At 43.9% G+C, this 72,089-nt stretch overlaps 1 pseudogene; it reads right to left on the bottom strand.

Annotated features, from left to right (window-relative positions):
* Window positions 1–51,321: 51,321 nt before the first annotated feature.
* On the bottom strand, window positions 51,322–51,863 carry LOC120881712 (annotated as a pseudogene).
* Window positions 51,864–72,089: the final 20,226 nt, after the last annotated feature.

The raw sequence follows: 72,089 nt of genomic DNA, 5'->3' as shown, positions 1-72,089 counted from the left end.
GGATTACAGAGATACAGAGAACAAATCTCCCTTCTCTGGGCTCTTAGATGTCTTTGGAATAAATACTGTGTGGTGATTTGAAAGCATGTTGAATATTTTAACTCTCCCTTTAGAAGTGGCTTCCCTAGTGGCTCATACAGTAAAGAATCCGCCTTTACTCCGCAGTGCAGGAGACCCCAGTTCGACCCTTGGGTCGGAAAGATCCCTTGGAGAAGGGAATGGCTACCCACTCCAGCATTCTTGCCTGGAGAATTCGATGGACAGAGGAACCTGGTGGGGCTACCGTCTGTGGGGTCGCAAAAAGTGGGACACAACTGGATGACTAACGCTTTCCCTTCACTTTAGAAGTAGAGCTCCGCAGGCTGGGGAATGGCTGCTGTGGCTTCCTCAGGCCCACATGCTCATAATTCTCCAGTAGCATCCGTGCCCCTTTGTTGAAGAAATTGAGTTGAGAGACTTCCCGGGAGGTCCAGTGGTTAAGACCCCACACTCCCAATGCAGGGGTTGGAGGTTGGATCCATCTCTGGGGAGCTAAGATCCCACATACTGTGTGGCACGTGTGGCCACATGTGCCCCAAAATAAAAAAAATAAAATAAAAAAGAAACTGAGTGAAAATAGCAACAACATTTGAAGTACTCTAGATCCCAAATCCAGTTTTAATGCCCTTCTAGAAGGATTCCCTCCCCCTCCCCCCATCATTGGTGATGGCAAATCAGGTTAATGGCAATGGCATATCTTGCTGTTTGCTACTCCACATTCTGGGTGGACTCCGAGTGGCTTCCGTGACCCAGGTGTCAGGAAAATAAAAGGAAGGGCGGGGGCAAATTGGCCTCATACCTAAGCTTTGAATGCAAAAACGACTAATACTGTCTCCACGTGCTTTCCCATCCCCCTTCAGCCTGCTGACTTGGGCCTGACTTCACTGGGTTCACCGGAGCCCCCAGGTTTAATTAGCATAACTGGCTGTGAGAGCACATGGCAAAGATTAGGGTTTCCATGACCTCACTGATTCTGGAGAACGCTCTTATTTCTGAAAATGAATATATTTTTTTCCTTCCAGGATTAAGAACAAATCTAATAACACAGGACGCCTCCTCTGAACCTTCTCTTACCGTCTCCCCAGCCCTCAAGTACAGATCTTCTTATTTCCTTATCTGCAGCCAAGTTTAAGAATATGTTTAAATGAAGTCAGGGTTGAGAGGTACAGACGTGGGCCGCTTATCAACACTCTACCCAATAGGTGTGGTCCTTTGTCTCCTGCATCCCCCGTTTTGGAAATGACTGTACGAGGCCTAGCCTATAATGTACAGGACATATAGCCCCTTTCTTTCCCCAAGAACCGCATTTGGACAGGTAGGTCCTTTCCTCCCCCATTTAATTCCCCTCTCGATGAGCTGTTGTCATAGGAATCAGAAACTGTTGCTTCTTAGCAGACTCTGTGTATTCCCTGTCCATAACCCTTGAACTCTGCCATGGTGCAGTGTTCCCATTGGCTTACATTTGGCAGCAGCTACATCTCTTTGCCACATGGCTTTTTCTGGAACAATGGGGGTCACCATGCTCTTACATGTAGCAGGCTTGAAGTACCAGGCTTGAAGTACCCCTGAGAGCAGCCTTCAAACAGCGAATCTTGGTTGTTGTTAGAAGTACCTCAGCAACCTTTCTCCTCATGTGGGATAAATTTGAAACTTGTGTTTTGTACCATTTCCCAGGCTTCTTCATGAGATTCATTGCCAATTACCTATTGTGGATAGAAGACTTAATCATATACTCCTTATTGGATGCCTTCTCTTTTCTGAATCATTTAGCCATTCTCCTCTTTCTTTTCACTAAACCTCCCAAATTGACTATGTGTACTGAATTCTTGGGGGGAACCCAAACTAAGACACCCTCTAAATATTATATAAGACCATTAAAGAAGCTTCCATTAACCCTTTAGCTGTAAGGGTAAGGAAGCATGGGCTCATGATCCCAGTAGCCTTAGAGGCTTCAGCAGAGGGGAGAATCTTTGGCTAAGAAGTTCCATGTGAGCAAATGCATTGGTCTGTTATCCTCAAAACAAGCCAAGCAGCTCCAGTTGAGTATTTTCAAATACTTGCTCTTTGGTCAGTTTTATTTACCCACTTTCATCTCTCCCAGTGGTAAAGTCAAGATTACTTCTGCAACCTTTATAGGTTGAGGATCTGGGTTTCAATCCCATCTCTCCCATTTGTGGTGTAATTGGGCATGTTTTAAAATTCTTTTGAACTTTAGTTTACTTATTTCTAAATTCAGGGCAAAATACCTATTAGATAATTCATTCAACAAATATTTTTGTGTTAGCTCCCTGAGGATATGGTCATGAATATTTATAGTTTCTTCTCTCATGATACTCATTACATAGATGTGGGTTCTGGAGTCAGGCAGCTTGCCTTCAAATTCAACTTCCAACTAGCTCCTTGATCTCACATTTTCTTTGTAAAATGGGGCCAATTTTCTCACAAAGGTGTGAAAAGTAATATCTATGATCAAGGTAAAAGACATAGTACATTATTCCCAGTATGCATAAAATGTTTTATTAGTGAGTCATAAGAAGTTTACAGTAATTAATATTTACTGAGTATATACTACATGTTGTCATTGTTCAGTCACTAAGTCATGTCTGACTCTTTGTGACCCCATGAACTGCAGCATGCTAGGCTTCCCTGTCCTTCACTAACTCTTGGAGTTTGCTAAGATTCATGACCATTGAGTCAGTGATGCTTGCTAATCATCTCATCCTCTGCCACCCCATTCTCCTTCTGCCTTTAGTCTTTCCCAGCATCAGGGTCTTTTCCAATGAGTCAGCTCTTTATAGCAGGTGGTCAAAGTGTTGGAGCTTCAGCTTCAGCATCAGTCTTTCCAGTGAATATTCAAGGTTGATTTCCTTTAGGATTGCCTGGTTTGAACTCCTTGTAGGAGTCCAAGGGACTCTCAAGAGTCTTCTCCAGCACCACAGTTTGAAAGCATCAATTCTTCTGCACCCAGCCTTCTTTATGGTCCAACTCTCATATCCGTACATGACTACTGGACCTTTGTCAGCAAAGTGATGTCTCTGCTTTTTAATATCTTGTCTAAGTTTGTCATGGCTTTTCTTCCAAGGAGCAAGCATCTTTTAATTTCATGGCTGCAGTCACCATCCACAGTGATTTTGGAGCCCAAGAAAATAAGATCTTATCTGTCACTGTTTCCACTTTTTCTTCATCTATTTGCCATGAAGTGACGGGACTAGCTTCCATTCTTAGTTTTTTTTTGAATGTTGAGTTTTAAGCCAGCTTTTTCGCTCTCCTCTTTCACCCTCATCAAGAGGCTCTTTAGTTCCTCTTTGCTTTCTGCCAGTAGAGTGGTATCATCTGCATATCTGAGGTTGTTGATATTTCTCCTGGCAATCTTGATTCCAGCTTGTGAGTCACTGATTAAACATCTTAAATACATAAACTGATTTAGGTCACCCAGGAATCTTGGACACTATTCTTTGCCATTTTTTTTTTACCATTCCCATTTTACAAATAAGGAAGTGCAGGAAGGCCAGGTAGCTTGTCAAAAGTCACACTGGGGATATACAGAGCCAGGGTTTGAACCCAGCTGGTCTGGATGCAGAACCCACACTTAATCCTTCCACCTTCACTTCTCACGATGTGATTCTTGGAGGAGCATGTTAGAAGTGCAGAGTCTTGGACACCCCAGACCTACTGAATCAGACTCTGCAGTTTAACCAGATGCCCAGGCAATTCACATGCACATTACAACTGGAGTCCTCTGTTCTGTCCCATGCCAACTGGAGTTGATGAGTTGGGGGCTTAAGTCCAGAAAGGCCTGAATTGAAGAAAATTAAGTGAAATACAGTGTGCTTTAATCTTAAAGTCTTTGGTATGCTGCTAAGTCACTTCAGTCGTGTCCGACTCTGTGCGACCCCGTAGACAGCAGCCCACCAGGCTCCTCCGTCCCTGGGATTCTCCAGGCAAGAACACTGGAGTGGGTTGCCATTTCCTTTTCCAATGCAGGAAAGTGAAAAGTGAAAGTGAAGTCGCTCAGTCGTGTCCAACTCTTAGCGACCCCATGGACTGCAGCCCACCATGCCCCTCCATCCATGGGATTTTCCAGGCAAGAGTACTGGAGTGGGGTGCCACTGCCTTCTCCAAAGTCTTTGGTATATAGGTGCTCAATAAACACACACACACACACATACACGTGCATATACAAATACATCCACAAACATACTGTCATTGTGAATATGAACATGTAGCAGTGACTGGTGAAGTCTCCCTTACCACAGCTGCCCCCACAACTGCTTCTGGCCCTAACTCATTCAGCCACTAGGCATTACTGCAATGGCCCTATTCTCTCACCTTGCCAGTTCAGGAAGGAATTTGCATAGGCATAATTGGTTTGTTTCCTTCCCTTCTTTGTTGTCATGGTTACTCAGTTCATTTGCAAGCTCCTTTCCTATTAACCTGAGAACCACTCAGAGAGTCTCCTTCCAGAGGGAGGGGAAATCATACATGAAGGGTGGAACAGAGTCCTAATTATCGGGGATCTGGGTGATGGTTTCAGATGAAGATATGTCCAAAGTAGAAACAATTTCTAAGATCCAGCCTGAAACCAGTTCATCTGGAGACCTCTTCTTCTGATTTGGGGTGGAAACTCTGTGTCTTAACCTGTGTGCAGAGTATGTGTTCTGAGGCAGAAAAGAAGTCATTGTTGTACTGTGACTCAGCATAGAAACTCTAGGCAAAGACACATTTCCCAAGGCAGTTCCATTCTTCCAGTTAGTTGCTCAGGGAAAAAAAAAAAAAGTTGAGCTCATTAAGCCTTTGCCCTGGATGACATGAATCACAAAGGAAATTCAAGGTACCCTAGTCATCCCTCACTTATTTACCCTAGACCCCAGATGACTTTGTGTATTCCTGATTCAGCCATCTGCTCTACACACACCGGGGTTCCCAGGTGTTGCAGTGGTAAAGAATCCGCCTGCCAATGCAGAAGACGTGGGTTCAATCCCTGGGTCAGGACAGTCCCCTGGAGAAGGAAATGGCAACCCACTGTAGTACTGTAGTATTCTTGCCTGAAGAATCTGATGGACAGAGGAGCATGGAGGGCTACAGTCCGTGGGATCGCAAAGAGTTGGACATGACTGAGCTTATACCCAGACCACTCAAAAATTGAATGGCTTAAAATTTGTTTTTCAGTCACTAAGTTGAGTTCTACTCTTTGAGACCTCATGGACTTCATGCCAGACTCCTCTGTCCTCCAGTATCTCCTGAAGTCATGTCCATTGAGTAGGTGATGCTATCTAACCAACTCTTCCTCTGTTACTCCCTTCTCCTTTTGCCTTCAAACTTTCCCAGCTTCAGGGTTTCCAGTCAGTTGACTCTTTGCCTCAGGTGGCCAAAGTATTGGATCTTCAGCTTCAGCATCAATCTTTCCAATGAGTATTCAGGGTTGATTTTCTTTAGGATTGATCTCCTTGCTGTCCAAGGGACTCTGAAGAGTCTTCTTTAGCACCATAGTTCAAAACCATCAGTTCTTTGATGCTCAGCCTTCTTTATATTCCAGCTCTCACATCTGTACATGACTAGTGGAAAAAAACATAGCTTTGAATATACAGACCTTTGTCAGAAAAGTGATGTCTCTGCTTTTGAATACACTGTCTAGGTTTGTCATAGCTTTCCTTCCAAGGAACAAGTGTCTTTTAATTTCGTGGCTGCAGTCACCATCCACAGTGATTTTGGAGCCCAAGAAGATAAAACCTGTCACTGCTTCCACTTTTCCCCCTTCCATTTGTCATGAAGTGATTGGACTAGATGCCATGATCTTAGTTTTTTGAATGTTGAGTTTTAAGCCAGCTTTTTCACTCTTTTCTTTCACCCTCATCAAGAAGCTCTTTAGTTCCTCTTCAGTTTCTGGTGTTCGGGTGGTATCATGTGCTTATCTGAGGTTGTTGATATTTCTCCCAGCAGTCTTGATTCCAGCATGTGATTCATCTAGCCCAGCATTTTGCATGACATACTCTGCATAGAAGTTAAATAAGCAGGGTGACAATATGCAGCCTTGTCTTGTTCGTTTTCCAATTTTGAACCAGTCAGTTGTTCCATGCCCAGTTCTAAATGTTGCTTCTTGACCTGCATACAGGTTTTGCAGGAGGCACGTAAGGAGGTCTGGTATTCGTGTCTCTTTAAGAATTTTCCACAGTTTGTTATGATCCACACAGTGAAAGGCTTTAGCATAGTCAATGAAGCAGAAGTAGGTGTTTTTCTGGAATTCCCTTGCTTTCTCCATGATCCAGTGGATGTTGGCAATTTGATTTCTGGTTCCTCTGCCTCTTTGAAACCCAGTTTGTACATCTGGAAGTTCTCAATTCACGTACTACTGAAGCCTAGCTTAAAGGATTTTGAGCTTAACCTTGGTAGCATATGAAATGAGCACAATTGTATGGTAGTTTGAACATTTTTGGCATTGCCCTTCTTTGGGGTTAGAATGAAAACTGATCTATTCCAGTCCTGTGGCCACTGGTAAGTTTTCCAAATTTGCTGACATACTGAGTGCAGCACTTTAACATCATCTTTTAGGATTTTACGTAGCTCAGCTGGAATCCTGTCACCTCCACTAGCTTTGTTTGTAGTAATGCTTCCTAAGGCCCACTTGATTTCACACTCCAGGATGTCTGGCTCTAGGTGAGTGATCACACCATCATGGTTATCTGAGTTATTAAGACCTTTTTTGTGTAGTTCTTCTGTGTATTCTTGCCAGCTCTTGTTAATCTCTTCTGCTTTTGTTAGGTCCTTACTGTTTCTGTCCTTTATCATGCACATCCTTGCATGAAATGTTCCCTTGATATCTCCAATTGTCTTGAAGAGATGTCTAGTCTTTCCTATTCTCCTGTTTTCCTCAAATATCAGTCTCTCTTTTTTTAATTGCACACAATTTAATGGGTTATTGAGCCAAGCCACATGGTTCTTCTGTTGCAGGAGAAGGGGGAGCGAGAGAATAGTTGTATTCTAGGTCTCATCCAGGCTGCCAACTGAGAGTTCTTGGCTTCACACAGAAAAGAATTCAAGAGGGAGCCAAAGTAGGGTGAAAGTAGATTTATTCAGGGAGATACACACTCCATAGAGCGCAATCAGTCTTGGACAGCACGAGAAGCCCCCGGGGTATGGGATGGTTAGTGTTTATGAGCTGGTAATTTCATAAGTTAACACAAGGGAGGACTATTCTAACTATTTTGGGAATGGGGCATGGGGAAGGTGGGGTCTCTTGGAATAAGGCCACTGCCCACTTTTTGGCCTTTTATGGCCACCCTTGAACTGTCATGGCACCTGTGGGGTGTGTCATTAACATGCTGATGCATTATAATGAGCATATGATGAGGCTCAAGGTCTACAGGAAGTCTAATCTTCCACCATCTTGGGCCTAGGAGGTTCTAATCAATTTTTTTCAATTATGCTCACTTTTTTGATTGAGGTATAATTAATTTACAATATTAGCTTCAAGTGTACAGCAAAGTGATTCAGTACATATATACATGTATATGTGTATATATACTTTTTCAGATTCTTTTCCATTATAGGTTATTACAAGATATTGAATATAGTTCTCTGTGCTATATTTGTGGAATCTTAAAAAAAATGATACAAGTGAACTTATTGACAAAGCAGGAATGGACTCACAGACATAGAAAACACACTTCTGGTTACCAAATGGAATAGCAGGCTGTATGAGGAGGTAAATTAGGAGTTTGAGATGTAACCAGTTTTTGTCGTATCTCATTTTTCTCAGTGGCTATGTCATTCTGTTAACAGTTGTGCCCTTCTCCCTTTCTTCTCGTCTCACTTCTGCTGATGATGTTAACTGGGGCAGCAGTCGTCTGGGTGCTTGATGACTAGAATAGCCCATATGACTTTCTCAGGTGGCTGGCAGTTGACACAGGCTTTCAGCAGAAAGCTCCAGTGGGTGGTTGACCACAGTTTCTTGGTTTCACTCTGTGTATCATCTCCATCTGGCTGGGACTGCTCACAACACAGTAGCTGAATCCCAGAGGGTGTAGCCCAAGGAAAGCAGTCCCCTTGGTCAAGTGACAGCAATTCACAGGGAGAAGAAACAGGCTCTCCACCTCTTGATGAGCATGCCGGAAGGCAGGACTAATTGGAGTCCCTTGGATACTAGCCCACACACCTGGCTTCCTGAGCTTTTTGACCACCTTTCCCCAACTCCTTAAACTTTTCTACTGTGCCATCTGGAAGTCTTGGTCAGTAAAACTGCTTCTGTCCTAAATCTCGACTGTGAATATTTCCTTTATCTTCTTGCTCTCCATGAAACCTGACTTTGTCTTGAGAACACAGCTTTTCATGCCATCTTCTCAATGGTGGCTGTTTTCTCTCCCATGTTCCTCATATCTCTGGACTGGACAGTGGGGTGGGTACCCTTCCTCGCTAGTTGTTTCTTAATTCCCAGACCATTTTCTCTTCTTCCTCACTAATGTCACTTCTGTCTCCATCTGTGAATATACCACCCACCTCTCCTTGTTATGGTCATCTGCCAACCCTCATTCACTTCCTTCTTTCCACTATGATTTTACATCCTCCTCGCTGTCACTCTTGCTGATGCTACTCCAGTCCTGATTCTTGGGGACTTTCATATCATGTCAGTGACCTTCCTAATAGTCTGCCTGTCTGTACTTTGACTTTCCTCCTGCAGTGATTTTGTTTCTGCCCTCTTTAGCCACACTCTCCCATAGTCATATTCTGGAAGTATGTCCAGTTCCTTCATCTCCTTCATACTCTCTGTTCTTCCAAGGCATCAATCCAAGCAGTTGTTTGGAGTCTATAAAAAATAGAACTGGGACATTACAAAATTACACACAGTACCCTTAATGTGGGATGGCTTTAGCTAGTTTATTTAAGAGCTGATTCATGGAGATGAGCCATACTCACCAGTAGCATGTTCAACACTGAAACGAAGAAACTTGATAAACCTGCAAAAAAAAAAAAAAAAAAACATGGTGTGGGGGCACTCATGGGGCATTTAGAGGCATAAGGGCTGGGTTTGAGATCCAGATTTGTGCCTTAGGTATGGTGGTTCATTGGGTGATTCACTTCATTCCTGTGGGCATCAGTTTCCTTATATAAAATGATGAGTCTACCTCCTAGGATTGTTTTGAAGATTAATTAAAATATATATGGGATACCATACATTGTAAATGTGTGGAGAATGACTGGAGGGGCTAGTTATTAAGGCGAGCAATGCTGAAAGTTTGTGGTAGCTGCAAATAGACATGGAAAGTTAGAAGTGAGATATATGAGGGGATTCAACAGGATGGGGTGATTGGTCATGAGGCTTCAGTGGGAGGGAGATGTAAAGGATACCAGGAATACCTAACTGGTTTCAGTCCTGTATCCCTGGATGAATGATGTGCTGCTCACTGAGATAGGAATAGTGCAGCCACAAGGACGAGTTTGTTTGGACTCTTAGGAGTTTGATTTGGAAGTGCTTGGTTTGGGGTACCCTTGAGTGCCCATGAGAAGGTGTCAAATAGGCCACTGGTAGAGGTCTGGAGGTAAAAGAAATGTGTGGGCATCATCATACACATGTACAAGGCATGGGTGGGGATGAGACTTTTTTGGGAAAGTGGGAACAAGAGACAGTCAAGAGCCCAGGAATGAGGAACTCCAAAATCTAACAGCTTATTAAGAGGACCAACCTCCCCAGGAGACACAGAGCCCAGAAAAGAAGGAAGAAGACCAGCAGGGTCTTCATCACTGAAGCCAAGAGAAGTGAAAGTTGTGAAAAGTAGTGAGTGGTCCATAGTGTGAAGTCAAGTCAGAGGACAACAGAAAAATGTCTCTTGGGTTTAATGACATTATCTAGTAAATTCTTCAGAAGTATGGGACTGCTTATGCCCATGTATTTTTTTCTTAGTTTTGGAAATAAACTGAATTACCCTAGCAGAAAAAGCTGAACCAGGTTGCAATCACAGAAACCTGGCCTGGGTGGGACCAGTTTCTTGTCTGGAGCTCCAGTGTCCCGGCACCTGTGACCACAGGCGGAGCTCATGGCCCCTCCTCTTCCTCAGGGTCCAAAGGACTTACAGGAAGTGCAGGACTCTATGCACAGTTGGCACTTAAGAAATGTCTGATGATTGATGACATGCACAACCCAGACATTTCTTCCTGACATATGTTCATCTTCCCCACAGGGATTGGCCATTCTTTCCCATTTACTGCCTCAAGGTCCTGAGTCATAATCAAACAAAACTTCTGTCCTACTCATTGAAGTGTGCTTTTTAAAAAACCACAATGGCTCTTATGTTCTCACATGCCCGAGAGATTATTTTCTTATTGTGTGCTCTTGGTCATTTCCTTCTTATGTGCAAAAATGTTTGGGAATGGTTCTTTGTGTAGACAAGATGAAAAGTTTGTTTGTTTGCTTTAATGGAAGAAGATGTTTTCACTGTGGGAGGGACAGGAGGCAGGGCACCAGAAGTTTGCACTCTCTGCCTGGCTATGAAAAATCATCGTGAACTAGCTTCCTGCCAATTGCCTTTTGTTTTTGAAAAATGGGCTCAGGGTAGTTGCTGCAACTGAAGGCAGAAGTTATGAAAAGAAAATGAAGCTCTGTTCATGCATATATATGTGTGAATAATGTGGTACTTTAAGAATGAAGCAGATCCAACAACATTTTCATTCCTACCCTCAACAGAACTGTATGCACATGTGGATGAGTTATGTACTAGAATGTTCATAGCAGCACTACTGCCAGAAGCCCCAAACCGAATGCTTGTTCTGTCAGTTAGCTTCTGCTGTGTAACAGACAATTCCAAAATGTAGAAGTCAACATAATCACCTGTGATTCTGCAGGTCAGCAGTTTGGACTGAACCCTCCTGGATGGTCTTTCTGATCTGGTCTAACTGATATCAGCTGAGTCTGGCCCAGATCAGAGAACTGTCCAGAAGAACATAAACTAAATACTGGTTATTGTTATACGTCACTACATTCCAGGTGGTTTGCTGGACAGCAGTGCATCAGTGATACAAAGCTATCTCAGTTCATGTCTAAAAGGGCATAGGAAAGTTTTCCCAAGTTCTTGGAATAAAAGATGTAATGATCCCCCCCACCCCCAACCACCACCAATTTTCCATTCTCCTTTACTTAAAGATAGACTCATGTTCTTGGACACAGGGCAAAGATGGTAACTGCTGAAAATTTCCTTAGTGAATTTAGTGATAGGCTGCTCTAAAATCAAATAGTTTTCTTAAATACAGTGCCCTGCCAATGTGAACAACCACCTGGAGCTTTATAAACATCTTTAAATCAGAGTTTCTCATCCTCAGAACTACTGGCACTTTGGACCAGATAATTCTTTGTTGTTTTTTGCATAAGATGATGTTGAGCAGCATCCTTGTCTCTACTCACAAGATGCCAGTTGTGCCCCCTCCTCCAGCTGTGACAACAAAATGTCTCCAAACACTATCAAGTGGCCTCTGGTTAAAAACCATTGTTCTAGAAAAACTGTTTAGGGAACAGCAACTGGGGAATTGCTCTGCAAACTGAGGAGGGTGGTGATGAGTGGGCACCAGTGAAGCAAGTGAAAAGAGAGGGAGAAGAGGAATGCATGTTTATCCCACCCCCACTGTGCCTTTCTGATGTGGTTCACTTCTCACAATGCCTCATACAGATGAGCTGGAGGCTTGAGGACAGAAGGAACATGTGTCTCTGAAGGCGGATCTTGTGATCCAGTCCAAGGCTGTCCAACTATAGTACCCATGTGCTTTCCACCAAGAACCCAGGTACCGCCTCCCACTGTGGCCAGGAAAGGGCAGAGATGCTGAGTAGCAACCACCCAGTGATGGCTGCTGGTCCCAAAGAGGGGGCGCCGGCTCTTATGAGCTCAAAACCGGTACCCAAGGTCTTCTGGGAGGACAGGACGCAAACAGGGTTACAAAGTAGGACGGCACTGACCATCCCAACTGTGGGTCACGGGGTGTTCTCTAGGCCTAGATGTAAGATGTGGAGGACTGTTACCAGCATAGGAGGGGAAGTGTATGGGCATTTGAAGCCCACCAATAATACCCATACCTCATTAACCTCTGTACTGCTCCTTACAAGATTTTTTAATGTTTAAAAACTGAATTTATTTAATAGATAAGGCATGTACATAGTACAAAATTTTAAAGATGCCAAAAATAAGCAATAACGAGTAAGTTTCCCTCATATCTTCATCCCTCAAATCCTTATCTCCTATCCCAGAAGGCAGTCACTGTTAGCATTTTTGATATATCCCTCCAGAGATAGTCTTGTACATGGTCAAGCAAACATATGTATTTTTTCCCATCATGCCAGCACAGTATATACATTATTGAGGACCATAACACACACACTGTCTCTCTCACTCTATTGATCTTTTGATCTACCTATCTAGGAGCACCTTTCATATCAGTACATGAAAATATGCCCCATTCTTTTTTTTTTTTTTTTAACTTTTTGGCTGCACCAGGTGGCACGTGGGAATCTTAGTTCCCTGACCACGGATCGAACTGGTGTCCTTTGCAGTTGAAGTGTGGAATCTTGACTGCTGGACTGCCAGGGAAGACCCTGCCTTGCTCTTTATAATGGTTGCCTAGTATTCAATATTCAGAGAAGGCTATGGCACCCCTATCCAGTACTCTTGCCTGGAAAATCCCATGGACGGAGGAGCCTGGTAGGCTGCAGTCCATGGGGTCGCTAAGAGTCGAACATGACTGAGCGACTTCACGTTCACTTTTCACTTTCCTGCATTGGAGAAGGAAATGGCAACCCACTCCAGTGTTCTTGCCTGGAGAATCCCAGGGACAGGGGAGCCTGGTGGGCTGCCGTCTATGGGGTCGCACAGAGTTGGATACGACTGAAGCGACTTAGCAGCAGCAGCAGCAGTATTCAGTATTAGGAATGTGTCATAATTTGGTAAACCAGACTTCTAGTGATGGACATTTACATTGTTTCCACTCTGTTGCTGTTACAAATAGAGCTGCAATGAATAGCTAGTTCTGTATACCCATCACCTCCCAACCACCACCACATACGTAAGTCTGTCTGATCACTTGATTTTGTTTCATAACCTTTCATTTTCCCCTTCTGCCTGTGGTGTCAGTGTACTGAGATCAGTATAACTTTGGAAGCCAGGAAAGGAAATAGAGCATTGAAACAAAATATCAAATATACAATTAACCATGATAAATCAAGCTTCAGAACTAAAAATAGAAAAGAGGTTGATCACACGTGGTAAGTTACATTTTGCATCAGCTGGCTTCTCAGGCCCCAGATAGCTCATCTAGAAAGTGCTCAAGTAGGATGGGACCATAGATACTTTTTAGTACATTCCTCCCCTCCCCCATGTTTTTCCATATGAAGATATTGGCATCCTGAGATGCTTGTAAATAGTCAGGCTTGGTTGGACTGAAATGTAGGTTTTCCAAACTCCAGTTCTGTGCTCTTTCAAACACACTATGACAATATTTTTGAAACTGAGAAAAAGCATTATTTCAAACCCAAACTGACTGTATCCAGATCTGCCTTCTAAAGTGGTGGCATAATCCACAGCAATAAAGAATGGAATGTCTCCTCCCTTCCGTCAGAGAGTCTGCAAAGTGAGGCACAAGTCAAGGGTGGATAGTTCACTGTCTTTGCCAGTGGAGTTTGGCCCATTTCACAATAAAACAGAGAACAGTGATGTGTGGACATGGCTGTCCATCCAGTGGAGGTGTCGAGAGTTCAGTGACTTTGCACAACACTGTGAGAGGAATGGGGCTTTTGGAGGGATCCTGAGATGATCCCTAAACTGAGTAAGCAAAGAAATTTAGAAGACAAGCAGCTGGGCTAAGGAACTCAGAGGGTTGGCCAAAATATTTTATAAAGACAAAACTCATAGTCAATTTTATGTTGTTTCACTTTGTTGTGGTGTAGACTCAAAGCTTAAGCTAGCATCACACATAACTGTGTCTGGTGGATGGCTCCAGGATTGTTTCTTCTCAGGTCAGGGTGCTGGCTTGACATGGTGTGATTCTTCTGATGCTTTTCTCCCTGATGAGAAGGCTGCCCTAGCTCTATTCCAATCAGTGTTTAAAATACCTTAAAATTCAAGGTAGGAAGACCAGGATAGGAGAAACATATTCTTGTAAGGGGGAGAAAAATCTTCCTCAGAAACTACCCCCTCCACCCCCAAGAGGCTTTCCCTCTCTTTGACTGGAACTGACTCTGATTGCCATCCTTAGCTGCAAGGTGGGCTGAGAAGTACCCCAGTCTCTCATTTTATGATTTTCATTCAGTCTTGAAAGCCCTGCCACTGAGTCGAAAGCTATTCATTTTTTTTAAGTCATTAATTTCTGTGGGAAAAATGACAACTTAGTCTGTCTCAATCAAAGATACCGAGAAAATTTTCACAGATACGAAAACATATCGAGTGAAAGTGAAATCAAGTTCTCATAAGAAATGAAGAACAATGTGAAAGTAAATAAGTGCTGTTTGTACACAAAATATAATGTAGAAAGACTAGACTTTTGATAGGAATGGTGGTGGAGAGAGTGTGTGAGTCATTCTTTGGAAGGTGAATTCTTTTGTCTCCACCACTTGTTTCTCCAGCTTTCCAGCTTTAGAGAGGGAGTTCTTGGTTATTTGGTTCTTAAGTGCACTTCGGTATGAAGTAACAGCCTAGAAATAATCTTTAGACAAAATAAAAAAATAAACATGAGAGTGGTTTGAAGCTTGAGAAATTGCACACGCATAAGGACTAAAAGAGATGGAGCTGACACCTCTTCATCCCTTGTGCTTGGTTTCCATATGCAAAACAGAACATTGTGGGCTCATTCAAACATGATGCTCAATCCAAATTCATTCCATATGATATGCTCTGACAAGTAAATATATGTCAAGTAAAATTGGTGAGCGGGACTCAGCCTGAGACTGCAATGATGTCATATCACGTCTTACAGCATATTTGTTTAGTGTATTTTGGGGTGGAAAAGGTCAATCTGTTGGGGGAAAAAGGGAATCATTGTTCACAAAGTGGTGCAACTTTTCAAGAGCCATGATAGCAGAAAGTCTGACTGAAGACTGAGCAGTCGTTATGTGAGGTAAAGCAGTACCTGCAAAGGGGGGATGGAATGATCACAATTGTTTTCTCATTTATCATAGTCACCCTTTAGGCCTCGGCCCATTGCCAACCCAAACCAAATTAGAGTGAATGTCTTCTCACAGAGAAGGATGGCGGGGGTCGGGGGGGCGCGGAGCAGTGGATGCTGTGGGATAGGCCACTAAGCATGTCTGCCAGTGATGCGTCTGGTCACTTCCACATTGCTTGAAAAATGTGCACTTTGTGAGCTCTTAACTGAGGTTGGTAATATGACTTGAATATAATCTTAATCCTGGAGTTAATAGTCCTGGTGGTTCTTAGAAATACTTCACTAGCAAGGAACTGAAGGCCAGTTGCTGGTACAGAGTCCTCAATATCATAGAGACAGGCAATAGCCACCCTCCACGCTGCAGAAATGGAGCATTGGGCACTTGCACTGGAATTGGAAGATCTGTTTGCAGCATTGTCCCTTTGGCTCTGTAAAGTGACATGCCCCGTTCTGCTTACCAGGCTTGCTGGTGGCTCTGGCGACCATCTCTTAGTACTGTTCGTTTGTCATGCGTGTGAAGCATACTCCAAAGCTCTTTCCAGATGATCATATTTGGAACTTTCTTTTCCTTGTTGACTTTGAGTTATTGATTCAATGACCCTTTGCTGAACATCCATTGTGGGTTAGGCACTTTTCTCAGTCCTGTGGAAAATTCAGAGACAAATCAGCCATGACCCTTTTTCTCAGAGAGCTTGCTGTCTAACAAGGTGGTAAGACATGAATAATAATTGTAAAAGGTGTAAAGTACTATCTGTACTGTAACAGTGGGACAGATGTTTCTAAGTGCTCTAAGAAATTAGGACTATTTATCATTATCTTTGAATTTTGTCACATCTCTTGACCTAGTGATTGAAATATATTTAACCTAGGGATTCTTGGACCCCCAGGAAATCCACACGTGAGCTTCAGGTAAATTTCTACGAAGTGTATGCATAAGTGTGGGTCTATGTTTGAGTACATTATTCTGGGAAAAGGATCCTTAATTTTGTCTAATTCTCAAATAAAAGTGTTGTTTAATTCTTAATAATACTCGCACTTCTAGAAACCCATCTTAAGAAAATAGACAGGTAGACAAAGATTTATTATTAAGGATGTTTATCACAGCATTATGTATAATAGTATGAAACTGGAAATTACCCAAATATGGAACAACTGAGAATTAATTACAGTACATATTTACAATAGAATTTATGTTCCTGTTGAAATGAGACATCAAAAAATTAACATGAAAATATGCTCATGATAAAATGTTATATTAAAAAAACTATATCCATAGTATGCTCTCAATTATGCTTTAAAAAAATCATGGAAAAGGCTAAAGGGATAACAGGAAAATATTGACAGTGATTATCTCCTCTTTAATCTTTTCCATATTTCTCAACTCTTCTACAAGAAGCATGGATCACTTCACAATTGAGAAAAAATAAAAATTGTACAAAACCTAGTACAGATGAAGTCTCATGGCAGTTCTGCAGTGAGATGTCTTTTATTTGGGATATCAGAGGAGCCTCTTAGAGGAGGTAGCCTTTGAGCATAATAACTTTGAGTCTGGTCGCAGTCTTGACCTTCTGTGGGGCTAGGAGAGGGCAATCAAAGGGAGTGGTTAAAGATGTCAAGAGTTGAAGGAGAGAGCTCCATGTCAAAGTTGAGGTGTGGCGGTGACCTAACCCCTCTCCCCAGAAGTCCTGGAGAAGGCAGGGCTGGCCCACTTTCAGGCAAACAGCAGTTCTGGAGTGCAGGCTGACCCCAGAGGCCTCTCAGAACCCCTGAGATACAGCCTATAACATCCACGGACCCTTCCCATTCTGAGCTAGAGAGTTCAACATGGGGTTACACTAGAGAAATGATGGAAGGATAGGAGTTATCAGGAGGGATTAGCCAAAAGTTGTAAGTGGGATTGTCAGACTCAGGACACACACACACACGCACACACGCGCGCGCGCGCACACACACACACACACACACACACACACACACACACACACACACCCCTTTGTGACTTAAACTGTTTTGAAGCCAAATGTCTTGGTGTATAAAAGCTAGTAACAGATTGAATAATGCCATATGCTGTAAGATTATTCTGCATAATGCTTATTAGTACAATTTACTATTCTACATTAGCTTTAACAAGACAGTATCTTTTAAGGAACTGATTATGTACTTTGACCTGTTAATTCTTTGGGAGAATGACACTTAAGAAGTTAACTCAAAAAGAGGGATAGTAGATCTTCACAACTTTGTATAGCAGTGGAAAATATTAGAAATCCACTTGTGTAATTACGAACTCAAAGGTGCTTGCATATATTAAATAAAAGAAATATATTATTACTATGAAAATGATCAATTTACGGGTTTTGAGAGTTATATGGCTACATCAGTAAAGTTGGGTTAGAAAAAAAGAGCACAAAACTAGTATGTATAGATTGACTGCATTTTGTTACAATATGTCCATACAATATGGGATCACAGTCTTAAGAATACTGCATGCTATAAGGTTAAGACTTGGGGGTCTGTGCTAAATGGTTTTATTTTGACAAGTATTCATCCTCATTTCTTTATGTGCTCTCCCCTCTACTGAAGGGCACCAAGACTAGTAGCTATATCTTCTAGAAACTTTGCCAGCCAGCTTTCATAATAAAGTCCTCCAATGATAGGGAAGTTTTCAAGATTTGAAAAGCAGAAGAGAAGCAAAAGTTGTTAGAATGGCAACAGAAGTTGTGTATGCTTTTCAAGACAATAGATGTGAGGTTTTCCAGCAGCTTCTAGATATTCTTTTGTAAATTACCCATTTCAGTGTTGATCTCCATGAATGGGAGCTTTCTACAATTTTTGTCAGTTCCTGATTTCTTGGAAGCTAGGGCAGACACACTGAAACCATACTCACAGAAAACTAGTCAATCTAATCACACTAGGACCACAGCCTTGTCTAACTCAATGAGACTAAGCCATGCCCTTGGGGTAACGCAAGACGGGCGGGTCATGGTGGAGAGGTCTGACAGAATGTGGTCCACTGGAGAAGGGAATGGCAAACCACTTCAGTATTCTTGCCTTGAGAACCCCATGAACAGTATGAAAAGGCAAAACGGATAGGATACTGAAAGAGGAACTCCCCAGGTCAGTAGGTGCCCAATATGCTGCTGGAGATCAGTAGAGAAATAACTCTAGAAAGAAGGAAGGGATGGAGCCAAAGCAAAAACAATACCCAGTTGTGGATGCGACTGGTGATAGAAGCAAGGTCCGATGCTGTAAAGAGCAATATTGCATAGGAACCTGGAATGTCAAGTCCCTGAATCAAGGCAAATTGGAAGTGGTCAAACAAGAGATGGCAAGAGTGAATGTCAACATTCTAGGAATCAGCCAACTAAAATGGACTGGAATGGGTGAATTTAACTCAGATGACCATTAAATCTACTACTGTGGGCAGGAATCCCTCAGAAGAAATGGAGTACACGAGAGTCAACAAGAGAGTCCAAAATGCAGTACTTGGATGCAATCTCAAAAACGACAGAATGATCTCTGTTCGTCTCCAAGGCAAATCATTCAATATCACGGTAATCCAAGTCTATGCCCCAACCAGTAACGCTGAAAAAGCTGAAGTTGAACGGTTCTATGAAGACCTACAAGACCTTTTAGAACTAACACCCAAAAAAGATGTCCTTTTCATTATAGGGGACTGGAATGCAAAAGTAGGAAGTCAAGAAACACCTGGAGTAACAGGCAAATTTGGCCTTGGAATGCGGAATAAAGCAGGGCAAAGACTAATAGAGTTTTGCCAAGAAAATGCACTGGTCATAGCAAACACCCTCTTCCAACAACACAAGAGAAGACTCTACACATGGAGATCACCAGATGGTCAACACCGAAATCAGATTGATTATATTCTTTGCAGCCAAAGATGGAGAAGCTCTATACAGTCAACAAAAACAAGACCAGGAGCTGACTGTGGCTCAGATCATGAACTCCTTATTACCAAATTCAGACTCAGATTGAAGAAAGTAGGGAAAACTGCTAGACCATTCAGGTATGACCTAAATAAAATCCCTTATGATTATACAGTGGAAGTGAGAAATAGATTTAAGGGACTAGATCTGATAGATAGAGTGCCTGATGAACTATGGAATGAGGTTCGTGACATTGTACAGGAGACAGGGATCAAGACCATCCCCATGGAAAAGAAATGCAAAAAAGCAAAATGGCTGTCTGGGGAGGCCTTAGAAATAGCTGTGAAACGAAGAGAAGCAAAAAGCAAAGGAGAAAGGGAAAGATATAAGCATCTGAATGCAGAGTTCCAAAGAATAGCAAGAAGAGATAAGAAAGCCTTCCTCAGTGATCAATGCAAAGAAATAGAGGAAAACAACAGAATGGGAAAGACTAGAGATCTCTTCAAGAAAATTAGAGATACCAAGGGAACATTTCATGCAAAGATGGGCTCAATAAAGGACAGAAATGGTATGGACATAACAGAAGCAGAAGATATTAAGAAGAGGTGGCAAGAATACACAGAAGAACTGCACAAAAAAGATCTTCATGACCCGGATAATCATGATGGTGTGATCACTTATCTAGAGCCAGACATCCTGGAATGTGAAGTCAAGTGGGCCTTAGAAAGCATCAGTACGAACAAAGCTAGTGGAAGTGATGGAATTTCAGTTGAGCTATTTCAAATCCTGAAAGATGATGCTGTGAAAGTGCTGCACTCAATATGCCAACAAATTTGGAAAACTCAGCAGTGGCCACAGGACTGGAAAATGTCAGTCTTCATTCCAGTCCCAAAGAAAGGCAATGCCAAAGAATGCTCAAACTACCGCACAATTGCACCATCTCACATGCTAGTAAAGTAATGCTTAAAATTCTCCAAGCCAAGCTTCAGCAATACGTGAACCGTGAACTTCCTGATGTTTAAGCTGGTTTTAAAAAAGGCAGAGGAACCAGAGATCAAATTGCCAACATCCGCTGGATCATGGAAACAGCAAGAGAGTTCCAGAAACACGTCTATTTCTGCTTTATTGACTATGCTAAAGCCTTTGACTGTGTGGATCACAATAAACTGTGGAAAATTCTGAAAGAGATGGGAATACCAGACCACTTGACCTGCCTCTTGAGAAACCTGTATGCAGGTCAGGAAGCAACAGTTAGAACTGGACATGGAACAACAGACTGGTTCCAAATAGGAAAAGGAGTACGTCAAGTCTGTATATTGTCACCCTGCTTATTTAACTTCTATGCAGAGTACATCATGAGAAACGCTGGACTGGAAGAAGCACAAGCTGGAATCAAGATTGCTGGGAGAAATATCAATAACCTCAGATATGCAGATGACACCACCCTTATGGCAGAGAGTGAAGAGGAACTAAAAAGCCTCTTGATGAAAGTGAAAGAGGAGAGTGGAAAAGTTGGCTTAAAGCTCAACATTCAGAAAATGAAGATCATGGCATCCAGTCCCATCACTTCATGGGAAATAGATGGGGAAACAGTGGAAACAGTGTAAGACTTTATTTTTCTGGACTCCAAAATCACTGCAGATGGTGATTGCAGCCATGAAATTAAAAGACGCTTACTCCTTGAAAGAAAAGTTATGACTAACCTAGATAGCATATTCAAAAGCAGAGACATTACTTTGCTGACTAAGGTCCGTCTAGTCAAGGTTATGGTTTTTCCAGTAGTCATGTATGGATGTGAGAGTTGGACTGTGAAGAAAGCTGAGTGCCGAAGAATTGATGCTTTTGAAGTGTGGTGTTGGAGAAGACTCTTGAGAGTCCCTTGGACTGCAAGGAGATCCAACCAGTCCATTCTGAAGGAGATCAGCCCTGGGATTTCTTTGGAAGGAATGATGCTAAATCTGAAACTCCAGTACTTTGGCCACCTCATGCGAAGAGTTGACTCATTGGAAAAGACTCTGATGCTGGGAGGGATTGGGGGCAGGAGGAGAAGGGGACGACAGAGGATGAGATGGCTGGATGGCATCACGGACCTGATGGACGTGAGTCTGAGTGAACTCAGGGAGTTGGTGATGGACAGGGAGGCCTGGCGTGCTGCGATTCATGGGGTCGCAAAGAGTCGGACACGACTGAGCGACTGAATTGAACTGAACTGAGGGACAACTTTTCCCTATCATCATTTCTTGAGCCCTTCCAGTGGTTTTGTAGACATTTAATTTTATGCATTAAATCTTTTTCTTCTCAGAATACCTAGAGTGGTTTCTGATTCCCTGACTAAACCCTGACTGAGGTATGATATGCGTGTACATGCTTAGCAGCTAAGTCATATCTGACTCTCTGACTCTCTTATGACCTCATGGACAGGTTCCTCTGCCCATGGGATTTCCCAGGCAAGACTACTGGAGTGGGTAGCCATTCTCTTCTCCAGGGGATCTTCCCCACCCAGGGATTAAACTCATGTCTCCTGCATTGGCAGGCAGGTTCTTTACTGCTGAACCACCAGGTAAGCCCCCTCTTCCACTCATACCACCATCATTTTTGTCATCTTTGGCATTTGCACCTTACACAAAATAATAGACTGGATCAACATATGTTGTCATAAAATTAAGAAAGTGAAAAGAAAATCTTATCACTTCTAAATAATTATTACTTAGCTTGAAAATATAATGAGTTTGTGTTTGAGTATGTGTGTATTTTATGGGGATTATATAGATCAGCTTACAGATTGATGTAAAAACTTTCTATTTCTATCAAATGAATAAGTCAAGGTTGGGACCATTTATTTATTTGATAGACATTATCAACACTGCTTTCACATACAAAAAAAGAGGTGCCCAGACTCTGTACTAGCATGTGTCCTTAACAAAAGAACACAGTATGTATGTGTATATACATAATTTATCTGTGTATATACATACATATAAGATATACATATGTGTGTGATTTTGTTCTTGTAAAGATATGGAAATTTAATTGAAACAATACCCTCTGGCAACTTAAACACTTCACATCTTTTCCTTTGTCTCCTCCAAACCATTTCATTTTACCAGAGGAAAAACATGAAACGTGGAGTCCAACCAAGCCTGTTACACTGCCAGCCAGATGCAGAGGAGTCCTTGCATGGGCTGCTGTCTCAAACAGCAACAGGGCTCTGGGAGATTATCTGCAAAAGTGGCCACAACAACTCTGTCTTCTCCTACATGCACCCCCCTCACTTTGCAGTGTGACTCGGCAACAGTTCCTATCCAGGTATGGAGTCTGTTTTTCCACCCCTTGAATCTGGTCTTGACCTTGTGACTTGCTTTAAGCAGTGGAGTATTAGAAAACACGGTGGAAGCAGAAACTTGAGAAGTACTTCTGCACTGAGGTGGTCCTCTCTTGATACTCCTGGGATCCCTGAGAACTCTATCATATGAGTAAGCTGGGGCTGGCCGGCCAAAGATGTATGGATCAATTACCCACATGGTCCCAACTAAGCGCCAGCATCAACCACCAGACGTGTGAATGAGTCCACCATAGATGACCAGATTCCAGTCAGTCCATTAGCCAACAGCAGCTGTATTCCTAAGTCTAGATGATACCACCAGAACTGTTCAATGATCTCGGGCCAGATCACTGACTCACAGAACAGTAAACTAATATGTGCTTATTATTTTGAGCACATATTTCCTTTTAGAGTGGTAAGAATTAGGCCGAGTATAAATTTGTGAGCCTGGGTCAGATCTGGAGACATCATTTTTTTTCTTCCCTCTACCAAGTGAAATAAAACCAAAAAACCACGGAGAAGGTAGCCAACTGCATAAATTTATGACCTCTGCCTTAGAGGAAAGCAAATGAGACAAACCATGTTGAACATTCCTTTCCTTTCTGTGCTAATTAGAAAATTCTGACAAATGAGTAGCTCATCACCAGATTACCATCAAAACTCAATGAAGTGAAAATGATTTTGATTCATGGAGAAACGGAAGGAAATTGAAATGAACCAGAGTCGGCATTCTCTCTTCAGCAAGACTGCCACACTTGTGCCTGAAAAGAGTCCATCAGTCAGCGTTGCCAAGCCTCTTGAGACTTGCTCTCCAACCCCACTTTCTTCACAGTTAGCCCACAGTAGCCCAGGATCATGGTTTTGCTTTGTCTGCCAGGTTCTGTTTCTCTGCCAGTGATAAGTAAACTAGAAACAAACAAGAAAGGGAGCACAGTCTGTGGTGAGAGTGATAGTCTTCCCCTCACCTGGGTCAGAAGATCCCCTGGAGGAGGGCACAGCAACCCACACCAGTATTCTTGCCTGGAGAATCCCATGGACAGAGGAGCCTGGCAGGCTACAGTCCATGGGGTCGCATAGAGCTGGACATGACTAAGCACCACCACAACCTATCATATAGTTTTTTCCCCACCAGTCCATCTTGGGAGTTACATAGCCAAAGATTCAAACAAGCCTCACTTCTATAAGCCAGGAGTCACTTTCTTGGAATACGCACAGAGGTCTTCCCAAGTGGTGAATTAGTCATCTGTGTCATTCAAAAGGGGAGGGGCATGCCCAATGCTGGTGAGAGGCAGGGGGCGGGCTTATCTCCCCCAACCCCCAACCCCGAGGCCTGACTCTGCCCCATTTTCACACGGTCATCAGTATGAGATCCATGGTCAAGGTTGATGATCATATTCCACTTTTTCTCTTCTTATAATACCCACACATTTTCCTGGTCTTCTAGCAGGCAGAAACCTGTCATTTTGTTTTGAATTCGGCAGGGTTGTCTAGTACTGGTCCAGCTCCAGAAGTGAGAGCAGACACCACTGGGAGTTCCTAAAGGCTGAGAGCTGGTTCAGGAACATAATTCACAGTGGACTGGTTATTTATGGTGCCCTCAAAGTAGCAGGTCTCAAAGATGTATTTCTTCTCACCCCATCCCTCCATCAGTAGATTTAGAAATTTACCTACAGCCAAAGTTGTCTCTAGAGATACAGGTTAAGGGATGACTGCAGTGTAGACAGGCTTGGGGTAGATTTGCTTCAAGACATTCACCTCATTAAGGATTCCCCTCACAAAGGAACTTCACAATGTATTAAATAACTGGAGACAAGCTTGGGGGTGAGCTTGGGCAGGGATAAAAGGGGAAAATGGAAATATATTGCCCATGACATTGCTTGTGTTCTTGCCTGGAATTCTGATCTAGTGCTTGTGTAAGTATTTAATTCTTACTGATCCTGTGTTTTTCCTTCCTCATAATGAAATTGTGGCTTCCCTGAGGTTAACAAACTTACTTCTTCTCTGAATCCTTCGTATGACTGAGCACAACATAACTCTGTGAAGACAGGTGCTATATCTGTCTTGTTTACAATCACATCTCATATGCAGTAGAATATTTGGCACATAGTAGGTACTGAATAAGTGCCGAATGGATGCCTAGGTATAGCCATCTGATAGCTTATAACAGCTGTTGATCAAAAGAGTAAACTAATGAATACATGTATGAGAATAAATAGTCTTGAAATCTGGTGCTGGTCCACTTGGAAAGCCTGGAAGTATGCATGTGATTGCAATACAACCTCAGGATGAAGGGCTACAAAAAGCATATGGATGCTTGTATCACTCATGCATAGAAGCCCATGATTTTCATTGCTTCCTGGTTATTAAAAATTGTTTCAATCATTTTCGATTCATTTCAGTCCTTTGCTTAGCTTGTCTGCTTTAGGGTTTCGTTTCCCACTAATGGGGCTGGCTGTCTCTCGGCTCGATGTGACACTACTCTGAAGACCTTGGAACAGTTTCCATGGTTACTTCTTCTGGAATTTTCCCTTTGGAAACCTTGTGTTCTTTCCTTACCTTTAACTTCCATCTCAGAAATTTAAATACATACCTTAGGGTTCTTGGGAGTGTTCGTGCTTTCCCTGGAAACATTTCAAACCAAAGAGCAGAGAATCAGGGCCTGCACACTGCCTTTCTTCTGTTCTGTGTGGAAAGGGGGCAGATGGTTTGATGCCGAAACTCCTGAAAGCCCAGAGATCCAGAAATTTCCCGTGAAAAAACACACAAAAGATTCCCCAGGTTGCCAAAGCCACTGTCTCCTTATTTCAGTTGGATTCATATCACAAAAATGAGCATTGCCACCATAATCAAAGCCTATTCTTCTTCTTTTCTTTTAGCTTTTTAAAATGAGTCTTCCCGCTAAACTGATTTCTGGTGTGTCTCGCCTTGAATGCATGTTGGTGACCAAGAAGAAACTCAGAAAAGAGGATGGGCTAATGGAGATGCAGAGACAAAGGTGATTGCTTTTCTTTAAGAGGAACTTCAAAAGCGAAACAGATTTCTGAATTACATTTTATTCTGTGGACTCTTCCACTCTTTCTTTTCCTGGGATTATCATCTAAGATCTAGACAGGAGACTGCTAGGGAATCTAGTTCTGAATCAGACTTGCTTGGGTGCAGCTGGGATGCACCTGTAGCTCCCAGGGGACTTCAGTATAAGAGGTATGCAGTCAACAATGCCAAACCACCCCAGGGGAGCAGCCGCCTCTTTTCTGGCCCCCCTCCCCTCCACGTGTCTCTGCCTGTCTCACTAGTATCCTCTCTGTGCTCTCATCTCCCCCTCACCACCCCTCACTGTTTCTTCAGACAGCTCCCAGCAAAGTCTCTTTCCAGCTTCCGAAGGCCCAGACATCAAGAATGAGAAGGAACCATTCCTGATTCTTTCCCGTGAAGTTCAGTGCACTGGGCAGTCATACACGTGTATCCCAGAGGGATGCTTGGCTCTAGCTTGGCTGTGTAGCACACGGCAGCCAGGCCTTTTTCTCTAACGTGAGGGAGGCTCTACTTGATCTCCTCGTGGATGTTCCTGCCTTCCCAGATCTTTACATTGTGACCAGTCCTCCTCTGAGGCCTGTCCCAGTACTGTGAGCCTAGCCCTCGGCCACTTAACCCTGAGAGCTGCGGCACCCGCGGTGGGCGTGGTCTCCGGTAGCACACTGAGAGGTGTGGTGGTGTAGTTGCTGCAGGTGCAGACTCTGCAGCCAGACGCACATCCTGGCTTCACCACTTCCCAGCTCTGTGATCTTGGGCAAGCTGCTTCACCTCTCTTTACATTTGTGTCCTCATCAGTGAAGTGGGCAGGATGGTTATCCTGGTGCCTGGCCGCTCCAAGCACCAAATGGGCGAGCTGTGTAAAGCACTTTGTCTGTGTGTGGCACGTAGTAAGCACTCGGAAGTGTAGTCTGTTATTATTATCCACATCAAGGCTGCTTTTCTTTGTGGGCTAAGGACTGCCTCGGTCATGGTCCTGCCACTTTGGGGCAGTGTAATTTTAGGGCACCTTCCATGACCTGTGTGAGCCTCAATTTCTCCAGGACAGTTGGGAAGGTTAAATGGCTCCTGGGAGTGCAGGCACCTGAAAATAGTAATCATATGTTTTCCTTCATACTCTTTATAATCAAATCTGGGTAACATTTCACATCTTCTTTCTCTCCTGTTTTTCTTTTTCCTATCATTTGTTTTTTCTTTCCTTTGTTCTTTGATTCCCTTTCTCCATCTCTGACACTCAATTCCTGATGTACCTTTTTCCTACTTAATCTCTTCTAATTCTCATTTTATAAAAGGGGCCTGAATAACCCTTGAAAACCACTTTCTAGCTGCCCCTACCAGACCTTCCTTTGGTGAGAGATAGAGTGGCTGAAGGGAGGGGCCCAGTAGTTATTCTGGGGTGCAGACCACTCTAGTGAGGCCAGGGGCAGCAAGGACCTAGTAAAGGGCTCCTATTTCCCCTCTGCTCACTGGCCGCCCCTCCTCCTCAGCCTGCTTGCTGACCACCACTTCTGGGGCTGTCACAGACCCTTCCCATGGTCTGGAACATGATTTTACAGCAGCTGTGGTCTTCTTTTCTGCTGTCTCCACCGTATACAACCACAAAGGATGTTGGTGCCAGGGGAAAAACAGCCATTGTCTTCCCTCCTGTATCAGTTAGCGTTCGCATAACAAACTATCCCCAAACTTGTGAAAAAAGTGAAACTATATTTTCATTCCAATCCCAAAGAAGGCAATGCCAAAGAATGCTCAAACTACCGCACAATTGCACTCATCTCACACGCTGGTAAAGTAATGCTCAACATTCTCCAAGCCAGGCTTCAGCAATACGTGAACCGCGAACTTCCTGATGTTCAAGCTGGTTTTAAAAAAGGCAGAGGAACCAGAGATCAAATTGCCAACATCCGCTGGATCATGGAAAAAGCAAGAGAGTTCCAGAAACACGTCTATTTCTGCTTTATTGACTATGCTAAAGCCTTTGACTGTGTGGATCACAATAAACTGTGGAAAATTCTGAAAGAGATGGGAATACCAGACCACTTGACCTGCCTCTTGAGAAATCTGTATGCAGGCCAGGAAGCAACAGTTAGAACTGGACATGGAACAACAGACTGGTTCCAAATAGGAAAAGGAGTGTGTCAAGGCTGTATATTGTCACCCTGCTTATTTAACTTCTATGCAGAGTACATCATGAGAAACGCTGGACTGGAAGAAGCACAAGCTGGAATCAAGATTGCTGGGAGAAATATCAATAACCTCAGATATGCAGATGACAGCACCCTTATGGCAGAAAGTGAAGAGGAGCTAAAAAGCCTCTTGATGAAAGTGAAAGAGGAGACTGAAAAAGTTGGCTTAAAGCTCAAGATACAGAAAACGAAGATCATGGCATCCGATCCCATCACTCCATGGGAAATAGATGGGGAAACGGTGGAAACAGTGTCAGACTTTTTCTGAACTCCAAAATCACTGCAGATGGTGACTGCAGCCATGAAATTAAAAGACACTTACTCCTTGAAAGAAAACTTATGAGCAACCTAGATAGCATATTCAAAAGCAGATACATTACTTTGCCAACTAAGGTCCGTCTAGTCAAGGCTATGGTTCTTCCAGTAGTCATGTATGGATGTGAGAGTTGGACTGTAAAGAAGGCTGAGCGCCAAAGAATTGATGCTTTTGAAGTGTGATGTTGGAGAAGACTCTTGAGAGTCCCTTGGACTGCAAGGAGATCCAACCAGTCCATTCTGAAGGAGATCAACCCTAGGATTTTTTTGGAAGGAATGATGCTAAAGCTGAAGCTCCAGCACTTTGGCCACCTCATGCGAAGAGTTGACTCATTGGAAAAGACTCTGATGCTGGGAGAGATTGGGGGCAGGAGGAGAAGGGGACGACAGAGGATGAGATGGCTGGATGGCATCACTGACTCGATGGACATGACTCTGAGTGAACTCCAGGAGTTGGTGATGGACAGGGAGGCCTGGCGTGCTGCGATTCATGGGGTTGCAAAGAGTCGGACACGACTGAGCGACTGAACTGAACTGAACTGAACTGATAGTCACTCAGTTATGTCCACCTCTTTGCAATCCCATGGACTGTAATCTGCCAGACTCCTCTGTCCATGAGATTCTCCAGGCAAGAATACTAAAGTGGGTTGCTGTTCCCTTCTCCAGGAGATCTTTCCAACCCAGGGATGGAACCCAGGTTTCCCACAATGCAGGTAGATTTTTTTTTTTTTTTTTTTACCATCTGAGCCACCAGGGATCTTAGTGGCTTACAACAATAAGCTATTTACTCAGTTTATAGGGTTGGTAGTTTGGGCTGGACTCAGTCGGATGGTCCTACTGCTGTCTTGACAGGACTCATTCATGTGCCTGCAGTCAGCTGCCACCCCGATGAGTGTTCTGCTTCTGAGGGTTGATTGACTGTACAGATAATGGAGGTGACTGGATCATATGTTTCTTATGCATCAGGCTAACCCAGGCTTTTTCATATGGAGGTGGTGGCAGGGACTCCAGTAACAGTAAAAAAGAGAGAAATCACCAATATTTGAGTATTTTTTCAAGTGTCTGCTTCTATCACAATTGCTGTTGTTCCCTTGGCCAAAGCAAGTCACGTGGCCAAGTTCAGAGTTAGTATGGGAAATGTAAAGGCTAGATTGATATAAAGACATATAGAGGAAAAAATTGAGGGTCATTACTCCAATAGTCGACCATGTCTCCTGGGAATACAGAGCATGGCAACTAGTTCCAAAATCTCCTTCACTTATTTTTTCCCCGTAGGGCCTAAGAGCCCTCATGAAAATAAGGACATCTGGTGTGACATCTGAGAATTCACAAATTGGATATGATCATTGGTTCCTCAAAATAATACACTAGCCCTCTGTCAGATTGCCTTCCAATGCAAGAGTATGCCTCTGTAAGAAAATCCAGGCTTTGAAAACACCTACATTAGCAGTGGCTCTTAAGTCGTGTGTGTGTGTGTGTGTGTGTGTGTGTGTGTGTGTGTGTATAGGTAGGAGGGCAATTATAAATTCCTTTCAAAATCTAATGAAAGCTTAGTTATCTTTTCAGAGAAATTCACATTTACACATAGAATGTGGCTTCTAATTTCATGGGATTCACGGATTCCCTGAAGCCAAATTCCAATTTAAGGAATAACTCATCACAGGGAGAATATATACTTTTATAATAAAATTCCTCTGAACCCAAAAGGATTTGCCATGGGCTTGCTTATTTAAAGGAAGTCTTATTGTTGAAAGTGATTCATAAGCTATCATGACCTCAGGTTTATCCAGAACACTTCCATCTAATTTAGTTCACTTGCTCTTCAACATAGAAAAAAAAAATCAGTTTCCACATGACTTTTTAGGAGTTGTATTAATTAAAGGCCAGATGGGCTCGTTTAGATGTGCTCCTGTGTCTCTTCAGGCTCATTCTTACAGACATTACATGCATAATGACACTATGCTAGAGAATGTGGCCAAGCCCAGTGAAATATATGGGGCATTAAGAACATTTGTGAATTAAAATCATTCTCTCATAAGTACTTTTTTAACAAAGTTCTAAATCATAAAGACTTTATCATATTATATTGGACTTAAACAATCTGATAGGTTGAGTCTAGGCGTGGTGGAAACAGTGGCTCAACAACACAGTGACCCTAGTTCATTTCTTTCATATTCTGTTGTATTTTCTTCATGGTTCCAAGAGGATTATGGCAATTCTGGATGTTTCATGCAGGTAGTAATGTCCGGAAGCAGAAAAAAGATCCCTTTTCATGAGCAAGGCCTACCTTGCCCTGGGCATTCCCAGATCTCCTTGGCCAGCATTGCCTACCCAGGTAATGTCTAAATCAGTCACTTGCAAGGGAAAGGCTAGCCCCTGATTGGCTTAGATCGAAAAGTCCTTCTCCTTTGATCTTGACCTCTCTGAAGAATATGCCTTTTTCTGAAAGTTAAAAAAAAAAAAAATCAGTAAGTTCCTGATAAGAAGAAGGGGATGGAATAGCCATTGGCTGAGCAATCCACAGTGTCTGCCTCAGAGCTCTTTTCTTTAACACTCATTTTGTGTGCTAACCTCCCTTTACATGGAGCAAGAGAGAGAGAAATGGTTTTGCTAACGTAAGTTATAGGAGAAGAGACTTCTGAAATAGCACAAAGACCGACTCCTGAACAATTGGAAGCTGATGGTCGCCAGAGAGTGGGGAAACAAAGAGTAATGACTGCAACATGAGGGAACTGAGGAAGAGAGGTGAGGAAGAGGGTGAGAGAGGAGAGGGGAGAGGACTGTAGTGCGGAAAAGAGATGAAGAGTGACGCCATCAGTATATAAAATAGATACAAGCACCTGTATAGTACAGGGAGCTCGACTTAATATTCTGTAATGGCCTATATGGGAAAAGAGCCTGAAAAGGACTGGATATATGTTTATGTGTGACTGAATCACTTTGCGGTACACTTGACACTAACACGCTCAGTGGACATGGCTTGGGTGAACTCCGGCAGTTGGTGATGCACAGGGAGGCCTGGCGTGCTGCGGTTCATGGGGTCGCAAAGTCGGACACGACTGAGCGGCTGAACTGACTGACGCTAACACAACACTGTACCTCAGCTCTGTGCGTCTGCTCAGTAAGTCACGTCTGACTCCCTGTGACTCCCTGGGCTATAGCCCGCCAGGCTCCTCTGTCCATGGGATTTCCCAGGCACGAATATTTAAAAGAACAATGTGCTGGGATTACAGCAGAACATGATGATAGAGAAGAATGGCAAGTGCCTCACACATTGTATTCGGCAGAATGGTGGAAGAGTCTTTGATGGGGGATGGGTTGGCACGGCAGCAAGAGAGTGGGGCTGACATACCCACTCATTCCTGCCCCCGCCAGCCCCCACAGCTGTGCACCCAGGGAGTGGTTCTCAATGAATGACTTGCAGGAACTGGTCCACAAATGTAGCAGTTCCCTCACTCTTTGTTTGGGGTGATTCTGAGCTGAGGGCCTCATACTCATACTGTTTCTGCAGAATGAGGTTCCCACTGCCCACAGTGGCAGCCAGCTTAGCAATGCACCCTGCCGTGGCTGCCCTCCCTTCCCGGCTTTAGTCCTCCTACTTCCCCGCCCTTCATGTCTGTGCCTCCTGAATAAACTAGTGGCACCTGAAGCCTGGGATCCTGGTTTGCTTTATGCACATTATTTTATTCAGTCACTCTAGCAATCCTAGGGGTAGTATGTAGTATCAGCTCCCACTGACGAATGAAGACACAGACTCAGGCCAGTCAAGTGACCTTCTCAAGTTCCTTCAGCTGGTCAATGGCAGAGCTCAGAGTGAAATCTGGGTCTGTCTGGTGAAAGCTCTTTCCCTGATAACTATTTGTATCTTGGTGCTGTTGAACAAGAAAATACAAAGGTGGGAGGGCCTGGATAAAACCAAGAACTGTGGGGCTGTGGCACCCCATGTCCATAACCTGCCCTAGGTGGCCACTAGTTGCTTTGGGATTTCCAGCTCTTAGGCCTTGCCAGGCTAAAGCTCAAACAGCTCACGCAGTGTACCTGTTTATGAGCATGATGACATGAAGCATTTCAAAGCTATAATCATCCACAGTGATCGGCAGGGGCGGGGGCGGTCCATAGAAGATGTGGACCCTGGCTTCAAATTCAGTCTGACCCAGAACTGATAGGAGAACTTGAGCTCTGCCAACTGTTGCCTTGCAGTGCTGACTACATGGAAGAACTTGACAAGTGATACACTTTATATGTGGTTGAGCTATTGAGACAGTATAGATGGACAGGATAAAAGATGGACTTTGGAGTGTGACATGCCTGGACCACAATCTTACTTTACCACATTCTGTTTCCAGCATGCTGGCAGCTTCCCACCTCAAGAGCCCGAATCTTCATTTCTTTGCTGTGAGCAGTCTCTGACACCACTGAGGTCTGCTCAGCCACAAGTAGGTACAACCCAGATCTGTGGATGAGTTAACAGTCCTGAGGACCCCTCAACCAATGAGAAATGGGAGTCAGTATAAATGTTGCCACCTCTCTATCCTCAGGTGGGATGATTCTAACGTGTGTTTCATGTGGTTTATCAAAGGATCCGCATCAGAGTTGAGGTTCAGTTGCCTAGAGCTGTAACCCATTCATTAATGAGCTCTTTAATTGTTTTTTGTCCTTTCCCTCTACCACTATCACCACATTCCTTAATTTTCTTAAGCCTATGAAATTAGGAAAACATCTCCATCGTGGGGTTGTTATGAGTATTAAATGAGCTCCTCTAAATAGAGTGGTCTCTACATAATACCACTCCAGTACTCTTGCCTGGAAAATCCTATGGATGGAGGAGCCTGATAGGCTGCAGTCCATGGGGTCACTAAGAGTCGGACACGACTGAGCGACTTCACTTTCACCTTTCACTTTCACGTACTGTAGAAGGAAATGGCAACCCACTCCAGTGTTCTTGCCTGGAGAATCCCAGGGACGGGGGAGCCTGGTGAGCTGCCGTCTCTGGGGTCGCACAGAGTCGGACACGACTGCAGTGACTTAGCAGCAGCTACATAATACACGTTCAGTAGGATCATGGTGGTGGTTAAATTATTCATCTCTTCTTTTCAGCATGTAGGCTCCATCGCTGCAGTTCCGATTCCTCCACTAGGTGGCAGAATATCAACAGTCATCATCCATGGAAGGCATGCCTCTTAGAAAGAGTAAGTAAAATAAGTAAATAAGAGACCCCAAGGGACGATGGTCACTGTGACTTGAGAAGGGCAAGCCTATGATTAAAACCCAATCTAAAGAAAGAAAGCAGTGCCCTGAAATTCCAGCCTCAGTCAGATTGGTGTCTGATTCAAGGCTTTGAAAGGTAGAGACTGTTGGATGAATTCCCAAAGCAACATGGGGAACCTGTATGAGAGAAGCAGGTAGAGTCTGTTTGCAAGAAATTACTGGGTGCTACTTTCCCAGGCCTGGGGTAATCCTAAGTCATGGGAGATGACTAGGAGGTGGAGAGATGGCAAGGAGCCAGGGAAAAACCAAACAATCACCTGAACAAAGTAGATCTTGATAAGATCCTCCAGTCAGCTTGAGACACAATCTTTCAGGATTATTTGGAATTCTTTTTGTTAAGATGTTCACAGAATTGGACAAACCATACCAGCTGGGGGTTCATCAACTCTGGTTTGTTGATGGGGAGAATGGGGCATTTATCTGCTGGCTTCAGTTCCTCACTGGTTGTGGGTTTACCCTGTGGCATCAACTCCACTAGACTTGAAAGGAGCTAAGATGCTGGCAGTTGAAGCTGCTTACCTGTTGGAAACTGTCTATCATATCTGCTGATGAATTCAGGTGGGCAAATGAGATACGGCATGAGGTCATCCACAGTGACTGCTACAGCAGTACTTCTCAGATTTTAGTGGAGATACAAATTACCTGTAGTCTTGTTAAAATGCAGATTCTGATTCTGTAGGTCTTGGGTGGAGGCTGAGATTCTGTAATCTTAACAAGCTCCCAGATGATGTTGATGCTGCCGATCCATAGATCACATATTGAGAAGCAAAGGCTATGTTGTTCTTTAAACCAGTCCTGCCATTTCTTTTATCCTCCCACACCATATTGGAGGCACCAGGTTCCCTGAGCCTTGCTTTTCATATCTCTGGACTTCAATGTCTTCATCTTTGAAATGGAGCTCTCGGATGGGATGAGTTTAACTAGAGTGGCAGATGTGAGGAGGAGCAGAGGGAGGAGTTTTTAAATAGCCTTTAAGTGTTTAGAAAACATTAAGATTGTGGGTTTTTTTTTTTAATAAAACTACCCAAAAAGCAAAGTAGGAACTAATCTGAGCTGGGTAAGATCCACAGAAACCAGCCAGCTCCATGTTCCTGAAATATTCATATCTTCTGGGAGTGGGGGATAGTGTTGTAGTTTCCTGAAGGGTAGCCTAGAGTTTTGTTTTTATATGAAAAGGGGGTATTGGTTCTGAAAGGCTGACTGGATTTGATAATCTGTGAGACCTCATCCAGGTCTAATATCTTTCAGCTGAATTTTACATTAATCACTTCTGTTATACTATCAAATTGTTGATTTGAATCTTTTTCCCCTACTGATCTGGAGGCTTCTCTAACCAGGGACTCATTTCCATCTGTCTCACCCATTCTAGTGCCTGGCACCCAGCTAATGCTTAGTAAATCATTGAATGTAAGGGTGAATCTATAGGTTCCTTCCCGGTCTAAATAAATTGTGACAGCATGAGGTTCAACTGCACACTGGCTTTTTGAAAGGGCTTCTTAAAGAAATATTTTTGTGCCTATATAGATGGGAAAAAATGGAAACAGTGACAGACTTTATCTTCTTGGGCTCCAGAAGCACTTCAGATGGTGACTGCAACCATGAAATTAAAAGACGCTTGCTGCTTGGAAGAAAAGATATGACAAACCTAGACAGCATATTAAAAAGCAGAGACATTACTTTGCTGACAAAGGTCTGTCTAGTCAAGGCTATGGTTTTTCCAGTGGTCATGTATGGATGTGAGAGTTGGACCATAAAGAAAGCTGAGCGCCAAAGAATTGATGCTTTTGAAGTATGGTGTTGGAGAAGACTCTTGAGAGTCCCTTGGACTGCAAGGAGATCCAACCAGTCCATCCTAAAGGAAATCAATCCTGAATATTCATTGGAAGGACTGATGCTGAAGCTGAAACTCCAATACTTTGGCCCCCTGATGGGAAAAACTGACTCGTTTGAAAAGACCCTGATGCTGGGAAAGATTGAAGGAGGGAGGAGAAGGGGATGACAGGATGAGATGCTTGGATGGCATCACCGACTCAATGGACATGAGTTTGAGCAAGCTGCAGCCCGTGGGGTTGCAAAGAGTCAGACACAACAGAGCGACTGAACTGAACTGATGGTACTGTCTCCTTTGAAGCTCTATGTAACAGAATTCTAGCCACATACAACCCCTTGTCCAGTATTTAATAACCCTGTTAATTAATGTGAGCTCCTCCAGAGCAGATACATTTCATGACATCCCAGTGATGATTCTTTGGCTGGAGAGTTGTTGGAAAATGATTCTTTGGAAGAAGAAACATCTGCCCTGGTTTGCCGTGGAAGAGGATTCTGTGCAGTACATTTGGATGGGCTCTGCCTGATTGAGCTTGCCAGGGAGGGGGCGGAGGCACCACTAATTACATATCTTGCATTATGAGTTGGAAATAGATACACAGAGCAAATGTTCTGGCCCACAAAGCCTCAAAAAGCGATGAAAGCAACATAGACTTCAAGTTCATTTTCAAAATTCCCAGCATTGCAGAGCAGAAGCAGACATACAGTTTTTTCTCTTTTTCACGTGGCTCTTAAGACACAGAAGAGTGAGCCGACAGAGGATCTGGAGATCTACTTGTAAATTCAGAAAAGAAAAAAACCCACAGTGGCAAAAAGGATATAGAAAGTGACAATGTTAACATGATTTTCACTGGAGGTATTAATTAGTAACTCCCTCGGGCCCTTGATATCCTTGAAATGGGTCAGCACCCTTGCTTGACTTAGACAAATTTGATTGCACTCAGAAATTGCTCTTCTCTAGGTGGGTCTTAGTTATTGAAAGCTCAGAGAGACCTTCCTACAAGGGAGGGGAGTAGTACAAGCAGCAGGCAGAATGAGGAGCCCTGCCCCTAGGTTCAGATGAGGAAATCTAGTATTTTCAGGACTGGGAGGCCATCCTAGCAGCAGCCCATTAAGATAAAATCTGGCAGTGTTTGGGTGGGAATCAAGTGCCCAGTGGTTAAATATCTGGGGAAGAAATTCTTGGGTTCCTTTTCCCAGCCTCCTTTGCAGTTAGGTGTGGCCATGGGATTGAGCCCTAGCTAACAGAATGTGAGATGCTCTGTTTCCTGGCCTATAAATGCTGCCCACATGCAATCCTTTAAGCTCTGTCCCCTTCTAGCTTGATACTGATAGAAAGGGTGACTTTTGGACTGTAGAGTATGGCAGAGCCACAAGTTGGAAGGAACATGGGTCGGTCACCAGTACTTAGAGGAGAGGGCTACCTGTCAGTTAGGACTTTATGTGAGTAAGAGATAAACCTTTATTGTATATAAAGGCATTGAGATATGGGGGTTTATCTGTTCTTTGGTTTGATACCTAGTCTTTGTCTTTATTAATAAAGGGATTGTAGGGAAAACAAAGGAGGATGTTGCTTTGCTGTTCTTTCCTGGAAAGTGAAGTTGCTCAGTCATGTCCGACTCTTTGTGACTCCATTGACTATAGCCTATCAGGCTCCTCCACCCATGGGATTTTCCAGGCAAGAATACTGGAGTGGGTTGCCATTTCCTTCTCCAGGATATCTTCCCGACCCAGGGATTGAACCCAGGTCTCCCACATTGGAGGCAGATGCTTTACCATCTGAGCCACCAGGGAAGTCCTGACCCTGTAAGAGGGATTTTTGTCAAACTGGAACATGTACATAAATGAGAAAGAAGAGTGACAAGCACTGCCCCAAAGTGGAATGGCCTTTCTTACCAAGTAAAGCTTTGTCCATCTTTAGTGGATACTGTTGAGTTACCACTGGGTATCCATTTGCCCTGCTTCCCCAGTTCTTAGACTACAGAACCCCAATTTTGTCCAAGTATTGTCTCCATGTGATTATGGACAAGGAACACTATCCCCAGCTCCAGGGACAGATCTCGATTAGTCACAGTCGTTTGGTATCTGGCATTCTCTTGCTAGTTCTTACTGGTCCAGAAGCTGGTATACCGTAAGCTTGCCCAGTCAGACCTAAAGGAAGGTCTGTATCTCATGGTCGGGGAAGAAATTTTCCCTGTCTACTGCTGGACATGCATCAGGACTCATTTGCCTGGGTTGTGAATAATCCTGGGAAGGTTGACTGCCAAACCAGGAATGTGTGTATTGGACAGTTACATGCCTGGAGAATACACTTCTGTTGTGTTAAGCCATTAAACTTTGAGGCTTGTGATAGCAGTGAGTATTGCCCAACTAACGTATCCCCATTGGGCATAGTTTTAGTAGGAGGGCAGTAGCTATCTAAGCCTCCTGCTGATGGTCTGATTATAGAAGGCAAAGGGGACAGCTCCTCCTTCTGTCTTACCCTTGGTTCTCTAAGGTTTAAATAGATGGTTAGACACTTGCTCCTGGGACGTTGTTGTTCTTCACTTGTTAAGTCGTGTCCAACTCTTTGGGACCCCATGGACTACAGCATGCCAGGATTCCCTGTCCTTCACTATCTCCCAGATGGAATTTGCTCAAACTCATGTCCATTGAGTTGGTGATGCCATCTAACCATCTCATCGTCTGTCACCCCCTTCTCTTGCCCTCAGTCTTTCCCAGCGTCAGGATCTTTTCCAGTGAGTTGGCTGTTTGCATCAGATGGCCAAAGTTTTGGAGCCTTTGCTTCAGCCTCAGACCTGAGATACTGAATCCTCAACAAGGGCACAAAGATGTAGGAAAACTTCAGGATCAGGTACATAGCAGTGGCAGTGGAAACAAAGAAAGTACTGTGCTGCCTGCACTTGGGCTTCAGCTATAGTTTCTGTTACTTCAGCAGCAGCCTTGGATCCTGCTGGTTGTTCCAAGCCTTCTCCTCCAGCTTCTCATTGATTCTGTTAGCCCTTGATAGCCTGCTAATTAATTCCTTCCTGTTGCTTAAGATAATCTGAGTTTTTTTCTCTTGCATGCAGTCACATGGAAGATTGTAATTTTTTTCCTGAAAGAGGTCTGTCTCAAACTTATGCATTTTATTTAGTTTTGCCTTTCATAAATGAAGTATTTCTCTTAAAAATTCTGCATTTATCTTGGCATTTGCCTCTGCTTTACTATCTTAGATTCATGATCTAACAGCCACTGATGCTAGCATTCCTCAGTTTCCTCCTTGTGTTGACTTCCTGTCCAGATAATCAAACAGTAGTTACTTATTTTATCCTTTTGTTGATGGTTTGGTCTCTCCTAGCTTTTGCAATTATTTTCCTCTTGTCTCACTAACAGATTGTCCTTACCTTTGCATTTCTGTGGCATTTCTACTGGTTAATAATTTCTGGCATTAAACTGTGCCATCCAGTTAGCAATCTGTAATGTTTTTTGATGAGTGGCATAGTTGGTGGAGAAAGAACTGGATTTCTAGTCCCAGACATTTGTTTCTGTTTCTTATAAGATGTGTGACCTTGGGTGAATCATTGAACTTGTCTCTCCCTGAGACTTGTTTTGCTCAGTAATGAGAATGGGTAAATGAAAATCTCAGGGTCAGTTACAATGACAGTAGTTAATTACAGGCTCAGTGACTAGAGAAATACAGTTGGAGGGCAGGTAGGAAAGTCTGAAGTTAGGAGATCCACAGCCTCCTCTGGGAAGCCAGGCTGTGCGGGCCGTGAGGCAGTGAGGGGCTCTTGGTTAGTGCTTGTAGGCCACCAGCAGCTGATGGGAACCACCCAACTCCTTTTTCTTTTTCAGCCAGTTTTATACTTTTGATTTGTTTTCAAATACAGTCGTTGAAGAGAATCCAAACAGGGCAGTGGCCCAGCTTCAACATTTTATCCAATCCTCCCTCATCATAAACACAGACAGATTTGACACCCTTCAGTGACCATTTATATAATGCAATGTAATTTCTCCATGGGCAACTCTTCTATACCTCTGATCAGCTGTTTATATTTGTGACTGAACTGCATCAGGAACTTCACTCCAACTCCCAAGGACTGTACCGGGGACAAGACTTGGGGACTTCCAACACTGGGCCTCAGTTTCCTCATCTGTAAAATGGGGTGGGCTCAACTGATGCACCCAGAGTTGTTCTCCAGTCCCAGCCCGCTATGATGCTAGAAGGTAGTCTTGTGCCCCTCCCTCGAGTGTCTACTGAGATCTCTGATAGAGTGAGCTTTCTTTCTCAAAAGCCAAAGAACACATCTGTCTGGAGTTTTTTTCTTTTTGAGAACCTCCTCCTCCATGGAGGTGGAGCTTGTTGTCATGGTAGCCTGCAGCCAAAGGCTCTGAGGTTGACACTGAATCCAGCCAAATGGACTCACACCCATAGCTTCAAAAGGTCAGAACAAAGTATTTCTCCAAACCTGATGATTCATTAATAGGAAACAAAGTATTTAGCTGCTCTGATACCTTTTTCACAAATTTTTTCCCTTTTTTCTTAGAGGTCACTTGACAGAATAAAAGAGGACTGAGGCCAGTTTGGTTTAATTTGCTTATCTTTTAAAATATTCTTGCAGAGAGATGCGTTTATCTTATGCCATTTTTGCCTTGGAAAAGATTCTCTTCTAAAACATATTGAACGTTTGAACTTGAGCCAAGGAAAGAAAAAGACAGGGAGCACAAAGTTAGATGATCATATTCAGATAATAATAATCAAATCTTATTTGATAACACTGAAATCAATATTCTGTGCAATATTGTCTCATGCACCTACACACACACACGCACACACACAAACACACTTATCTGCCTTCCCATATGATGGGATGAAACTTGAAGAAAAGAGTAACATCTCCCACAGAGTTTGAAAAGTGCTGGATTAAGTCTGCCTTCTTGATCACTGCACAGAAGTCCAAGGCCAAGTAGAGAAGCAGTTGGTTCAGGATGATGTGGTAACAGAGGGGAAGTGGAGGGTTATTGGAGTGCCCGAGCCAGACAAATTCATTTCACATGGAGCCTCTAAACAAGGAGGCTGAGAATGTAGGCATATCAGCCCTTTAGGTGCCACCAGGAAAGATTAAGAGCAGCCTGAGCTCCCAAGATGCAGGCAAGCTCTTCATCTGATGCTTGGAATAAAAGGCATGTTGCCAACTGGGACAAAGTGAGAAGGATCCACGCACACAAGAGATGGTGGCTGGGTTGTCAGGATGTATTTGCATCTGCCTGAGCTGTTCTGAAAAGATCGTCCATTTCTGAATTGCTGAGACCCCCACAGACAATAGAGGGATGGAGTAGCGACGCGACCTGTGCTAAGCAACAGATTGGCGATGTGGGCGTGGAGCCTTTCATCTCAGTTCTGTTCCCAGTAACTACCCCTGAGCTCAAGCCTAATGGCCTTGGCTTCCTCGGCTCCTGGTGTGGGAGGATGAAGAGCCTGGGCCATCCTATCAAAGACGGTCCAAGACAATAAATCACCACTGCAGCCCCCCTGCTCCATGCCTCCTCTGGGTGTCTCCCTGGCCATCTCTCTTGGGCCTTCAGTGCCTGTCTTCCACTCTTGCCTCCCAAGAGCTGACTGTTCACCGTCTCTCAAACCAGAGCTGGCCTCTCAAAATCAAGTGAAACTGAGTTACCCTTCTTGTCAAAACCCTCTGATGGCTTCCCATTAGTTTTATTCTGACCTACCAGGCCCTGTACAGTCTGCCCCCTCTCCTGTGACCTCTCCAGCCCCCTCTCCTGTGGCCTTCGCTCTGGGACTTTGTTCTAGAGATATTGGCCTCCTTGAACTTGCTCTTGCTGTTTCCACCTCTGAGCTTCCATTGCGCTTGCTGTTCCTTCTGCCTGGAACCATCTTTCACTAGTTCCCAGCATTATTTGTTGCCTCACCTCATTCAGATCTTTTCTTAGATGCCATCTCCCCAGCAAGGGCTCCCCTGATCACCTTATTTGAAACTGTGACTCCTCTGTGCTGTCAGCTCTTACCAGAATTAGGAAGCACCCCCAAACTCAGTGGCTTACAGCAAGCACTTATTTCTATGCTCCTGGGTTGGACTGAGCCTTGGTTGCTCTAGGATGGGCTTGTCAGCTCTGCTGTGGGGGAGAGGGTGGGGTTCAGGTCTGCTGTTTGTGTGCTTGTGTTGAGGCCCAGAAGGAAGGGGCAGTGGTTCCCCAAGGGCATGCTCTCCTCCTGATCTGTCACCAGGGTCCAAGAGCCAATGCACGATCTTAGCTTGTTTCACACTCCAGGAATATTCTATTGGTCAAAGGAAATCACATGACCAAGTCCATCATTAAGGAGTTAGGGAAATAGACTCTGCCCACAGTGGGAGTGGGAAGAGAGAATTTGCTCAACAATCATCCAGACTTTCACACTCTCTCTCTCTCACACACACACACCCCAGCCTTGTTTGCCCTCCTCACCCTCCAGTCTTGTGCTTTTCCTCTTGAGGACTTATTGTCACCCTACACATGACATTTTATTTATCTTTTTAGTTTATGGTCTGTCTTGTTGGCTGAAATAGACTCTTTGAGAGTACAGTCTCATTGGTTTTGTTCCAGCGCCTTGAACAGAGCCCAGAACAGAGTGGATGCTGAATGAATACTTTTTGAACTCAGTAAGGAAGTTCAGAAATGAATTCTAGGATCTTGCAGCCTTTGGAACAGAGACATAATCTCTGCAAGAGACTAGCCTTGCCCCTATATTTTACCACATCACCATGCTGCCATTGTTAAGTGGCTGCCTTCACTACCACCGCCATCATCACTGTTACCATTACCATCCTAATCTCCATCAGCATCACCATCATCGTCACCAGCGCTGCTATCATCTGTACTATTAAATACCGTTACTGTCACCGCTCTTGCCACATCAGCATCACCACTGTCACTGTCATCTTCCAGCATCATCTCCTCTACTTTATCATCATCGTCACTACCCTCACCACCCCCATTTCCGCCACCATCCCATGCCTACCACCATCACCCTCATCACTCTCATCTCCAGCATCAGCATCACCGTCGCTGCCACCATTCTCTCCATTAGATGAGGATGATTGGCGGGGATACTCATTGCACAGGGGTTGTAATAAACCAACTTGCAGTACAGGAAGCAGAAGGAACAATCACTTTGTCCTGGTGGGCTAGCTGCCATGACAAAACCTCCATCTGAGAAAATTATCCCAGTTCAGAGTCCTAGAGTAAATCTAAAGCAGTTGTATGGTCAGTGTTTATGGTGGCTTCAAAAGGGCTACCCACTCTTTTGGATCTTCAGAGAAGATCAAACCTCAAATCTTACCTCCTAAAAAGTCCTGAAATGGTCTCTAGCTCTTCTTCTTTTCTTCTTAGAGGGAAAAAAGGTTTGTTTACTAAGTCATTTCTTTCACCACTTACTTATAAGCCGATTGCTTCTTCTTGCATAATAATACACCCCCTGACTTCTTGATTACTTGTTTCCATCCTGAAACCAAATATGTTTTTTCTGAATTGCTGTTGCTTCTCTAGTTCTTTGTAAACATTGCCTGATAAAAATGTTTGGGTGCCATAAGGTGCCCAGATGCCAGGGGTAAGATTAAAGTCCATCAAATCTCCACTCCAGATTGATTCTCCCTGCTTGTGGAGCAAGACAGGACAGTCTCTTCCACCTCTACTTGTTTTTTTTTTTTTTAATTCCTCTTTTAGACCAGATTTCACCTTCATTTTTACCTGGTCTGTAACTCTAAAATGATTTGCTAAAGCCTCCTCTTTATTTATTTTTGCTGAAGACATCGAATACATTGATTTAAAACATGGAAATATTCAAGATATTCTACAAAATGATCTTCTTCCTCAAATAATGTACCATGGTTTGGGGAAGGGTCTGTTGAAGATGGTATAAGGAAGGAGAATTTTGTTTAACTCTTGAAAGCAGTTTTTCTTTGAAAGGGGGAAATTGCCACTGTTTGGCTTTAGTCCCAAACCTGCTATTACGATGAAACACCAAGAGTACAGTTTATGATATCCTGATGTCAAAGCATCTGATTTTGATTCTATCAAATACAAAGAAAAAATTGTATGGCTTGAGAAGGGGATGGTTTAAAAAGGAATGGTAGTGTCTCCTGAGAAGGCTTTCTTTTTTTGTGGGCATGAGAGAATGTTCCACAGACAGAGGGGGAAATCGATGAAACGGCCTGCATGACTAACAAAGAGACATTTGCACAGTGATACCCAGCCGTTTGCATGACTGGTGTTGGGTGTTTACTGGGGCATCTGAGGTGACAAGCTGGTGGAGGGGTCAGAGTAGAAATGTTGGGACTTAGCTGCCCTAGCTATGAACTGAAAGCCAGTCAGGTCACACCTGTGCCTGATAGTTTCCATCGTCTTAGTCCTCTCAGTGATTCTCATCTCTGGTGGGCTTGGGGCTAGACTAGCCGAGCTCTGCCCAGGGGCAGTAGGGGCCATCTCCTTCACAGGAATTGCAAAGCCATCCCCAGCTGAGAGGAGCGCCAAGTGGTGGAAAACCCAAGCAGCAGCTGGTCTGTGCCAGGGGCACCTCTGCCGAGCTGAGGGTTTTGCTGTATGAAGCTAGGATTAGAGCTTGGGGTGTCTCAGCTGTGAAAAGATATTGGAAACAGGCACTTCCTGTAGAGGGATTCAGTTTTAACTACACAGTGTTCAGTTTACAGTTACTTTGTCCCAAAGAGGGAATTTTTGTCTATTTGGATTGTGATCCTAACAGGGTGTCTGAGTAGGGATGTGAAGATGTTTCTAGATGAGTGGGCAGGAGTGGCACTGGGGAACAGAGGGGTGTCTTGTGAGTGAGATGGTGGCCCTGTCTCCTTATGCTCTGGTGTCTTTAGTGAAGACTCAGCTCAGATGTAGATCTGGTCTCCAAAAGGCATCCATGTTGCATGGCTTGGGTCTGAGAAGCACACGTCTCTAATAGCAGTTGGAAAGCATTGCCTGGCCTGCTCCCCAGGAAGCAGACTCTGATGGAGAGATCAGTCTGCTGAGTGTATTAGGGGCGCTCTTAGGATTAACACCTGGGAGAGAAGAGAAAGCAGTAGAATGAGGTCAGGGAGAATTTGAGCTTCAGTGCTGTGGCCACATAGGGCTCTGTTGATGCTGGAGCAGGGAGGACCTTTGCAGAGTTGTCTCAGGGTGAGGACGAGGGCCCAAGTCTTCATCTCTCTACATGGACCCTCAGGAAGGGGTACAGCATTGTTGAGGCAGCTCTCTTCCATTAAGTGGGGAATGCTGGGTGCCCAGCACTCCAGTCAGGGAGCTGGGGGTGGAATGAGCACTCCAGTCCTGAAGGGAGGACTTGAGAGGCACACCGTGGCCTCTACTGCATTGATCTAGAACAAAGGCAAAGAATTTTCTCTAGAGGGAAGCCAGCAACAGGTGGACATGCTAATTTGAGTGTTCACTGAGGTCTAGTCACTGTGGATATGCCAATGAATAAGACAAGATTCTTGCCTTTGAGAGACCCATGGTTTGGTGGAAAGACAGATGGATCAGAAATTAACCAGCACTCGACATGAAGATAGAGGCATTGAACAGGTAAAATGGGGTGCAGAGGAGGCTGTCAGCTTAATGAATATGTGATCATCTAAGTTTTGTGCAGTATTATCCTACGGAGCACACAGGACCAAATAAAGACATTATAATTTAGAAAACAACCATTTCATGAAGTTTCCTTTGTCCCATTAATTATGGAGGAGAGATTTTCTCCTACTGAGTGGCAAGGCAGTTGTTGATAATGTCAGAGAAGCCAAATTATTTCCAGAAACATTTAGACTTCCTTTTGGATAAATAAGTGTTTGTTGACTGAAGTCTTTAAGAAAGGAAGGAAAAGGGGAGATGGATGACAACAAGAGGAGGAATAAAAATAGGACATGTCATAGCCACTGTATGGAAATGGGACTAAAACTCACATTTTCTCTTTTGTTCAGCATTCATGTCCCCCCTTTTCCAACACTGAATATAATTTTCCCCCACAATAGCTTTCCTTACATTAACTGATACTCTTTTTTGCTGGAGTACCTTCTGTATGCTTGGTTAGACAAAGCCTCCTGATGATCATGGACTTGATCCCCTCTGAGAGTCACCAGCCTTCCTCTGTTTTCTGGCTGCAAAGTGGCATTCTTATTGAGATGGCCTACTGGACCCACTGCAGAGCAAGATGAAGAAGGACAAACAGATCAGCACAAACAGATTAACAAGACTCAGGTGGAAGTTTAAAATATTTAGCAGCTGTGCAGCACCGCAGCCAGCCATTCAGGCTGAGAACCACCACTCCAGCCAAAGCTATTGCAAACAGGCTGAATACTAGCCTGTTCAGAATTACTTAGAAATTGCAAATGCTTCTCTTTTAAGATTAATTTCTGTTTATAAACAACATCGCTGTCATTGTTCCCATCTAACCACTTGTTCTTCTCATTTACTGAGCCACCGAATTATAGCACTAACCAGAAATTTATTAAGGGTGAATCCCTAGAGCAAGGATTAAAGTGTTTCAGCTGTGGACAAGAGGTCTGGCTGCTGCTGCTGCTGCTAAGTCGCTTCAGTCGTGTCCGACTCTGTGCGACCCCATAGACAGAAGCCCACCAGGCTCCCCCATCCCTTGGATACTCCAGGCAAGAACACTGGAGTGGGTTGCCATTTCCTTCTCCAATGCATGAAAGTGAAAGGCGAAAGTGAAGTCACTTAGTCATGTCCCACTCGTAGCGACTCCATGGACTGCAGCCTACCAGGCTCCTCCGTCCATGGGATTTTCCAGGCAAGAGTACTGGAGTGGGGTGCCATTGCCTTCTCCGAAGAGGTCTGAAGAAGATGCCAAAATTACTGATGGGACTTCCAGTAAGCCTTTAATAGCTGCAAATCTGCAGCCCGTGTTTCTTTCTTTGTTTCTTTGTCTCTATAAAATGAAACTAGCAATGTTTCTTGATTATATCTTACATTCGTCAAAATGATACTCCTATGGACTGGCAAATAAGCTTGTTTTTATTCTTTGAAAAATGTTATAAATTTAAAGAAATAGAGACAAACTTGAGGATAATGTGACAAATACCTGTGGTCTCATCTTCCAGAATTATACATCCTAACATTTAGTAATTTTTCCTTCAGATTTTAAGTAAAGTTGGTTTTCTCCTGCTGATTCCATGCTTTTCCCTCCCCCTGCAGTGGAAGCTAACTCTGATTTCTTTAGTCTCCTTCAGGCCCAGTGGTTCTTAACCCAGGATACACAGTCAGGATCACCTGAGAATCTTTTAGAAATCCCTTGTACCTGGATCTCAGACAAGACAGAGAAAATCAAAAAGAGGGGAGGGAAAGAAGGGAGGAACTCAAGCATCAGTTTTTTTCCAAGTCAGAGTGATTTTTATTTGCTACTTTATTATGATTTTCCAGACTCCTAAGCATGTTTTTGTGTGTATTTTGAAACATCTGTTTAGTGTAGATGTGAATAGGTCTTAGTTTTCTTTCTTAAAACTAGGGAGTGCTAGGTGGCCAAAGAAAGGACTGTAGCTTTCTCTTTTCTAAGATAGCCTGCATCAGTAGCTTTTAAAGCTCTTGAGTTGATTCCACTGTGCAGCCAACACTGAGAACCAAACCACTGTCAAGCTCAGGTTTGTATTTTTTTTGGTACATATGTATCTATCTATGAATAATGTTTTTCATTGTTTATGTGTGTGCATGCTAAGTCACTTCAGTTCAGTTCAGTCGCTCAGTCGTGTCCGACTCTTTGCGACCACATGAATCGCAGCACGCCAGGCCTCCCTGTCCATCACCAACTCCCGGAGTTCACTCAAACTCACGTCCATCGAGTCGGTGATGCCATCCAGCCATCTCATCCTCTGTCGTCCCCTTCTCCTCCTGCCCCCAATCCCTCCCAGCATCACAGTCAGTTGTGTCCAATTCTTTGCAACCCCACAGACTGTGGCCTGCCAGGCTTCTCTGTCCATGGAATTCTTCAGGCAAGAATACTGGAGTGGGTTGCCGTGCCCTCTTCCAGGGGATCTTCCCAACCCAGGGATTGAGCCTGTATCTGTTATGTCTCCTGAGTTGGCAGGTGGGCTCTTTTTTACCACTGGTACCACCTGGGAAGTGTGTGTGTATTTTAGAAGAATATGTAAACAAACTCATAGTGTATCTGAACTCTTTTTAATTCAACATTGGCTCTTTTAAAAATTTCATTGAAATAATTTTAGATTTACAGAGAAATTGCAAACATGGTATGATAAAATAATATTAATTGATAAAATGCTATTAATTCGTCTATGGGATTTATCTAGATTTTGCCAGTTTTCCTACTGATGTCTCTTTCTGGTCTGGGATCCAGTCCAAGGTCCTACATCACATTTAGTTGTCTTGTCTCTTTAGTCTCCTGCAGTTTGTGACAGCTCCTCAGTTTTTACTTGTCTTTCAAAACTTTTATACTTTTGAAGAGTTCTAGTCAATTATTTTGTACAGTGCCCTTCAATTTGAATTTGTCTAATATTTTTTCATTTTTTTAAAATTGAGGTTTGCATTTGAGGCAAGAATTCAACAGAAATGTTGTGTCTGTTGTCTCAGGGATTCATGATGTCAGTGTCTTATTACTAGTGATGTTAACCTTGATCACTTAGTTAAGGTGGGATCTACAGGGTCCTCCAATATAAAGTTACTGTTTTAACCCTTGTAGTTAAAAAACGTGTCTTGTGAGGAAAGACAATGAGATGATGTAAATATCTTCTCCTGATGACTTGTACACACTACTTTTATCATCCATGTTAGTCTGCTAGGGCTACCGTAACAAGATACCATAGACTGAGTGGCTTAAAAAACAGAAATTAATTTCCTCACAGTCCTTGAGGCTGGAAGTTCAAGATCAAGGTGTTGGCCGGATTGGTTTCTCTTGAGGCCTCTCTGGCTTGTAGATGGCTCACTGTGTCCTCACGTGGCCTTTTCTCTGTGTCTGTGCATCCCCCATGCCTCTTTCTCTTCTTGTAAGGATATCAGGCTTACTGAAATAGGTTGCCATTCTTATGACTTCATTTACCCTCAATTACCTCCTTAAAGGCCCTGTCTCCAAATACAGACACATTGGAGTCAGGGCTTCAACATGTGAATTTTGAGGGAACACAGTCCATAATAGCACCCATCAACGATTCTTACCTGCAACAAGAATAACTGTGGTCTTTGCCAAGTAGTGTTTCTCAGCTTCCAACATTTCTTCTACATTTATTGATTGGAGTTGCAAGGAGGAGCTGATATTTTACTTATTTATGTATTATAAATATATTAAAGAATATCAGTATATATATTTTTCCTGTGGGTTATAATCTATTGCTGTGATTATTTTGTTGGTCAGATTGTCCCAGATTTGACCCTTGGAAGCTCGTTTGAGTTGGTTCCATGTCCTTTCAGCACGCCTCGTCATTTCCTGAGCACTTCCTTACTTTCTGGCATGATAAGATATGCCAGGTTTAACTTATATGTTCCCTATCCTAGCTCTGAAATAACCATTTTTCTAGGGAACTCTGGTTCTTTTTATTGAAGAATGGTATTTAGAAACCAAGATGTTGGGATAGGTATGCTTCTTGCTACTGGGGTGTCATGACTTCTCCATGCTCTCAGTAAATGGGAGGAGAGAACATATGCATGTATGCTCACACCTGTAACACATACCTGATTTATTTCTCTTCATCTCATTATGTACATGTGTTTAAAAACCCATGTGCTCCTATTGGTATTTCCTCCAGTCCATCCTTCAGAGTTCCCCCTAGCTTTCCTCTTTTTCTTGTTTGTAATTCCTTTCCCCAACAGTGAGAAATCTGTTTCTCATTCTCCATGATAAATTTCTGTACTTGCTTAGTCCTAATACACACATAAAGTAGTTTTGGAAGTGCTAAACTAAACCTCCATGGAAAGCAATTTACTAACTAGAGAATAGTATACAGTTCTTTGTGTCTTTACCTGTGAGGTATATAATCAAACTTCTGTTTACAATTTGACTTAGGTTAGTTATTTTCCCTTCAGTCTGGTTATATTGTTCACTTGCAACAACTTACACTGATTTGTTGCCAATTGCACACCATCTTGAGCTCTTTTCACATCCTGGTTTTAATAATTTTTTTATGGTAATCAAAGCATTAGCAAAGTTCTAAAAGCCAGAACTAAACAAAGATGTATACTCATAAAAATGTCATTTCCCTCTCATCTCTACTACCCTGTTCCCAGTCCCCCATTTTCTCCACTCTGTTCCCTCTTATCCCCTATAGTTACCCAGTATCCTCAGTTTCTAGTTTATCTTTTCTCCATTTCTTCTGCACAGTTGAACAGATACAGGGGTACTTTATTTAAAAAAAAAGTATCCCATGTTTTCTAGTTTGAGTTTTTCATTAATTATTCTTTGACCATGCAGCATGAGGGCTCCTAGTTCCCTGACCAAACCCATACCCCCTGCATTGGAAGCACCAAGTCCCAACCACTGAGTCACCAAGAAAGTCCCCATGTATATCTTCTTCTTCCTCTTCTTTCTCACACAGAGGGGAGCTTACTCTGGGTACTATTTTGTACTGTGCTTTTTTCTTCTCACTTACCATTACGTCTTGCAGTTCATTCCAAATCAGTTCATAGATCTCTTTGTCATTATTTTTTTTGCATCTGCATGTAGTGCTCCATTGTGTCAGTGCCTCATTTATTTATTCAGTCAGTCTCCCATGCACCAACATTAAGGTAGTTTCCAATATTTTGTAATTACAAATAATCTTATACATATGTATTCTTGTATTTGGGGATGTTTTTCACAGACGAGAAATTGCTGGATCAAAAGCAAACTTGCATATGTAATTCTGCGCATATTGCTAAACTTTCCTGCAGAAGGATTGTACCAGTTTGCGTTCCCACCAATAATGTAGGAGAATGCCACTTTTCTCACAGTCTTGTCAACATAATAAACTTTTACCAATCTGATAGTTTAGAGAGCATTTCGTAATATTGCTGTATTTTGTATTTCTCTAATTATGAATGAGTTTCAACATTTTTCTTACATTTAAGGGCCATTTTTATCATTTCTTTGTGAACTACTTGTCCAAATATTTTTCTGATTTTTCCATTAGATATTTTTGTCCTTTGTCCTTCATTTTTTTTTCAGTGATTTGAAAAATGTTTATAGTGGTTATATATGTGTGTGTGTACAGTATATATAGGGACTTCCCAGGTGGCTCAGTGGTAAAGAACCTACCTGCCCGTGCAGGGGAAGCAGGAGACATGGGTTTGACCCCTGGGTCGGGAAGCTCCCCTGGAGGAGGAAATGGCAAAGACTCCAGTATTCTTGCCTGGGAGATCCCATGGACAGAGGAGCCTGGCGGGCTACTGTCCACGGTGTTGCAGAGTCGGATATGACTGAGCACATACACGTGCATAGTGTATATATAGACATACATATATATAGCTATAACTCTTGCATTTTATCCATTTTAAGTGTACATTTCATTGGCGTTAAGCACATGCATACTGTTGTGCAACTATCCCCAATGTCTATTTCCAGAATTTTTCCATCATCCCAAATAGAAACCCTATAACCATTAAGCACAAACTCCTCAACACATCCTTCCCCCAGCCCTTTGTCCCCCCCGTTTTCAAGAGTTATTTGTATATTAGGAATAGTACTGTATTTTTCTATGATTTGTTTAAGAATTTTTCTCTCCATTTGTCAGTTGTGCTTTGACTTTGTTTATAGTGTTTTGGGGCATGCAAAATTTTGTTTTTAAGTAATCAAACCTGTCAGACTTTTCTTTTACTGCCTCTAGATTTTGAGGCATAGTTAAGAAACCTTTCCCTACACCCAGATTGTAGTGGATTCACTTATATTTTCTTCCAGTATGAGTGTGGCTTTTTTGTTTTAACATTTGGATCCCTGATCCATTTGGAATTTATGCTTGTAAGATAGAGTGAGATATATATATATATTAAGTTCAAATGAGCCACACTCATACTGGAAGAAAATATAAGTGAATTCCTCTACAATCTGGGTGTAGGGAAAGGTTTCTTGTGTGTGTGTGTGTGTGTGTGTGTGTGTGTAGGCTTCCCTGGTATCTCAGTGGTAAAGAATCCACCTGCAATGCAGGAGACACAGATGTGGATTCGATCCCTGGGGTTGGGATGATCCCCTCAAGAACGAAATGGCAACCTAGTCCAGTATTCTTGCCTCGAAAATCCAATGGACAGAGGAGCCTGGCGGGCTACCATCCGTGGGGTTGCAAAGAGCTGGACACGACTGAGTGACTAAACCACCACCACCACCACCACTATATTTAGAGGCATGAATCCATGATGGACTTTAGATCTTGTTGAACTCAGCCCCGTCCATGGCTGCAGATAGTCCTCAAAAGCAGCGATTTGCTCCTCCAGCACTTCTGCCCCAAGCTTATTGTCTTCAACTACACACTGTACTGGAAGTATTAAAATTCCATAGCCCACTGAGACTAGTCTAGAAGAGCCCCGGAACAAGCCATTTGCTTGCATGCTTCAGACACACCCCTCTAGTTTTGCCGTTATCTGTCTCATCATCCCAAGGTTTCACATCTAATAAATGGAAGACTTGGCAACAAGTGCTGGTCTTTTGGCTTTCTTTGACTCATACTGTGTGAGGCATTCTTCCCTTAGCTTCTTGGCTCCTTCACTTTCCTCCTCATCAGATCCCAAGAGATGAGTGTCATCAGTCTTCACTCACTGTAGCCCCACTGAAGCTAGGATGGTGTCTTCCATACTAGCAGGGCCAGACTTGCCCAAAGCTTCCTTTACTCCTCCACCAAGTAGTTGCTTAACACCTGGAGGCTGGTGGTGCTTTTTGAGTCTCTCAAACCCATGGTGACAGCTCATCTGGGAACTAACTAGAGGGAAACAGGAAAGAAAGAGGAGCGCAGGTGGACGAGCTGAGTGCTAAGAGGTAAAAAGGGCCAATATTATTTATTAAGAATCTCTCCTGATTTATAATACCACCTCATTCACATCACAGGATTCTATAAATGCCGAATTATGACTAAAATTACATTGATTTTACATACATATTACCAATTTACAAAGTAATTGAAAAGAAGCAAATAGTTTTCTAGACTTGAAGAAAAATTTTTTTAAATTGAAAATGGCTCCAGAAGTCACCCTGGTAGCTCAGCTGGTAAAGAATCTGCCTGCAGTGCAGGAGACCCTGGTTTGATTCCTGGGTTGCAAGGATCTCCTGGAGAAGGGATAGGCTACCCACTCCAGTATACTTGGGCTTCCCTAATAGCTCAGCTGGTAAAGAATCCTCCTGCAACGTGAGAGACCTGGGTTCAATCCCTGAGGAAGATCTCCTGGAAAAGGGAATGGCTACCCACTCCAGTATTCTGGCCTGGGAAATTCAATAGTCCAAGGGGCCACAAAGAGTTGGACACAACTGGGTGACTTTCATTCCAGATGCCACCTAGGGCAACCTTCAGTGGCTCCTCACCATTATCAAGATAACCTCTCTCCTTAGCCCAAGAATTCCTCCTGATCTGATCTGCGCCTGCCTTTCCAGCTCCGAATGCCATTCCTTCTCCTTCTCTGAGTGTCTTAGCATTCACATCTCATGACACTGGCTTTAGGAAGCCTTCCCCAACCTTTCTATCTGAGTCCAAACCTCTTCTCCTGCACTCTTGCGGTCTCCAGGGACACTTGAGTCATGGCCTCATTGTACCGTATTGTAGTCACGGGCCATACTTTCTTTGTGTCACTAGACTATGATTCCATTGAGACAAGGGACAGTGTCTTAATCTTGTGTTTTTTTTTTTTTTTTGTATTTCTAGATACAAAGAGAACTTGATAGATTTACAGCAGTGCATCTAGGCTTGACTTGAATTCTTCAAAGAACAGTTTGCTGCCCCAAAAGGCAAACAGTTCCATTGTTACATTATTTGAAAATTCCTGTTCACAGCACACTCAACTTCCTGCCTGTGATTTCTACCCACTTGTCCTTGTTGTATCATTAGGAACCAAGTCTCTTATTAAAGGGCAGTGATCTGCTCCCAGAGCTGGGCCTTGGCTAAGGATCCAGCTGTGGGTGCCTCTTCTTGCAACAATTCAGTGCTGCTGTTTGGCATATGAATTCTTCCCTGAAGATTTGATTTAAGGTAAGAAAAATCTGAGTTTCCCAGAAAGTGCTGTTGTTTGTTATGCTATTTTAATGTGTTCCCACAAGCGGCTTCCCTGAAAGGCTTCTGCATACTCACATTCAGCGTGTTATTTATCACCTCAGTGATGACATTTGCCCTTGCTCTCCATCTTTCCATGGGGACTTGATGGGTTTAATCAGTCTTTGTTCTCTGTTCTTCTGGGTCTTCTGCGGTGCTGACTTGCTAGCAGCTATGGGCACCATTACGGTGCTACTTGATGCCCCCAGCCTTTGGCTTCAAAGGCCTGGCCTACATCAGCCCGCGAGTCCCAGGACTGCATCTACAATGTTCTAAGAAAACTCTACCCCTGCTACAGACTAGAGTTTCTCAAAGGACAATGTGAATTAGAACCTCCCAGTGAGTTTGTTAAGGGTGCAGATTTCCTGAGTCCATACTCCTGATGTTCCAAATCAAAATCTCTGAGGATCAGGCCCTATGGTGTGCTTTTTAAACTAAAGCCTATCTGGATGATTCTCAATTCAGGCTAACATGAAGAATTGCTGCCCTAGATGTTGGCAAAAGAATCACTGTATACACCGTCATTCATCTGTCCTGGATATTCATGGAGAACTAAGCAGACTGACACCTTGATCAGCGGCCCATGTACTGCTTTTCCTTTTCCCATTAGCTATAAGCTTGGGGAGGGGAGGGATTCTACCGGGTTTTATCTTCCTTGCATTGCCAGGGCTCAGCACAATACATGGCACATAGTAGGTGCTCAGTGAGCAACTGTTGAACGAAACCAAAGGGAATGAACGTTTCATTCTCCCTTCCACTGCCCTCATCCTTGAAATGTGGAGAGAGGCCGTGGTGTAAGTGAAGGGAGAGGCATTGGAAGCAGGGAGAGTGCTGAAATGCACAGGAATGCGCCCCTTGTGGCAGAGGTGGAGCTCTGAAGAAAGCTGTGCTTGCAGCTAGCTCCCTCATAAGTGAGAAGTTCTGTAGGTGCAGAGTTATTAGGCCATTCTGAGTATGACAGACGGGGCAGCTAGCATCTGAAGAGTAGGGACATCAGTATGAATTTCTCCCTTCATGCAGACCTCAAAGTCTGTGAAGTTTTGGGAATGAGGGAAGAGCAAGAAACGGTAAAGGCTTGTATTATTGTGTCTCTACACAGTAACTCATTAATGAGGGCCTCAAGGGCTCTTAATAAGATTGACTGTGACAAGTACCTCAGGTAGCTAGTATGTGGAGTTGCTGTGAATCAGACAGCCTAGTTTCATACTCAGATTTGTACTAGCTTGCTTTCTCTTTACTCAGTTTCTTTATTGGCAAGTGGGGATAATTTAAATATATAATCCCTGTGCTATTTAAGATAATGCTAACTACCATAACGGATACCTTCCCATACTTCAGTGGCTTTACACAACTGAAGTTTATTAGTTGATTGTGTGAAGTCCAAATGGATATGATATTTTCATATGGTGGGTGGCTCTCCTCTATGTGGTGATTCAGGAACCCAGGTTCTTTCCATATTGTGGCTCCACATCCCCTAAGGTGTTGGTACCCTTTGCTGGAGCCTGTGCATCCATTCAGTTGACAAAGGAAGAAGCAAGAAGGCACACCAGCTTCTAAACTGCTTTGGCATGAAAGTGACACATGCCACTTTCTTCTCACATTTCATTGGGGTGAACTAGTCACATGCCCAATCTAGGAGCAAAGGAGCATGGGAAATGTTGTCTAACTGTGTAGTCAAGAAGAAAATGGCTTGTATTACAAATCATCACAAAAGCATAGTGGTTGAAAACCACCATCCTTTATTTAGTTCATAATTCTGTGGGGCAGCAACGTGTCCTGGGATCCGCTAGGCAGGTCTGCTGATCTCAGTCAGGCTTGCCTGCTCAGCTGACTCATATGCATGAGGTCAGCTGCTGTGTTGGCTCGGGGCTAGTTGGGCTAGGATGACTCTAGCCGGGAAAGCATGGCTTTGCTTCATTTGTCCCTCACTCTCCAGCAGACCAAGCCAGGTCTGTTTACACAGCAGCTGGGCTGAGTCCCAAGAGCAGCAGCAGAAGGCTGCACCATCTCTCAGGTCCCAGGCTCAGAACTCACACAGTATAGTTTCTGTCATGTTATATTAGCCAATACCTGGAATCCAAAAGTTGAGATACAGAAGCTTTGCTAGTTTTGTGATCTGTTGTCACCAAAAAGAAATACATTTACTTAAACAGGTTGTTTGTTAACATGCTTAACAGAATACCTGACATCATAGGAAGTGTCCAGGAAACATCTATCATCATTATGAATATCATTTGTTGAATACCTACTAGGAGGCAGACTCTACTTTCTAGGCAATTCCCATGCATTGTCTTATCACCACAACTATCCCACTTTATAGATGAGAGGACTGAGGCTCAAAGAGATGAAGAAAGCTATTGAAGATCATTCACCCAGTTAGTGGTGGTGCCCAAGCCTATTCTCTGTACTGCCTTGGGTCTTAGCTTTCCACCCCAAATGTTGAAGGAGAAACTAAGCTTGCATCTGGGATGCTATTAAACCTTTAGGAAAGTCTAAGAGATGATATGGAAAGAAAGACCCTGGCCAGATGACCTGAAATATGAGAGGCAGTTTGGGCAGATGACCCTCAAGTTGATCATGGCTCATCTCAAGGACAAAGCAGTGATGATTGTTGTCATTCACCTGCTGTTGTCTGCTGTCTGGTTCTTTCCCCTGTCAACCAAGGTTGGGATATTCCTTCCTGACCAATAGAAACCATGTTAGTGTTTGAAGAATGAAGTTTGAGGGAAGTGGGTAGGGGAGAGAGAGAAATTCAGCCTCAGAATAGAAAGTTCCAGAACAGAAGAGTTTGAAATGCCCTTGACTAGATGTTCCCGTTCTCTTTTGGGAACGAAGACAATGATAAGATAGCACTTCATTGATTATAGAGACAAAGTTTGGTGAGTGTACGACTTAACATCAGACATTTTTCAGTAACCTCACAGACTCCCAGGAGTCTGCAGCCCAAACTCTGGGAACCAGTAGTCTAGTTCATAAAAGTGGATAGGTTTCATTTTGAGAGTCAGTTCTGTTACTTTGGTAGTGATCACTGGAAGGGCTTTGTTGCGAGGGACTCAGAGAACACGTCTAGATGTCGCAGGGAAGATCGTGCTGACTGATGATTGATGCATCTCGCTGGCCTGGACAGAGCTGTTGGTATCGTGTGTGCTGTTTTTGCCATCTATGATCCACTTACATCCTCATACAAGGAAACTGGAGCCCAGAAAGGTGATGTGATTTTCTCCATCTTACATAGTCCCTTAATAGCAGAAGAAGGTCTCTATCCTTCGTCTCTCAATTAGTGCCTCAGGCATGGTAAATTTTTTTAGTTTTCTTTCCACATTTGCCCATTTTTTGTCCTGGAAGCCTGCTTCCATGTCAGATATGGTATAGTTTGCTTCCTTCATTTATGAAAACAAAACTAAACAAATCTTTTTTGGGGAATTTGCCTGCTGAATTCAATTGTCTGTTGAGACAAGGGTTTCAGTTCTGGTCTACCTCCACATCTGTTCTTTCTCAAACACATTTGTGCCCAAGCACAAGATGTTTGAAATCAGAGGGCTAGTTTATTGTTGACCTGAAATCTGGTGCAATTCAAGATGACCTAGTGAATGCATTCCACCTCCTGTTCTCTTCTTCAGCCTCCAAGGTCTCTCACTCCCTTTCTATTTTCATACTTTTCCAGCATCTGAGATTAATTAATTTCTACTTACTCATCTGCTCACCCACACACAACCCCATGAAACTCCTGGGTCCCCTAAAACCTCATTTCACCAGAGCTAGAAGGGCCTTAAGCTTCACCTGGGCTATTTTCTGAGAAGACCAACACTCAGAGAAGAGCTGGACATTTTCAGGGTGGCAAAGTTGAAAGCCAATTTCCCAGAATCCAGCAGGCCACATTGCCAACTTGCTGAGTGGCCTCCTCCCACTAATGGCTTGTTCTGTGAACTCTTTTTTTTTTCCTTATTTATTTTTGGCTATGCTGGGTCTTTGTTGCTGCACAAGCTTTTCTCTAGTTGTGGCGAGCAAGGGCCACTCTCTAGTTGCAGTGTGCGGCTTCTCATTGCAGTGGCTTCTCTTGTTGCTGAGCACAGGCTGTAATGCAGGAGATTCAGTAGCTGTGGCTCGAGGGCTCAGTGATTATGGTGCATGGGCTTAGTTGCTCCTCCTTGGCATGTGGGATCTTACCAGATCAGGGATTGAACTCATGTGTCCTGCATTGGCAGGCAGATTCTTTACTACTGAGTCACCAGGGAAGCCGAGTTCTTTTGTTTAGTTCTCATTTTGTCTCCACTTTCAGGAATATTCCATCTGCTTCTACCCCACCTCCCTCCTCCTGTAGCTGTGTGAGCCTGGGGAGAATGGAGGGGGCGGTGGGAAGAGTAGGAGAAGACTGGAGAAAAATGGGAATAATTTTATTAGTGTTGTTGTTCAGTTGCTAAGTCATGTCTGACTCTGTGACCCCACGGACTGCAGCACACTGGGCTTCCCTTTCCATCACTAACTCCCAGAGTTTGCTCAAACCTATGTGCATTGAGTCAGTGATGCCATCCAACCATCTCATCCTCAGTCTCCCTCTCCTCCTGCCCTCAATCTTTCCCAGCATCAAGGTCTTTTCCAATGAGTCATTTATTAACATATCCTCTATTAATTAAAAAGGCTATTAAATAAAAAAGATATGTACTCAGGATGTATTTTTGAATAAGGCTCTATTAATGATAGATATTAATCAGGAACATATTTTTATTTTTAAAAATTATTTATTTTAATTGGAGGCTAATTGCTTTACGATAGTGACTTTTGCCATATATTGACATTAATCAGCCATGGCGGTACATGTGTCCCCCTTAGGAGCATATTTTTATGGCTACTTTCCTCTCATGAGTCAGAGTAGGAATAGGTTTTCCCCAAGTGTCTTAATCTTCTATCTCTCTGTCCTTCACTCCTAGCAGCATTTCTTCATCTTCCTTCAATTCCCTCCAAATAGAGTCCTTTCCTGCCACAGCCTTTGCACTTGCTGTCCTCTGTGTCTTGACCACTCTGCCCTCTTCTACCATCCCCATCTTCCTGGCGTCTTTTAAGACTCAGTTAAATGGGCCCTTCTTGTGAGGCTTTACCTGACCACGTGATCTAATTGTGCTCCTTTAGCCCATCTGTCAGTTAGCCTTTGTGACCATCCGCAACCAAATGAGTGGCTTAAAGCAACCATTCATTTAACTCAAATCTGCAGACATATGAGAGGGCCAAGCAGAGATCAGCTGAGCTGACCCAGATAGAAATTTCCTTGTCAATCTCCAGAATTGTGAGCTAAACAAAATATTTATTGTTTTGAGCCATCTTGGTTTGGGGTGGTTTGTTACACAGCAAGAGCTAACTAGTATAGGGACCTGGATTAAGACCCCAGACTCAATCAAGGAACAATATCGACCCTCTATGTTTAGATCTTATAGCAGACAGTTATAATGCCCCACCCATAGCCCTTGTGAAGTTGCTCAGTCGTGTCCGACTCTTTGGGACCGCATGGGCTGTAGCCTACCAGGCTCCTCCATCCATGGGATTTTCCAGGCAAGAATACTAGAGTGGGGTGCCATTTCCTTCTCCAGGAGATCTTCCCAATCCAGGGATTGAACTCAGGTCTCCCGCATTGTAGGCAGAAACTTTACCATCTGAGCCACCAGGGAAGTCTAAGCCCTTGATGTCTTACCATTTCTGTCCATATTGATCTGAATTGCAGCTGCCAACTTATGCCTTTCTTTGCTTGAAGGCTTTCTCTGTCTGCCAGATCCCACCCTGCCTACCCACACAGTAGAATAGAGTTTCTGGAGAATTAACACCACCATGATCAGCCTTCAACCACTGACCCATGGGAGTTGGCATATAAATGCCCCAGCTTCCTCATAATTTGGGTGGGATCATCCCATCCTCTCTTCCAGAGTTCTCCAATGGGATGGAGCTCTGAAAAGAAAAAAAGGTGAAAGTGTTAGTCACTCAGTCCTGTCAAACTCTTTGCAGCCCCAGGAACTGTAGCCCACCTGGCTCTTCTGTTCATGAAATTCTCCAGGCAAGAATACTCGAGTGGGTAGCCATTTCCTTCTCCAGGGGAACTCTAAGAGTTGCTAAAGAGCTTCGTATCATCTCCCTGCTCTTGTCTTTTTCATTCATAGCCTGACCTGGAAGCATGCAAACCAAGGTTGAGCCTAGGATGCTCATTTCAATGTGTCTCAGGTGAAGCTGTACATTTGCACCCAGCAGATTTGGCATGGTGGTTTTCATGTATGGGGGAGAGCTTTTGCTACAGTTATCCAAGATGGAATGGAGGTGAAGGCTAGATGAAGCCAAGAGGTATAAGTAAAGAATGAGTTTGGGAAAAAATCTACTTTGTAACATCATGTGGCAAGAAACAAAAGCTACAAGTTTAATGTATCCATTTCCTTTGTAATAATCTTTTTTCTCCTAATGCCATTTGTGTGTGTGTGTGTGTATGCACTCAGTGTGTGTGTTTGAGGTATAATTTACATGTAGTGAAATACACAATTCTTCACTGTACTATTCAGTGAGCTTTGACAAATGTATACAGGCAACCCTAACCTCACAAATCAAGATATAGTGCATTTCACTCACCCTGGAATGTTCCTTTGTGCCCTTTTTCAGTCAGTCCCCACCCTCCAGCAGAGGCAATCTCTGCTGGTATTTCTCTCATATATTTGTCTTACTTCTAGAACTTCACACAAATGAAGTCATACAGTCCATACTCTTTTCTGTCTTGCTCTTTTTTCACTCACTATAATGCTTTTGAGATCATCCATGTTGTTGTATATAACAGCAGTTTATTCCTTTTTAAAAAGTAGATGTAAAAAAAAAAAACATTTCTTGCTCAACACATTTTCTGGAGGTCAGAAATTGAGCAGCTAGTGGTTTGAACTCAGGGTGTCTCGTGTGTGTCTCTCATGAGGATTTGCTTCCAAGCTTACTCACATGACTCTTGGTAGGAGGATTCAGTTCTTTGATATTTGGTACTCTTCTTCGGGCGGCTCATAGCACAGCTTCTCCCCAGTCAAGTGACAGGCCTACTGGAAGTCATAGATTTTTATAGCCTAATCTCAGAAGTGACATACCATCATTCGTGCAGTATCCTGTTGTGTGCACAGAACAACTCTAGTCTGGTACGGTGTAGGAGGGAACTATGTACAGTGTAATACTAGGCGGCACGTTCATTGACAGCCATCTTGAAAACTGACTACCATATTTGTCTTATTTTGTTCCATGCCATCTTGTAATAGCTGGCCTTTGGAACAGTGATATGGCCAGTTCATTCCTTTTTATTACTGGATCATATTCCTTTGTGTAACTATACTGTAATTTATTTACCAGTTCCCATCACATTGGATATTTGCATTATTTCCTGTTTTCATCTACAATGAATAAGCAACCACGAATATTCATGTACAAGGGTTATTACAGGCATATATTGTCATTCCTCTTGAGTAAATATCTAGGAGTGAAATTGTTGGCTGGTAGGGTAGGTGTGAAGCCTTTGCTCTGGCCACCTCTATGGCTGGCTCCATTTCCCCAGCCCTGCATCTGGCCTGCCTTCCTCCCCCTCTGGTGGATCTGGTGGCTAAAGCTCCAGTACACATTCTGTCGAGGGGCCTCATATACTTCCTTCCAAGTTTGAGAGCAGGGATTGGGGCAGGAGGGAGCATAGGGCTAGAGGTTGAGCCCAAGCGGTTGACAGACCAGGGTCCATTCTTGGTTCTTCATTAATAAGTTCCAGGAAAGTAACTTTCTGAACTTTGGTTTCCTTGTTTGTTGCGCTTCAGGATTCCTTCCAGGTGGTTCTAGCTCATGAGTACTTAGTAGCTGCTCCATTGGAACCTGTTTTCCTAGGCAGGACAGAGACGAATATTAAATTATTTCTATTCCTCCTGACTTCAAAAACATGAAAATCGTTTCTGTTTCCCTGATTTTCCTTCCTCATAATAACAGGTGATACTAAGGATGGTCTTTTGTTTTCTGTGACCTGGATATCCTGTAGGAATACAAATGGGGAAGGAGGTACAAGAGAGCTGAGACTAGAAGAAGAGGGAGGCTGCAGAAGAAGAGACAGAGTAAAAGGGGGAGACAAACCCAAGAGGAGAAGGAAGAGGAGGGGTATGTGTATGTGTGTATATATGTAGCATAAGAGCAAGAGAAAGAATGAGATACATACACGCAGAAGATGATAGTTGCCAGGGAATAAACTTTGAGGAGAAAAAAGTTGTTTTGAAGCAGTTTGGCTGAGTCATATGCAAGGTCGGTACATCGTAAGCACATATACTGCCCTCTAAGCCCCCGTGAAAATTTCAGGGAAAACAGCCATCATTCTACAGTCTTTTCAGAGTTCTATATATATTTTGATCTTTTTATTCATTAGTATTTCCCTTTGGCCTCATGGTGACCTTGAGACCAGAAGAGAATCTCCCATAGGGGCCCTAAAACATTGAGGTTGAGTGAATGAAAGTATTAGTTAAGGCAAAAGGCTAAGTTGTTGTCACAGAGACTCAACAGCACAGTAGTCCACAGAGCCGAGAGGTTTATTTGTCTTTCAGGTAGCAATTCAGAGGGGCCTGGTTCAGACAGTGAAGCAGCTCTGCTCCCCATTCAGTCAGAAACCCGAATTCCTTCTACTGTGTAGCTCTGGGATCCCCTGGGGATATTGATGTTAGCTGTTTGATTGAAGCTAGGTTGTGGTGGCTTCCAGGTGGTGGGAGGGAGAAAGATAACATGGAGGAGACGTGTCTGCTGTCTTAAATCCCGGTTCTGGAAGTGGCATTGCATCCTTTCACATCCTACTGGCCAGAATTCAGTCAACATGATCAAGCCTTATGGCAAAGGAGACAGAAATGTAGTCAAGCTCTGTGCCCAGGAAGAAGGAGACAGTTGGGTTGTAATGGGCATCTGGCAACCTTCATCCCAAGAGCGAGCCCTGCAACTCCCGGTGGGCTACTTGGGGAACTGCTGCACCCATGCTTTGAGGGAAGAACGACATTCTTTAGGTCTCAGTGAGAACTTTCTCTACTCTGGCCTGCCCTGCCCCTGCCCCTGCCCTGTGGGCACGCTCACACATGAGCTTTGCTCAAGAAGGTTATTTGCTAGTTCTTGAGCAGTCAGCTGATCCCAAGTTAAACTGTTTCAGGAGCTGAGTAAAAGCAGGAGAGGAGTGAGCTGAAGGGCCCTGTTCCTTCCCCCGCATGTTTGTCTCACAGCGGGGAGCTGAGATTCCTCTCGAATCTCTCTCTTTCCCTGGAAAATCCTCCCAAGCAGATGTGCCCTTCCCCACCTCTGTTCCCCAACAGTCTTTTCTCTGCCCTCCTCCCTCGCAGACCCCAACAGTGTTGGCTGCCTATGACAGTATGTAATTGAACATAGTGTCTTCCCTGTGATTAGTCAAACTTAACCCCAGATGCAGTTGAATCAACCCTTAAAAAGATGCAGCTAAGGTCTCTGGGCTACGAATTCCTCCTGAAGTGCCAAGGGCTGTGTGCCTGGGTGTTGCTCCAGGGTGACACCAGAGCCAGTTCTATTAACTGAGAGCTTCCTCTCTTCTCACTTTCTTCCTCCCTCTTCCCCTCTCCTCTTGCAGGACTTGGATGCTGCTGTTTTTCTTTCCTTCAGGCCCACCATGACCTGGGAGCCAAATCCACCCTGTCAGCAGGTTGCTTGGCATGTCGTCCTGGATTTGGCTTGAAATCGGACTCGGGGGGAGGGGGAGGGAGGCGTCTCCATAGCAGTCAGTAGCTGCTTAGTCAATAGCTGATTAGGGCAACAGAGAATTTTCTCTTCAAGAGAAAGAGCTAGAGTTTAATTTATCTCAGGGCAAAATGGCTCATCTCAAAATAAATGATATTCTCTAGCTGCTAGAACAGCTGTTGAGCAAAACACATTCTCCAGCAAGTGAGAAGAGTGACAACCAGCGGATCTTAAATGAGAAGAAAATTAAAAGACGAAACAAAAACAAACAGATGTGGTAGAGTATATGAATGCTACCCCCCAATACTTCCCCTGCCCCTGGCATGGCAGCTCTTTGCATCCATAGGTGGAATCTATTTCTTTCTCCCCTTAGTCTAGTCTGGTTATGTGACCCGCTCTGACCAACGGAAAATTAGCAAACAGGACGTAAGCCGAGGGTTTAAACATGCCTGTGCTCTGGGGCTTGCTCTCTTGTGGCTCCTGGGACCCTGAGACCCAAGATGGCCTGCCCAATAGGGAGAGACCTGTGGTTTCCCCCGTGGCCCTAGCCAATGACTTCCCAGTTCTAGACACATGCATGTGGCCGTCCTAGATCACCCAGCCTCCAGGTTAGCCAATTGGCTGTAGGCAAGTGAGAAAACTCAGCCCAGACCAAAAGAACTGCCTGGACAAACCTCAGAATCACTGTCTGTATAAATGGTTATTGTTTTAAGCCACTAAGTTTTAAGGTGGTTTGTTCTCTAGCAAAGGCTAACTGATACAACCAAGTCACTGGTACATGCCTATGTGTGCCCGTGTGTGTCTTACATCGTTCTCCCACAGGGTTGCCATTTCCTTCTCCACAAGCTCCCTAGAAGTGTTCTTATATGTCAGACGTGAATATTGGTTACTAAAACCACAGATGTGGCTTTTGTGGGAGAGTCTTCTTTGGTTAGATAAAGCCTTCATGAGACTCTGTCTTTCATATTAGTTTTATGTATTTGAAGAGGCATAGTTTGGCTTCATTACTCCCTGTCTTGTATCAAATATGTTGGTTTTATTTTGGAAGAGACTGTAGTAAGCCTAGTTCTCATGGCTCTAAAAGAAGGTGAAACAGTTAGTCACTCAGTCATGTCCAGCTCTTTGCAGCCCCATGGACTGTAGGCCGCCAGGCTCCTCTGTCCATGGGATTCTCCAGGCGAGAGTACTGGAGTGGGTTGCCATTCCTTCTCCAGGGGATCTTCCCAACCCAGGAATCGAACCTGGGTCTCCTGCATTGCAGGCAGATGCTTTACCATATGAGCCACTAGGGAAGTGACTGGCGATAGGAATCCTTTACTTCATGATTTTCCTGTTGTACTTATTTCTGTGTTTCTCTTTTCTACACTTGTTTCAGCTATGAAAATCGGTTTTCATATTTATGGAGGCATAATTTGTATACCATAAAAGTTACCTGTTTAAAATGAATACTTTGATGTTTGGGAAATATAGAGAGACTTACAGCCATTGCTATGATCCAGTTTTAGGATATTTCTATTACCCCGTATATTTCTGTCACTTTGGGTCCATTGCAGTCAGTCCCTATTCCCTCCCTCAGTCCAAGGCAATCACTAATCTACTTTCTGTCTTGGTAGATTTGCCTGTTCTGGACATGTTATATACATAGAATCATACAATATATGTTAGCACTGTTTTTGATCAAGACTTAGAATAGTTGTTTTCTACAGGCATAAAAATATTCACAAAAGGTAGTCTTCCTTTGAAAAGTTGGTCCATGAATAGGAAGAAGGTGCCCTATATTGTTTGGGGTTCCATTAAAGCACACGCTGAAACAAGGATATGGGGCAGGTAGTTTAGTTGGGAGATGATCACAGGAAGCAGAACTGATGAGCAGGGAGAATGAGACACAGAGGGGAAACAACAACAAAATAGTTCAAAGCATGCAGTGAGAAGATTAGCACTGTGAACAACCAGGCTCAGTCCCACTGAGGACTGCCTGAGGAGCCACGTGGCCTGTGCTTCTGCACAAGCTGGGGTATTCATCCACCATATTAGTTCCCTAACGCTTTGTCACTAGTTACCGTAAACTTAGCAGTCCAAGGCAACAATGGATGTTTATTATCTCTTACAGTTTTGAGGGTCAGGAATTTGGGGTTGGCTTAGCTGGGTGGTCTGGCATGGGGTCTCTCATAAGATATCGGATGCAGTTACCTGAAGGCTTAATTGGGGCTGAGGATCCACTTCCATGATGGCTCAGTAACCTAACTGACAACCAGTGCTGGCTGTTGGCCGGAGGCCTCAGGTCCTCACCGTGTGGCCTTCTGCATAAGGCTACGAGAGTGTCCTCATGACATGGCTGCCCGCTTCCCCCAGAGAGATCCAGAAGACAGCAAGATGGAAGGAGAAATGCCTTTTATGATTTAGCTTTAGAAGTCACACAGCATCATTTCTGCTGTATTACATTGCTCACGCTGGTTAGCTGTACTCATTGTGGGAGGTAACTACACAAGGGCATGAATAGCAGGAGGCAAGGTTCACTGGGGCCATCTTGGAGCCTGGCTACCTCATCCATTGCCTTCTGTCCCACTGTGGTTGAGGACTGCCTTTTGTGGGTTGAGCAAGCTTGAGGATGGGTAGGTGAAGACTCAGGCAGAGGGTTTATATATGTTTGTGGTAAGAAGCTACCAGCTGGGAAGTATTTGTGTGGCTGTAGGTGAACTCAGCGGTGGACCTTGGGACTGTGGGACTGAGCCTCACTAGCGTCTGCTACATGCCCCAAGGCTGGTGTTAATGGTATGGTTTTGCAAAAGTGAAAGTTGTTCATTTGTGTCCAACTCTTTGCGACCCCATGGACTGTACAGTCCATGGAATTCTCCAGGCCAGAATACTGGAGTGGGTAGCCATTCCCTTCTCCAGGGGATCTTTCCAACCCAGGGATTGACCCCAGGTCTCCTGCATTGCAGGCAGATTCTCTACTGTCTGAGTCACCAGGAAAGCCCAAGAATACTGGAGTGGTTAGCCTATCTCCTCTCCAGTGGATCTTTCCGACTGAGGAATTGAACCAGATTCCATTGCAGGCAGATTCTTTCCCAGCTGAGCTACCAGGGAAGCCCCCTGGTTTTGCGGGTCCACCCTTAATAATGAAGAGATACCTTCCACAGGTCAGGCTTACAGGTGTAACAAAATGATAGCTTGTTGGTGAGGTATTTATGCTTTGGTACACGCTCTAGGTGACTGCCAGATCAATGAGCTTTGGGCTTTTAGGTCCCCCATCCTCCCCGAAGAAGAAGCTTCCAGAACAACAAAGCCAGCCTGCTCCTTGTATTGCTAAAGAGTATAAAATCACAGGGCAGCCCCGGGCAGAGGCCCAGCCACATTGCTGAAATATGGGGAGGGAGCTGGAATCAAAGGCAGGAGTCAGGATTTAGAGTTTCTGTGTGGTGAAGGTTCTTTTCAAGGTAACCTGGAGTAGGAGGAGGTGATGACAGCTCAGTGCCTGGCAGTGCTGCTGAGTGCGGGATTTAAAGCACTGACCTCAGTGGACTCCATCACTCAGACCACCTCACTCTGCTCCGCTGTAAAGGAGCAACAGCAGGATGACAATGGGGGTGAGTAGGAAGAGAGTCACAAAGGGAGGGAAGGAGGGAGCCTGTCAACTGAGGTCCCTGGCTGCATGGCCAAAGCTTAGAGGACCCATATGACCCAGCTGGCCCAGGATAGTCCTAGCTTCTCCTGCTGTTCTGGAGTAGTTATTTATAGCACCTCCTCTTACTCTCAAAAGCATCCAGGTTCAGATGGCAATTACACAGCTATCCTACCCATAGCACACTATACTGCCTCTCACATAACCTTCCTCACACAGAATCATAAATGTTGAACATCTGTCTTGTCTACTGACCTATAATTTCGGGGAGGATGGGGACCATGTGTGACTTTGGCATGGCTGCAGCTGAAGCATTGGCATTTGTGAGGTGCTCAGTATAGACTATTGGAGAAGGCAATGGCACCCCACTCCAGTGTTCCTGCCTGGAGAATCCCAGGGACGGGGGAGCCTGGTGGGCTGCAGTCCGTGGGGTCGCACAGAGTCAGACATGACTGAAGTGACTTAGCAGCAGCTGCAGCAGCAGTATAGGCTGACATGTGGACTGAGGGAGTGAGTGAGTGACTGTGTGGATGAAAGAACACACTAGATCTGTTTGAAAAGCTGTGGTGTGGTTGGAATGACCGAAGGGGAAAGAAAGGGGACGTCTTTAAATCTCTAATTCAGAGGGAGTCTTAGGAGGCTAGTTTTCAAAGCCCACGTCAAAGCTCTGTTCATGTAGATCTCCTTCAGTTAGTTGCAGGGCTCTGCTCACGAACAGAGCCACCACCGCTGCTGTGAGTATGGGGCTGTCAGACACTCAGAAAAGCCCTGAGTGTGAATCAACAGGCTTGGCACCTCCCCTCTCCCTGGCTCTGCTCTGTCAGCAAGTGGTCTGCAGGCCAGGAAATTGTCCTCTCGGCAGCACAGTGACCATAATGCACATTTTCTTCAGTATTTCCTTTTTAGGCAGAGGGAGCCAAGTGTTTTGCCACCAGACAAGGACCATTTATGGATGACTTGGTCACATTTGCTGAGAGCCGCTGGGACTGCCACGTGATCTTAAGCATAAACCTTAGCCCATCTCCCCGAGCCAAGAGCACAGGCTCAGTGCTCGATGGAGCAGAAAAAATGAAACCGAAAAGCTGAAGGCAGAGTTCTGCACAGATTGTTATATGGTGGCTCATTTGAAAGGGAGACTTCACATCTCCAGTGGTGGGGCTTGATTTATCATCCCCAGCTTAGCCAAAGCTACTAAAAATGCCTTTGCACTTGGGTCGTAAATTCCTTAACAGAAGATTCACTTTCTTTGTGTGTGTTTTAGATCTTAGAAATCAAGTGAGGATACTTCTTAAGGAATGAGACATTGAGTCGTAGTACCTGGCTTCTTCTTGTTGCTCTGCCATTAGGTCATTTGGTGTGGCTTTTTCTTCTAGGATGGGAATTACTAGGCTGCCCACATCATTATAAGACTGAAGCCATGTAGTCTATTATTAGGAATATTTACGTTCTCCCATTCCACTGCTTTCCAAGCATGATTCCAAAACATACACTTTTTAAAAATCCCCCCTGAAGTAGAACACTTCTTAACCAATGGTTCAATATTTATCTAGCACTTACTGTGCTTAGTTGCTCAGTCGTGTCCAACTCTTTGCAACTCCATGGACTGTAGCCCGCCAGGCTCCTCTATCCATGGAATTCTCCAGGCAAGAATACTGGAGTGGATTGCCATGCCCTTCTCCAGGGGCTCTTCCCAACCCAGGGATCAAACTCAAGTCTCCTGTGTTGCAGGTAGATTCTTTACCATCTGAGCCACCAGGGAGAATACGTATAATTTTAGCACAGTAACAGCAGGCTAAGACAGTAGATGATAAGTAGTAATGTTGCAGCTGAAAGATAGAAGATGAACAGAATTTAAATAGGGGAGCAGGAGAGGGGGTTTTCCAGGAAGAGAAGCACCATTGGCAAAGTCACAGACCAGAGATTGGCAACAAGCAGCTGTTCAGCCAAACCTGGCCTGCTGCATTTTTGTAAATAAAGTTTTATTGGAACACAGCCATGCTCATTCACTTATGTGCTGTCTATGGCTGTGTTCATGCTATGACAGTAGAGTTGAGACATTGTGAACAGAGACTGTACCACCCCCAAAGACTGAGATATATTTATTACCTACACCTTTGTAAAAAAAGTTTGCTGAGTGCTGGCATGGTGAACTGGGGATCATTTTTCCTTCCTGGATGGGGTATTCAGAAAAATGTAAGATTGAATGGGAGGAATAGAGCTTCAAAACCATGTGGTAGGAAATAGGGAGCAGGCTCAGCCCCAGACCCAGACACTGAAAATCAGGGAAAATGGAAACTGCCTAAATGTATCAAATACACCTATCCATCTACCCATCCATTCATCATCTTATAGAGCATACATTTATTAATTTTTACAGAATCATATTGTTACTTAGGGCTTCCCTGGTGGCTCAGATGGTAAAGAATCCACCTGCAATGCAGGAGACTCTGGTTCAATTCCTGGGTCAGGAAGATCCCCTGGAGTCGGGATAGGCTACCCACTCCAGTATTCTTGGGCTTCCCTGGTGGAATCCACCTGCAGTGCAGGAGACCTGGGTTCAGTCCCTCAGTTGGAAAGATGCCCTGGAGGAGGGCATGGCAACCCACTGCAGTATTCTTGCCTGGAGAATCCCATGGACAAAGGAGCCTGGTGGGCTGCAGTCCATGGGGTTGCAAAGAGTTGGATATGACTGGGCGACTAAGCATAGCATAGCACAGCATTGTTACTCAAATATAACATGGCTATTGTAGGGAAAAATATTTTTTAAAATATAGAAGGCCTCCCTGCCAAAGGAGTAAAACAAACCATAATCCCACCAACTTTAAATAACCATAGTTACATTTTATATTTGTACTTCTTACCTTTTTTTCCTACACAGAAAAGAAAGTCTTTATTGAGTGCCTACTACATGCCAGGCAGTATGTTAAGTGCTGAGGATACAAAATGCTGGAAGCTTGGTCTTGATCTCACAGTTGGAGAGCAGTGACCCAAAGCTCAGTGACCCAGTGTAGGGTGAGAAGTGCAGTAAGTGCCCTAAGAAATATGAGAAAAGCAGGGCTGAAGGAGGGAGTGCCTCTTCCTGGCCTGTTATATTCAAGGCAAGCCTTGCAAATATACAATACAGACCTTGAGGGATCCCTCTTGGGGAGTCACCCAACGTAGTTCCCTTCATGCTATATAGCTAAGGGAATTGTACAGCTTGCCTTGTTATATTGCAAAGCCAATTATGTGATTTGAATACACCAAAGATGGAGCTTGCCAATCATTTGGTAGATCAGTCAACTGATTTGCAGGGCTTGGCAATATAACAAGGCAAGCTGTATCATTCCCTTAGCTGTACAGCATGAAGGGAACTACGCTGGGTGACTCCCCAAGAGGGATCCCTCAAGGTCTGTCTAGAGGGCTGGTATGTGCACCTGGGGATCTGCCATGTGAGAAAGAAAATTCCAGACAGTGGGGAAAGTAACTGATGTTTCCCATGTGCCTATGAGGTACCTAGGAGTTTTATAGAGAATATCTCATGTAATCAGCACAGCAACTCTTGGAGGTAGATATGATCATTCCCATTTTACAGATGAGGAAAATTGACACTCTGAGAGGTCAAGGCATTTGCCAAAGCCCACACAGATAGCTCTAGGTGGAGGCAAGATTTGTCTATTGCCCATACTTTTTTCCCCCTACTTGATTATGCAGTCTCCCCAGGATAACCAAATGGCCACCTTCATTGATTTTATTTAACATATATTTATTAAGCATCCAGTGTGTGCCAGATAAAGAATATTTGAGGATCACATCCTCAAAAGGTCCTATAGGACCTCTCATCATGTGTGTGTTTGTGAATGTGTGTGTTGGAGGAGTCTGTGTGCAAAGTCAGGTTGTGCTTTGGCTTCAGACAGAACTTGAAACTGATCTAGACCCCAAGTATTAATATATTCATTGAATTTTTCCCTCAGTTGTAGGACTCTTGGCCCCTTCTTGGAAGACATAGACCAGTCACATTGCATTGTTTGCCTGCTAGAGAGGCCATACCAATTATGTGATTTGAATACACCAAAGATGGAGCTTGGCAATCATTTGGTAGATCAGTTAACCAATTTGCAGGGCTTTGATGGAGTTGGGCTAGATATACAGAGGAGAGGAGGAAGCAGCAGAGAAACACCCTTCCCTCATTGCTACTCAAGAGGAATGGTTGTCTCGTGGCCAACAGAAGACAAAGGCTTGACAGTCAGCGCAGTAGGAGTTCTCGGGGAGGCGCCTCTCAGTGTGCAGAATGAATTAGAGGTGCCTTCCTGGAGCAGCCGCATCTCCCACATTTCTTCTCTTGACTGGCTGGGTAGCAAGTAGCCCCATAGGAGCACGAAGAGAAGATAACCTCTCCTTTCAAAACCCGGGAGGCACTTTCACTTCCAAATTCCACTGGGAGGGGTGTGTGTGAGTTGCAGGGTGGGATTACAGCTCAGTCTCCCTTTTGCCAGAAGACACAGAGAGCCACCCACTGCGTTAGGGAGTTGCAGCATGAAATATGGCACGGCCATAAATGAGATTATGGAGAAGTCACTTCCAAAGGCTTCACCTTGAAACCTTAGCTTCGACATTGCGTGCACCGTTTACTGCTGCGGCTGCTGGGAAAAGAAGCTGTTAGTGTAGTGCAGAGGAGTGGAGCCAGTCTTGGGAGCAGAAAGTGACAAGATTTATTGTGGGAATAAAACCCCAGGCAAAGTGCCTCTTGTTAAGTATGTGTGTAGGGCCCAATGTCAAAGCAGTTCATGCCAGGCAAACACAGTGGTCTTGCTGGAAGATTCTCTTAACTGCTCTGTGCCTCTCTTTGTGGGATGGCATATTACATGGTTGTTATGAAAGGATCGATGAATGGACAGAGGCTTGATTCTCTTTTAGGTTCCTTCATCCAACCATCCCTTCACCATTGTGCTCATGACCATGTCACCTGGTGACCCCCAAAATGGTGACACTGATCACCTCACAGCTTCTCCCCAGCCCCCACTTACTGATGATCTGTGAGAGTGCCCCAAGGATGCTGCTCATCACCATTCACTAGAGCTCTCAGGGGCCTCCTGTGGGCCAGGTCCTGGGCTGGGGACATGGTGATGAACAAGAGAGACCTGACCTTTCCCTCCAGAGGGCTCCCTGAGCTTGACTTCAGGTGATGGTGGTAGTTTAGTCACACAGTCATGTACGACTCGTGCGACCCCGTGGACTGTAGCCCACCAGGCTCCTCTGTCCATGGGATTCTCCAGGCAAGAGTACTGCAGTGGGTTGCCGTTTCCTTCTTCAGGGGAGAAGGACCTCAGGATCTTCTTGTATCTAGGAGGTTGTACAACCAGCCAACTGAATCTTGGCTTTCACCAGCTTGAGGGACCATCAGAACTTCCTTCCTTCCTTTTGTTTTTGGGGAGATTTCAAGCCCAGGGTTCCAGCCTAACTACAGATCCTAGGGTTCTTTTCTGGCTTCTTGTCAACTACGTCTCCTACCCATGAGCACTCTAAATTGGAGCAGATGACACTAGAGCAGCAGTGTCCAAGAGAACTTTCTGCAGTGATGGAAATGTT

The sequence above is a fragment of the Oryx dammah genome, unplaced genomic scaffold (assembly GCF_014754425.2).
Source record: "Oryx dammah isolate SB20612 unplaced genomic scaffold, SCBI_Odam_1.1 HiC_scaffold_23, whole genome shotgun sequence".
Classification (NCBI taxonomy): Eukaryota; Metazoa; Chordata; class Mammalia; order Artiodactyla; family Bovidae; genus Oryx; species Oryx dammah.
This window is presented reverse-complemented; position numbering and strand designations above follow the sequence as displayed.